The sequence below is a fragment of the Hemiscyllium ocellatum genome, chromosome 27 (genome assembly GCF_020745735.1).
Source record: "Hemiscyllium ocellatum isolate sHemOce1 chromosome 27, sHemOce1.pat.X.cur, whole genome shotgun sequence".
Classification (NCBI taxonomy): domain Eukaryota; kingdom Metazoa; phylum Chordata; class Chondrichthyes; order Orectolobiformes; family Hemiscylliidae; genus Hemiscyllium; species Hemiscyllium ocellatum.
In genome coordinates, this window is record NC_083427.1 from 11,745,038 (window position 1) to 11,816,751 (window position 71,714).

General features: G+C 47.2%; 2 protein-coding genes across 4 annotated transcripts; one reads left to right on the forward strand and one right to left on the reverse strand.

Moving 5' to 3' along the window:
• The first annotated feature begins 21,993 nt into the window (after positions 1–21,993).
• On the forward strand, positions 21,994–27,918 carry LOC132828661 (zinc finger protein 239-like). Its single transcript, XM_060845713.1, has 2 exons — positions 21,994–22,029; positions 26,735–27,918. The coding sequence occupies exon 2, from the start codon at positions 26,844–26,846 to the stop codon at positions 27,801–27,803; it is 960 nt and encodes a 319-aa protein (XP_060701696.1). The 5' UTR covers positions 21,994–22,029; positions 26,735–26,843; the 3' UTR covers positions 27,804–27,918.
• Positions 27,919–40,249: 12,331 nt separating this feature from the next.
• Positions 40,250–52,601, reverse strand: LOC132828612 (zinc finger protein 239-like). Of its 3 annotated transcripts, none has more exons than XM_060845667.1 (3): positions 52,549–52,601; positions 50,093–50,178; positions 40,250–41,190 (listed from the first exon to the last, which is right to left on the reverse strand). In XM_060845667.1, exon 3 carries the CDS (start codon positions 41,067–41,069, stop codon positions 40,443–40,445), a length of 627 nt encoding a protein of 208 aa, XP_060701650.1. In that variant the 5' UTR covers positions 41,070–41,190; positions 50,093–50,178; positions 52,549–52,601; the 3' UTR covers positions 40,250–40,442. The 3 variants fall into 3 exon arrangements, with proteins under 3 accessions (XP_060701650.1, XP_060701649.1, XP_060701651.1); XM_060845666.1 differs by having other exon boundaries at positions 50,093–50,206; XM_060845668.1 differs by lacking the exon at positions 52,549–52,601 and adding an exon at positions 50,699–50,719.
• Positions 52,602–71,714: the final 19,113 nt, after the last annotated feature.

Genomic DNA, 71,714 nt, shown 5'->3' on the forward strand with positions numbered 1-71,714 from the left:
AATTTGAAAAGGAGGAATGCTTAATACAACCTGGGTATCCAGGTACCCCAGCCATTAATAAGCAGTGCAAACGTACAGTAGGCAGTGCAGAAGGCAAACATTATGTTGGCAGCCATAGAGAAAGGTTTTGAATACAAGATAAAGAGTATCTGACTGCAAATATAAAGGGCAGTAATGAGGCCACAACTGGAAATTATGCGCCCTTTTGGTCGCCTTAACTGAGGAAGAGTGTCCTTGTAATTCAGGAAAGGCAGTAAAGGTTTATCGAATTAATTCTTGGGGGGACAGGATTCATGTATCAGGAGAGATTGAGTCGATTGATATTGTATTCAATGGGTTTTCGCAGAATGATGGGTAATCTCATGGAAACCGATAAAATTCTAACAGGACCAGACAAGTTTCTTGATGGAAGTAAGTTTCTGGTGTTGAGAGCCAGAACTAGGGCTTGTAGATTAAGGATAAGTGGTAAAAGGTTTAGCGCAGAGATGACGAGAAATTTCATCACCAGAGAGTAATGAGTCTGCATAATTCAATACCAGAGGAAGTTATTGAGGCCCAAGCATTACCACGTTGTTTTAAGACGTAGAGTAATACCACATTTCAATAATTGCACGCTATCAAATTCTGAAACCATCTCCATGTTTATTCAAGCATTGAAGTTTTACAGAGTTGTTTCCTGAAAGCGATGACTTGATTATTTTGGAATCATTGACTCCTCACTTGTGACTTCCCAGAGAAGCAAAATCACTTGAATTTTTGAATAGAAAGTGGCTTCATAATTGTTTGCATTTAAGGCTGCCAATTTACCACGACACTATGCTAGGTATATTTCCGTCGTTGAGTTGTTTGTCTTTTTCACTTTTAATCCGACAGTTTAAAAGTATGTTGCACGAGCTCATTGTTTCGGATCTTCTACGCGTTTCCTGCCTGTTATTGTACACACCGACAAACCAATCTCCTGAGTATTCTTGTGTGAGTGCTTACATCAAAGTCCACTGGATGGCTAGTCCATGACACAACATGATGTCAGCAGAGTGACTCCAGGGCCTGTTCCAGATGAAGTTACAGTGAAGAACTCTCGTCCTCACCTCTGTCTTTGCCTGGAGCATGGTGGCATGCAGGTTGAACAACCGACTGCAATTCTCGTCATTGAAAGTGAGACTACAATAATTGTATTTTTTTTTCATATTTGCACAATCACACCGTGTCTGCGTGGGTTTCCTCCGGGTGCTCTGGTTTACTGCCACATATGTGCAGATTACCAGAAGTGGACATGTTGAATTGTGCAGTGTTCGGGGATGTGTCGGTTAGGTGAACTAGGCCGGGAAATGGAGAGCAATTGAGAATGGGTCTGGGTGAGATTCACTTCAGAGGGTTCGTGTGGACTTGTTGGGCCACGTAGCCTGTTTCCACACTGGAGGGATTCTACTCTAACTTCTAAGCAACATTTTGTCATCTGATCAAGGTCTTGGGTATTTTTAAAATGCTTTTGAGAATATAGATGGGATAAAAATGGCTGCAAAATGAACTTCCTTGTTGATTTCCTGCAGTTTTATCAAATTTTTGTATAGATTTTATTGCCATAAATGCCTTTGCTTAACAAAATCTGAGATAAACACCTGATGGGTGCGCTGTTAGAAATATTCTCGTAAAGTCAGCTGATGTTACTTAGAATCACAGATTTATGCAGAGGAGGTCCTCTGGTCCGTCAAGCCTGTACAGTCAAGACTTCATGAAACATATGAGTCTCACATTCCTGAACTCGGCCCATAACCTTGAATAGTGTGACACTTCAAGTGCTCATCTCAGTATTTTACAAATTGTGAATTTGGGTAGCCCTAACTACACTCCCAAACATAGCATTCTGGACCCACATAACATCCTCTGTGTATATGTTTTCACTCAATTCCCTCTCAGCCTCCTGCCTTTCAACTTCAAATTATGTCCCGTAAGCATTGACTCTTCCCCGAAGCGGAAAAGTTGTTTTCTATTCACCATGCCCATGCTTTTCGTAATCGAATACATCCCTATCAAGTCCTACATCAACATTCTGTTCTCCTAAAGGAAAAAGGTTTTCCAATTCTATCCAGCTTTTCTTCATAGAGAGGCATCTCCCCAAGCGAGATTGTAGTAAATCTTCCCAGTGAAATCAACTGACTGGGGACTAGACAATACGCAATCCTTCATCTAGGAGACAGTGAGGACTGCAGATGCTGGAGATCAGAGTGGAAAAGTGTGACGCTGGAAAAGCACAGCAGGTGAGATAGTATCCAAGGTGCAGAAGAATCGATATTTTGAGCATAAGCCATTCATCATGAAAATGGGGCGGGGTAACAGCGCTGTAAGATAAATAGGAGAGGGGGTGGTGCTGGGAGCAAGGTAGCGAGGAAGGCAATAGGTAACTGCAGGTGGAGGAAGATGGTGAAAGGTTAGAGGGGAGCTTGGGGTGGATGGGTGGGAGGGAAGATGGATAGCTAGGACAGTTCAAGAGGCTGGTGCCGAGTTGGAGGGTTGGGTCTGGAATGAGGTGGGGGGAGGGGAAATGAGGAAGCCGGTGAAATTGAAGTTGCTGCCATGTGGTTGCAGGGGTCCAAGATGGAAGATGGAATGTTTTTGCTCCAGGCCTTGGGTGGCTAGGATTTGGTGGTGGAGGAGGCCCAGGAGTTTCCTGATCTTGGCAGAGTGGAAGGGGGAGCTAAAATGGTCAGCCACAGGGAGGGAGGGTTGTTTGGTGCGTTTGTCCCATAGATGTTCTCTGAAACATTCCATCCCATGGAGCCTAACCCCGAAAAATCGATTCTCCTGTTCCTCGGATGCTGCCTGACCTGCTGTGCTTTCTCAGCGCCACACTTTTTGGTAATACTCCATCTGTGCATGTACCAAACTTTTATACAGCTCCAAAATAAACTTTCCATTTTTATCTCTGACCCGACTGAAAAAGACAAGTATCCTGCACGTCTGCTTAACCATCATATGAATCTCTCCTAACAACTGTCAAAGATTCATGTACATTACTCCAAAATCGCCCAGTGCTCTGAGTTTCCTCGTACTAAAGGATGAAGTCAACAACTTTGTCAGGATGTGGAGGCACGGAGTATGGTTGCTGCATCAATTCAGCCATCCGCTAGTATGGAATATTGCCTCTAATGCTTGTGCTGCAGTGTTCCCCTCAGAGAAGCTGAGGATTAAATTCCCATAATTTCATATCAGCACTCAAAAAATCTCAATTTGTCAGCTGAGCATTTCAGAAAGAAAATGTACCCAAACGTTTAAAGATTTCTGCATTTTCTGTGGATATGTTCACTAAGATTACATGTATAACTTGTAACGCCATTTTACTTTAGTGAGCAAGTTAAAGTCGCCAATTAGATCTTGATTTGCAGCATACTGCACTTACTGAACCGTTAACTCAATTAAAAGGTTGGTCAGCTGTTGAGGCCTAAAAAATAGCAATAAACATCAAACTTAATTGTCAACACACTCATTTTGTTAATTCTTCCAAAGCTCTGTTTGGATACTGCGAACAGGCCCTTGCAATAAATTTCTATTCGAGTCAAGTTACTCCCCTAAATGGGATCACGATAATCTTGAATATGGTATGGTATGGTATGGTATGGTATGGTAATATCAGCCCTTTCCTGATGAAGGGCTTATGCCCGAAACGTCGAATTTCCTGTTCCTTGGATGCTGCCTAACCTGCTGTGCTTTAACCAGCAACACATTAGCATTACATCTCTACAGTTCTGTGTTCAGACAGGCAACATACCTCAATGGTATACTGATGTGATATGGACATAAGTATAACATTATGAGCAACGTGCATCCTTTGCCACTGTCAGTCATAAAACGATACAAAATTTGCGCAGGACTCAGGCCATTCAGCCCACTGAGTCTGCTCTGTCATTCAATCATGACTGATTGTTTTGATAACCTTATTTTCCCACATTCTCCCCGTAACCATTGATCCCTTTCACAATCATGATCTCTCCTATCTCCGTTTTAAATATACTCGATGGCCTGGCCTGCACAGTCTACAATGACAATAAATTCCACATATTCACTGCTCTCTGGCTAAGGAGGCTTGTCCTTTTCTCCGTTCTAAAGGTCTTCCCTCTCTGCAAGGCTGTGCCCTCGAGTCCTCATCTCTCCTGCCAATGGAAGTATCTTCCCAACACTGATTATGTCCAGACCATTCAGTACTCTGTAAGTTTCAGCCAGATCCCCTCTCATCTTTCTAAACTCCATTGAGTATAGTCCGAGAGTCCTCAAATGTTCTTCATATGTTAAAATTTTCATTCCTGGGATCATTCTCGTAAACTTCCTCTGGACCTGCTCCACGGCCAATACATCCTTCCTGAGGTGTGAGGCAAAAATGCTCACAATAATCTAAATGTGCTCTGATTATAGTTTTATTAAGCCTCAGAGGTAATCCCTGCTTTTGTAATCTCGTCCTTTCAAGATGAATAATAACATTGCATATGCCTTTCTAACTACGAACTCAACCTGCAAGGTTACCTTAAGAGAAACCTGGACCAAGATACCCAAGTCTCTTTGCACTTCACATTTCTGAATTTTCACCCCACTAAGAAAATAGTCCATGCCTCTTTTCTATCTAACAAAGTGCATGATCTTACATTCCCACGTTGTATTTCGTCTGACAATTTCTTGCCCACTTTCCTTACCTGTCTGCAACCTTCCTGCCTCTTTAATGCTACCCTCCAGTCCACCGATCTCTGCATCATCTGAAAACCTAACCAGAATGCCCTCGGTTTCGCCTCCAGATCATTAATGTACAAAGTGAAATGTTGTGGTTCGAACAGTTGTGGAACACAACTGATCACTTGTATCCATCTAGAGAATTACCTTTCTGTCCGCACTCTCTGTCTTCTGCCAGACAGCCAATTTGATATCCATGCTAGTACCTTGCCTATAATGCCATGGGCCCTTATCTAACTCAGCAGCCTCCTGTGCAGCGTCTTATCAAAGGCCTTCTTTAAGTCCAGATACATTAACATCCATTGGGTCTCCATGGTCTCATCTGTTCAATACGTCCTCAAAGAATTCGAATAGATTTGTCAGGTACGGCCGCCCCTTGATGAAACCGTGTTGAATTTTACCGTGCATTTCCAAGTATCAGAAATCTCAACCTTCACAACGGACTCCAAAATCTTACCAACGACTGAGATCAGGCTAACTGGCCTGTAATTTCCTGCCTTTTTATCCTTGGTCCCTTCTTAAAGGGTGCTGGAGGTGGTTATATGAGTAATTTTCAACTCGTCTGGGACCCTCCACGACACAAGTGATTCCTTAAAGATCACTAGTAAAGCATGTACTATCTCTTCAGCTATCTCCTTCAGAAATCTAGGGTGTAGCCCATCTGGTCCATGTGATTTATTCAGTTTATATATTAATTATATTTAGACGATAGACAACACCTTGCCATTTTTCTTATTATAAAGACGGGTGCAATTCAATTAGTCAAACTACCAGGCTAGAATGAAAATATACTTTATTCATAGTCGAGATTGTAGCACGGAAAAGCACAGCAACTCAGGCAGCATCCAAGGTGCACGAGAATCGATAATTCGGGAATAAGCCCTTCAAGAAAGAGTTGGATAGAGTTAAGGATAGTGGAATTAAGGGTTATGGGGACAAGGCAAGAACAGGATACTGATTGAGGATGATCAGCCATGATCATAATGAATGGTGGTGCTGTCTTGAAGGGCAGAATGGCCTCCTCCTGCACCTATTATCTATTGTCTTTCATGACTGTGGGCTTGTGGCTGAGAGATACATGGGAGGAAGGATGGGGCTGGGAATGCAAAAGCTAGATGAAGGTCGGGGAGAAGGTGATTGGTTTGGAGAGGTGAGTAGAGCGGAGAGATGGGAAAGGTGATGGACTGGTGAAGAGGAGGAGGCCAAGTTGGAGGCTTGGGACTGGGATAAGGTGGTGGGAGGGTAAGTGAAGAATCTGACGAAATCTACATTAATCCCATGTGGTTGAAGATGAGGCGTTCTTCCTCCAGGCATCGGGTGGTTTGCATTTTGCGATGGATGAGGCCCAGGAACTGCATGTCCTTGGTGGGGTGGGGGTGGGAGGGGGCATTGAAATGTTCAGCCAGGGGACAGTGGGGTTAGTTGATGCAGGTGTCCCAGAGATGTTGTCTGACACAGTATGGAAGTTGGTGTCCCATCTCCCCGATGTAGAGGGCACCACATTGTTTGCGAGTCTGCTTCAGAACGTGACTGAAGAGCTTTAGCGCAGAGGAGATGACCTGGGGGAGGGGGTGCAGTGAGAGAGAGAATATCCCTGGGACACCCACAGCGACCAACCCCACCGCCCCATGGTTGAACACTCCAACTCTCCCTCCCATTCTATCAAGGACATGAAGTTCCTGCGCCTCCTCCATCGCCAAACCCTAACCATCCAATACTAGGAGGAAGAACGCCCCATCTCCCGCTTGGGATCCTGCAACTGTCTGTGTGGAGTTTATATATTCTTCCTGTGTCTGCGTGGGTTTCCTCCCACAATTCAAAGGTGTACAGGTTAGGGTGAATTGGCCATGCTAAATTGTCCATCGTGTTCAGGGATGTGTAGGTGAAGTGTATTAGTCAGGGTTAATGACGAGTAACAGGGTAGGGTGGGGGAATGGGATTGGGTGCGATACTCTTCAGAGCATCAGTGTGGTGTGGGAGGTGTTTTTCTTTTGAGAGGGTGACTTTTTTTACTGCAGGGTGGGTGAGGGACGGGGACGTTTTCACTGAGGTGGTGGTGAGGGGGAGGGATGACTTCAGTGAAAGGTGGTGGTGAGGGAGGGTGATGTTTTTTACTGAGAGGGGGTAGTGGGGGAAGGGATGCTTATACACGGTAGGGATTTTATGATTCCCTCTGGTCTCATCTGAACCTTTCTGAGCCAGAAGAAGGTATAGTCTCTGTCACGTAGGGTTCCCGATTCTGAGAGGTATATCTCTTGTAGTATTGCGATGTCCACTTGGACTCTCAGCAGTTATTTGTTAATTACTGCTGTCCTTCTTGTCTCACTGATCTCCTGAAGGTCACCTGTTATATGGTCATGGCCCATATATTTCCCGCATCCTAGTCTGAGTGCTGGCTTCTTTCTTTGTCTTCTTGTTGTGCTTGGTTCAGTGTTTATAGATCACAGTTTGAGCTACTTACATTCCTAAGCCCGATGTACCCAGCGGAGAGGACAGACTGTGTAGGGACAGCATTTAATTGGCTGGGGGCTGCCCAGCTTGAGGCTCCAGTGAGGTGCAATGGTCTTTCTCCAATCAAGTGCTGGCTTATAACCGAGAGAGTGCTGCCATCACGGTAAGGCAATGCTGGTGTGTCTTTTCAGGGTGCAGATCTGGGCACTGCACAAGTACAAACATCCCCCTCCCCAACCACACAGACACACACACACACACACACACACATTAAAAGATATTTTCGTTCCTGACCACACCACCTAGTTAAAACATCCCCTTCTCTCACCACCTACTCCCCTGTAAAAGATATCCCCCTTCGTCAGTACCCCACCTGGTGAAAGCATACCCTTCCCTCACCACCCACCCCCTCAGTAAAATACATCCCCCTCCCTCACCACCCACTCCCCATAGAAACACCTCCTTCCCTCACCACCCACCCCCAGTAAAATACATGCCCCTCCCTCACCAACCCTCCCAGCAAAAGCATCTCTCTCCCTCACCACCTCTCCCAGCAAAACCATCCCACTCCCTCACCAAAACTCAAGTAAAAACAACCCCTCCCTGACCACTCTCCTAGTAAAATCATCCTGTTTCCTCACCACCCCAGTAAAAATATCCCCCTCCCTCACCACACAATCCCGGTATACTATTCCCCTCCCTCACCCCCTTCTCCCAATAATAGCATTCCCCTCCCTTACCACCCTCTCCCAGTAAAACAACAAGCCCCTCCCTCAAGTCATCCCTGGTAAAAAGGTTCCCCTCCTTCACTGTGTCCCCTGTAAAATCATTCCCCTTACCTCACCAAACCCCCCCCCAGCAAAACCATCCCACGCCCTCACCATGCCCTGTAAAAAAACATTCCCTTCCCTCACAACCCCCTCCTATTAAATATGTCCCCCTCCCTGATCACGTCCTTTGGTGAAAACATTCCCCTCATTGACCGCACCCCTTGACAAAAACATTCCCCACCCTCACAACCCCCGAGTCAGTAATCATCCCGCCCCCACACCAAGCCCTGTAGTAAAAGCATTCCCCTCCCTCAACACCCCTCCAATTAAATATGTCCCCTCCCAAACCACATCCCTTAGTAAAAACATCCCCACGTTGAGCACATCCCTCGGTAAAAACATTCCCCACACTCACCACCACCCCCAGTAAAAACGTTTACACCCTCACCACACACCCCCAGAAAAACATTTGCCTCCCTCACCTTCCCCAGTATAAACATTCCCCTTTCTCACTACTCCCTCCCATTAAATTTATCACCTCCCTGACCACGTCCCTTCGTAAAAACATCCCGTTCCCTGACCACATCTCCCTCCCTCACCACCCACCACACCACTGAGGTAGACAACATTAGGAATACCACAACACCAGCTTATAGTCCTTCAGATGAGATTCCCTACATTATGGAAACTGGCTTTTCTGTCAAACACTTCCACACCAACCCTCCCAAATCCATTCCTCTTCCCTGTAATTACCCCTTACTAATACACCTCGCAATTTGTAATTTAGCATGACCAATTCATCGGTGGACGATGGGAGGAAGCCAGAACACCCAGCGGAAGCCCATACAGTCATGAGGATAGTTTGCAAACTTCACACATTGAAGTTACCCGAGGCTGGAATTGAAACCAGGTCCGTACCGTTGCGCAGTAGCAGTGCTAACCACTGAACCACCGTACCACCAGAAGAACTGGACTTGCCTGGGATTTGAACACAGGACCGCTCCCATCTCGACACTCTGTCAATCGTTAAGCGAGAATTACACCCCTGGACCAACGAGGCCGATTAAACGGTCACAATGCCATTCACTAACCTGTTGGATAGGTCCTCAGTTTCCATTCTAACATGGTTTTGGGCCGGGATTTTCTCCATATGAAGGGAACGTGATGACCGTTAAGCACAGTCCTGTCGGTTGGACAGGTTGGACTATAACCTGGTGTTGTGTGACTTTTAGGATTACTTGGGCTGACACGGTGACTCATTGGTTCAGTGGTTAGCACTGCTGCCTCACAGCGAGTGGGACCCAAATTCAATTCCAGTCTCAGGCGACTGTCTGTGTGGAGTTTGCACATTCTCTCCGTGTCTGCGTGGGATTCCTCCCACAGTCCAAAGCTGCGCAGGTTAGAGTGTATTAGCCACGCTTAATTGCTCATAGTGTTAGGTGAATTAATCCGGGGTAAATATAGGGTAGGGGAATAGGTCTGGGTGGGTTACTCTTCAGGATCCTGTATGGACCTCTGGGGCTGAAGGGCCTGATTCCATACTGTAGGAAATCTAGTTCAACACACGCAATTTTAGAACAGCAAAAATTATCTCACAGACACCAATATGAAAACAAACATTCTTCCACAGACACCCATGTGAAACAGTGAGCATTATCCCACAGGGACCAATATTAAAAGAGTTAATATGACTCCTGATACTAAAACAAAACATAGTGCGTCCTATGCTGCAGATCTATTTATAAAACCATACAATTTATCCAAAAGGTGACAATATAAAAGAGTGATCAATATCCCCTAGGCACCAATACAACAGTGAACATTATACCCCAACATGATGACAAAACAGTGAATTTCATTCCCCAGTTCACAATATATAACATGGAACTCAATATTCCAGGCGTCAACATCCCATGGGACATATTCTGCCACAGTTCTTGACTGAAAACAATGAATGTTATCTGCCTGACACCAACATGAAAGAGGCGACATTATTCCCCAGACAACATGAGAAAACCGGGAACATTCTCCACTGGTGTCCAATACAGATCGTTGCAACGTGTCTCCAGAATGCAGGACAATTTCCTCACAGACACCACCATTAAAAAAGTGAAGACATTCAGATCCTAATGCACCATAGTGAATATTATCCCTCAGATAACAATACAAAACAGTGAATGGTACCACCCAGACGCCGACATAAGACAGTGAACATTATCCACCACTCACCAATAGAAATCAGTAAACATTATTCCCCACGCACTAATATAAAACAGTAAACATTACTCCCCAGACACCAACTTAAAACAGTAAGCATTATGTACCGGATTCCAAAATAAAACATTGAACATAATCTACAGGGACAATGTAAAACACTGAACATCATTCCCCCACGCACCAATTTAAACCAGCAGGCATTATCACCAACATAATACAGTAAACATAATCCATTGGCACCAATATAAAACAGTGAACATGATCTTCCGAAAATCGAGATAAATGACAGCTTTCTCTTAGATTAACACTAAAGTACACCGAACACTCACTTATCCCACCAATAAAAAGCAGTGAACATTACTGGGCAGGCAGAATTGCAATACAATGAAATTTATTCAACTCACGTCATTATAAAACATTCAACCTGCTGTACCACACATGAATATAAATCAGCGTTTTGTATCATTGGAGGCCAAAATAAGTCAGTATAATCCAAACCACAGACTGACAAATAAAACTAGAGAATTTTCCACAGGGTGTAAATGTAAAACAGTAGAATCCTGGAGCAAGGTATGATTATTCAGACCCAACGACGCAGGGAGGAGTCGGAAGAAATAAATTCATAGATTAGAATCCCTACAGTGTAGAAACTGGCCCTTTGGCCCAACAAGTCCACACCGACTCTCTGAAGAGCAACCCAGCCAGCCCCACTGCCCTCTGACTAATACACCTAGATTTAGCACGGCCCATCCACCCTAACCTGCACATCTTTGGGTTGTGGGGGGATACACGAGCAAACTCACGCAGACACAGGGAGAACATGCAAACTCCACACAGACAGTGGGCTGAGGCTGGAATCAAACCCGGATTCCTGGTGCTGTGAGGCAGCAGTGCTTACCACTGAACCACCATGCCGCCCACATTCGGCGCAGATGTAACATGGCAGAAGGTGAAGAACGTTTTCTGGGATTGCAAAGGGATCTTGATCATTTGGGTCCATGGGCTGAAGAATGGCAGCCTAAAATCAATTTAGATAAATGTGAAGTCCTGCATTATGGTCCAACAATCAGGGGCAGGACTTATATAATTAATGCTAAAGCCTATGGTCATGTTGTAGAACAGAGAGACCTAAGGGTTCAGGTACATAACTGTTTCCAGTTTGCATCACACGTAGGCAAGTTGGTGAGGAAAGCATTTTGCACACTTGCCTTCATTACTCAGACCTTTGAGTCTAAGGAGTTGAGACGTCATGTTGAAGTTGTACAGGACATTGTTGAGGCCTCTTCTGGAGCACTATGTCAAGTTCTGGCTGCCATGTTATGGGAAGGAGACTCGGCTGTAGAGGGTTCAGATGAGATTTACCAGGATATTGTTCGGGTGGAAGATTCGAATTATAAAAGCAGGCTGGGAAGGTAGCAGCAGGAACTATGAGTTGCAGAAGAAGCATACCTATTCAGTGTATTCACAAACAATGTGTACCCGATGAACACAGCCCACCGATTCTTAAACAACAAACCTATCAAGTAGACACAATACTCTCAGAAATCCTTGCCACTCTACTGTACATCAATGACATATCAGTGATGACTACCAGACTGCTCCAACATCTTGACATCGTAGTAGCCCACAAACCTATCAACACTCTGAAAAAGCGACTAATGAATATAAAGGAACCTGTACTCAGACCCAGCAAAACAAATGTCATTTACAAAATATCCAACAAGGACAGTAACAAGCACTACATCAGATAGACAGGCAGAAAACTAGCCACCAGGATACACAAACACCAACTAGCCACCAAAAAGACATGACCAGCTATCACTAGTGTCCAAACATACAGATGGAGAAAGACATCACTTCGACTGGGACAACACATCCATCCTGGGGCAGGCTAATCAGGGACACGGATGGGAATTCCTAACGGCCTGGCATTCAAACCGTAACTCCATCAATAAAAACATTGATTTGGACCCCATTTCCCAAACTCTGAGAAAAAGAACCCGAAGTGGTATCACCCACCTTAAGAGACCAAGACACACAAACAGCAAGGGGGACGGCACACAAGCGCTTCACCAGAGGCTGACTGATGATGTTACCGAGCATGGTGACGAAACGTCTGAGAACACACCTGCCCCGAGAGCAAAGTTACAACCTGAACTTCAACCTGAGCTACAAATCTTCTCAAAAATCACATAGTTCCAACATTTTAAAGACGTTTTGGACAAATACATGAACAGGCAAGGTTTGGAGAGATATGGGCAAAGTGGGACCGGTTTTCTTTGGGATTATGGTTGGCATAGATTGGTTGGATCGATTGGTCTGTTTCTGTGTTGTCCAAATTAGACTTCATAACATCTACATCCGAATCATTCAAAATGAGTGTCCGGTTAAATGGTCACCTGGTTCTAATGAAGTTTGATAATAGCACAGCAACATCAGGGATGGAGGAACATTAATTAAATTCACCCTGGACCCTAACCCCTCAGTTTACATAACACCTCAGCTAGCCTGCAAACATATATGGGCGAGCCTTCACAGATTAAAAGTACAACATCGCTCCCAGTCTCAACTGAGAATCAGCTAGTTCAGTTACCATTAAGTGGAGTCAAAGGCTCAAGTCCAATGTTAAGAGTGCAAAATTGGTTGAGAAAACTTCTAATTCATTCACTTAATCTTTCTTGATTAGAAAATGGCTGCCTGGTGGAAGCCCAGATTACATACCTGGAAGCTTTTCATGAAGGTGTAGACACTGTCAAAGGAGCCAACTCTGCCTTGCATGTTGACCATGAAGCAATCCCATGATATTGCAAGGCCCACCTGGTACTATTTGTCTGACATCTGGGATTTGGTTAAATTCCTGACAATGCAGAAACAGGTCCTTCATCCCAACAAGGCCTCACCGACCCTCTGAAATGTAACCCACCCAGTCCCATTCCCCAAACACTGTGGGAAATTTAGTCCGGCCAATTCGCCCAGACCTGAACATCTTTGGACAGTTGGAGGAAACTGGAGCACCCAAAGGAAACCCATGTAGACACAGGGGGATATTGTAGATCACCTTCCACAGGGGGAATCAAATAATCGAAGATTCTTTTCTGTAAAAAAAACACACACTTTCACGCACATCTAGGAACAAAGACTCAAAAGTAATCTGGAGTTTGCATTTTTTTTTCTTTTCAGAATGTCTGACATTCTTGCTCTTCTTTTTCTTATTACCCCCACACTACCACCTAACTGCAGTAGTGCTCATTTTTTCCCCAGCACCCATGTTGTGTGTGTCCAGGGGTGGAGACACAGTGAGAGACACAAGGTGCACGAATCTTTTTTTCAGTTTCCACCACCAGGAAGCAAAGAAACACCCGAGTGGCCGGTGACAAGCAGTGCCCTTCACATCAGAGGGCAATGCTGTGTGATCAAACAGTGAAGGGGAGGGCAGGGACTAAATCAAAATAGAGTTGGAGGGGGAAATAATACACTTCACTCCCTGTGGCGCCTACCTCTCCCTGAACAAATCTAGAGTGTTTTAGGACACTGCGTGATCCTTCTCCAAGGACACCCGGGCCCTAACGTAACCGAGGAAGAGTTAGGGCAGTCGGCCCTAACGACCCCGTCCTCAGCCCGCAGCGTGGACCTGTTTATGGCCACTTGGGCCAGAACTGGGAGGAGACCCACGAGGAGATATTCAGACCTGCCCTCCCCACTCTGTAACGGCTGCAGCACTAAAACCAGGCCCAGAAATTGGAGAGGCTCAGGCTGCAACACTAGAACAAGGCCCAGAAATTGGAGAGGCTCAGGCTGCAGCACTAGAACAAGGCCCAGAAATTGGAGAGGCCCAGGCTGCAGCACTAGAACCAGGCCATGACATTGGAGAGGCCCAGTCTGCAGCACTAGAGCCAGGCCCAGAAATTGGAGAGGCCCAGGCTGCAGCACTAAAACCAGGCCCAGAAATTGGAGAGGCTCAGGCTGCAGCACTAGAACAAGGCCCAGAAATTGGAGAGGCTCAGGCTGCAGCACTAGAACCAGGCCATGACATTGGAGAGGCCCAGTCTGCAGCACTAGAACCAGGCCCAGAAATTGGAGAGGCCCAGGCTGCAGCAGGAGAACCAGGCCCAGAAATTGGAGAGGCCCAGGCTGCAGCAGGAGAACCAGGCCCAGAAATTGGAGAGGCCCAGGCTGCAGCACTAGAACCAGGCCCAGAAATTGGAGAGGCCCAGGCTGCAGCAGGAGAACCAGGCCCAGAAATTGGAGAGGCCCAGGCTGCAGCACTAGAACCAGGCCCAGGAATTGGAGAGGCCCGGGCTGCAGCAGGAGAACCAGGCCCAGAAATTGGAGAGGCCCAGGCTGCAGCACTAGAACCAGGCCCAGAAATTGGAGAGGCCAAGGCTGCAGCACTAGAGCCAGACCCAGAAATTGGAGAGGCCCAGGCTGCAGCACTAGAACCAGGCCCAGAAATTGGAGAGGCCCAGGCTGCAGCACTAGAACCAGGCCCAGAAATTGTAGAGGCCCAGGCTGCAGCAGGAGAACCAGGCCCAGAAATTGGAGAGGCCCAGGCTGCAGCACTAGAACCAGGCCCAGACATTGGAGAGGCCCAGGCTGCAGCACTAGAGCCAGACCCAGAAATTGGAGAGGCCCAGGCTGCAGCACTAGAACCAGGCCCAGAAATTGGAGAGGCCCAGGCTGCAGCACTAGAACCTGGCCCAGAAATTGTAGAGGCCCAGGCTGCAGCAGGAGAACCAGGCCCAGAAATTGGAGAGGCCCAGGCTGCAGCACTAGAACCAGGCCCAGAAATTGGAGAGGCCCAGGTTGCAGATCAGGAGCATGGGACTGAAGTGCAACCAAAAGCAGAGGAGGAGGTTTTTAAGAAAACAAAACGGGAGTGCAAACGGCCACACCCAGTATACACATGGTCCACGGACTCCACAGCACCACAGAACAAGCAGTTGGGCTGGGAGTCCGTGAACCACCGCAATCTGCGGTTGCAGGGGACTGCTGCGTGCAGCACTCTCTGCCCCAGATCCCCGAGAGAAAGGGGGAGGACTCCCACGTAGAGGGCCCTCCACTGGGGATTCCCACCGCCGAGTGGCAAATGGGCACGCCAGGGCGCGTCCGGGCGGTGGATGAGGTAGAAGAGGTGGACGGTGTGCAGCAGCAGTCGATACAGGACCCGCCTTTTTATGTCCTTAAAAGGTACAAAATTAAAATTCCGGAGGTCGCTCAGATTGTGGGGCACAGGAGTTTGCATTTTATTCCTCAGTCCATCTCCTAACTGATTAAAAGATCCAACAAGGGCAGCTAGCTTTAAAGCGAGGATTAGAATCCCTACAGGGTGGGAACAGGCCCAGCCAGTCCACACCGACCCTCTGAAGATTAACCCACCCAGACCCATTCCCCTGACTAATGCACCTAACCTACATATTCGAGAATACTATGGGCAATTTAGCATGGCCAATCATGCTAACCTGTGCAACTTTGGATTGTGGGAGGAAACCCACACAAACACAGGGACACTGCGAAAACTCCACACAGACTGTCACAGACTGAACCTGGGTCCCTGGCGCTGTGAGGTACCAGTGCTAACCATTAAGGCTGCACCTTATACCTCCATATCATATCACTCCAGAGGAAGGAGCTGAGCTCTGAAAGCCTGCAATTTCAAATAAACCTGTTGAACTATAACCTGGTAACACTTGCTCTCTGGCTTCATACATTTAGATAGCTTTCTGGAACGTTCTGTCCCTCAGGCCAATCAGGTAGGCATTCATAGGTTTCTTTTTGGGCAGCTGGACTCAGTGCCTTACAGTATGGGCCTTCTGTTTGGTGCATAAGTTGCTGGGGGTATGTCCATCGAGGATAATTGTAGCCTTTTGCATTTATATTTGCAGGCCCAGGCTACAGCAGGAGAAAAAGGCCCAGAAATTGGACAGGCCCAGGCTGCAGCACTAGAACCAGGCCCAGAAATTGGAGAGACCCTGGCTGCAGCACTAGAACAAGGCCCAGAAATTGGAGAGGCTCAGGCTGCAGCACTAGAGCCAGGCCCAGGAATTGGAGAGGCAAAGGCTGCAGCACTAGAACCAGGCCCAGAAATTGGAGAGGCCCAGCCTGCAGCAGGAGAACCAGGCCCAGAAATTGGAGAGGCCCAGGCTGCAGCACTAGAACCAGGCCAAGAAATTGGAGAGGCCCAGGCTGCAGCACAAGATCCAGTCCCAGAAATTGGAGAGGCCCAGGCTGCAGCACTAGAACCAGGCCCAGAAATTGGAGAGGCCCAGGCTGCAGCACTAGATCCAGGCCCAGAAATTGGAGAGGCCGAGGCTGCAGCACTAGAACCAGGCCCAGAAATTGGAGAGACCCTGGCTGCAGCACTAGAACAAGGCCCAGAAATTGGAGAGGCTCAGGCTGCAGCACTAGAGCCAGGCCCAGGAATTGGAGAGGCCCAGGCTGCAGCACTAGAACCAGGCCCAGAAAAAGGAGAGGCCCAGGCTGCAGCACTAGAACCAGGCCCAGAAATTGGCGAGGCCCAGCCTGCAGCAGGAGAACCAGGCCCAGAAATTGGAGAGGCCCAGGCTGCAGCACTAGAAACAGGCCCAGATATTGGAGAGGCCCAGGCTGCAGCACTAGAACCAGGCCAAGAAATTGGAGAGGCCCAGGCTGCAGCACAAGATCCAGTCCCAGAAATTGGAGAGGCCCAGGCTGCAGCACTAGAACCAGGCCCAGAAATTGGAGAGGCCCAGGCTGCAGCACTAGACCCAGGCCCAGAAATTGGAGAGGCCCAGGCTGCAGCACAAGATCCAGTCCCAGAAATTGGAGAGGCCCAGGCTGCAGCACTAGAACCAGGCCCAGAAATTGGAGAGGCCCAGGCTGCAGCACTAGACCCAGGCCCAGAAATTGGAGAGGCCCAGGCTGCAGCAGGAGAACCAGGCCCAGAAATTGGAGAGGCCCAGGCTGCAGCACTAGAACCAGGCCCAGACATTGGAGAGGCCCAGGCTGCAGCACTAGAACCAGGCCCAGAAATTGGAGGGGCCCAGGCTGCAGCACTAGAACCAGGCCCAGAAATTGGAGAGGCCCAGGCTGCAGCACAAGATCCAGTCCCAGAAATTGGAGAGGCCCAGGCTGCAGCACTAGAACCAGGCCCAGATATTGGAGAGGCCCAGGCTGCAGCACTAGAACCAGGCCCAGATATTGGAGAGGCCAAGGCTGCAGCACTAGAACCAGGCCCAGAAATTGGAGAGGCCCGGGCTGCAGCACTAGAACCAGGCCCAGAAATTGGAGAGGCTCAGGCTGCAGCAGGAGAACCAGGCCCAGAATTTGGAGAGGCCCAGGCTGCAGTTGCAGCTGCATCGATGTCGTAGCTGCTTGTGCATCCAATACCAGCCCAGTAAGAGAAAAAAAGAGAAACCCAACCACTGATTCTTTCCTTTTAATAAACGTTAGCCCCACACCAGCACCTAACTGCGGTAGAGTTTATATTTTCCCCAGCACCCATGTTATGTGTGTAGCCATTCACATTACGCTAACATTATTAGCGCCTGGATGCTGTGCTGTGTCTGGAGTGTGGGTTGTGTGATTTCAGAGTTTTACTTGTCCAAGATCGCAAACTATCTGTGATTTATCAGCCAAAAGGCTGCTACGGAGTAGATTATTTGGACGTTTGCCTGGGGAGGCAGAAACTGGGGGAATGGTTCATGTCAGAGAAGAACGGGCCGTGGCCCGGTGACTACGGAGAATGACCGGGTGAAGGGATGCACTGAGAAAAAGTTTTCATGTTGCAAACTCAAAGGGGTTGTTAATGGAGAAGTAGAGTTACCAAAGACTTAGTGAAAGAGCAACGCTCTGAAAGCTGGGGACTCCAAATGAACCTATTGGACTATAACCCAATGTTGTGTGATTTTTAATGTTGTGCACCCCAGTCCAACACAATCTTCTCCAAAAGCCCCGGCTGTGTGGTGAATAGAGCACGAGCAAACATCAATAGAAGGGAAAGGTGATCAGTGAGAACCAGAAAAGGGGGATGGGATGAGGCCATTCGGCCCTTCAAGCTTGCTCTGCTGTACAATATGATCATGGGTTGCAGTCTATGGAATGAGATGTGGAGAATTTATTTTGATTTGGAGAGTGGTGAGTGAGTTATTCTCTGCCAAGAAAAGCAGTCAAAACATGTAATGGCTTCTTTGGGTGAAAGGAAGCGAAAACATGGGCAGGAATGAGACGAGATGATCAGCCGCGCACCTTTCCAACGTGCTACTACGTCCTAAGCTTTCTGTGATAACCAGGGAAAGGGGGAGGCGTAATGTGCATGAGCATGATACCCAGGAACAACAACAGAATGTAGAATGGAACAGCAGGAAACTACACAAGGGTGCCATTCTGCATTGTTTCTGCCCTGAGCAGTGATGCACACCAAGGTCCATCAGACACCGACAGTCACTATGTGCCAGGCCATGGGAAAGGTGAGAGAAGAACACATGCATGGCACAGGGGAGGGGATCACCCACGTGCTGCTTGTACGCGACACTAAGACCTATCTTAGACTATCCGACTGCTGGGGAAGGCTCTGTCGAGGATGCAAAAGAGATCAACACGGGAGGTCCATGTGGATGGGGTGTTTTGGAGGTGGGTGAAGGGGTCTCCAGGTGGATGGGGTGTGTTGGAGGTGGGTGAAGGGGTCTCCAGGTGGATGGGGTGTGTTGGAGGTGGGTGAAGGGGTCTCCAGGTGGATGGAGTGTGTTGGAGGTGGGTGAAGGGGGGGTCTCCAGGCGGATGGGATGTGTTGGAGGCGGGAGAAGGGATCTCCAGGTGGATGGGGTGTGTTGGAGGTGGGTGAAGGGGTCTCCAGGTGGATGGGGTGTTTTGGAGATGGGTCAAGGGGTCTCCAGGTGGATGGGGTGTGTTGGAGGTGGGTGAAGGGGTCTCCAGGTGGATGGAGTGTGTTGGAGGTGGGTGAAGGGGTCTCCAGGTGGATGGAGTGTGTTGGAGGTGGGTGAAGGGGTCTCCAGGTGGATGGGGTGTGTTGGAGATGGGTCAAGGGGTCTCCAGGTGGATGGGGTGTGTTGGAGGTGGGTGAAGGGGTCTCCAGGTGGATGGGGTGTTTTGGAGGTGGGTGAAGGGGTCTCCAGGTGGATGGGGTGTGTTGGAGGTGGGTGAAGGGGTCTCCAGGTAGCTGGCGTGTGTTGGAGATGGGTCAAGGGGTCTCCAGGTGGATGGGGTGTGTTGGAGGTGGGTGAAGGGGTCTCCAGGTGGATGGGGTGTGTTGGAGATGGGTGAAGGGGTCTCCAGGTGGATGAGGTGTGTTGGAGATGGGTCAAGGGGTCTCCAGGTGGATGGGGTATGTTGGAGATGGGTGAAGGGGTCTCCAGGTGGATGAGGTGTGTTGGAGATGGGTCAAGGGGTCTCCAGGTGGATGGGGTATGTTGGAGATGGGTGAAGGGGTCTCCAGGTGGATGGGGTGTGTTGGAGATGGGTGAAGGGGTCTCCAGGTGGATGGGGTGTGTTGGAGATGGGTGAAGTGGTCTCCAGGTGGATGGGGTGTATTGGAGATGGGTGAAGGGGGGTCTCCAGGTGGATGGGGTGTGTTGGAGGTGGGTGAAGGGGTCTCCAGGTGGATGGGGTGTGTTGGAGTTGGGTGAAGGGGTCTCCAGGTGGATGGGGTGTGTTGGAGATGGGTGAAGGGGTCTCCAGGTGGATGGGGTCTGTTGGAGATGTGTGAGGGGGTCTCCAGGTGGATGGAGTGTGTTGGAGGTGGGTGAAGGGTTCTCCAGGTGGATGGGGTGTGTTGGAGGTGGGTGAAGGGGTCTCCAGGTGGATGGAGTGTGTTGGAGGTGGGTGAAGGGGTCTCCAGGTGCATGGGGTGTGTTGGAGGTGGGTGAAGGGGTCTCCAGGTGGATGGGGTGTGTTGGAGATGGGTCAAGGGGTCTCCAGGTGGATGGGGTGTGTTGGAGGTGGGTGAAGGGGGGGTCTCCAGGTGGATGGGGTGTGTTGGAGGTGGGTGAAGGGGTCTCCAGGTGGATGGAGTGTGTTGGAGGTGGGTGAAGGGGTCTCCAGGTGGATGGGGTGTGTTGGAGGTGGGTGAAGGGGGGGTCTCCAGGTGGATGGAGTGTGTTGGAGGTGGGTGAAGGGGTCTCCAGGTGGATGGGGTGTGTTGGAGGTGGGTGAAGGGGTCTCCAGGTGGATGGGGTGTGTTGGAGGTGGGTGAAGGGGTCTCCAGGTGGATGGGGTGTGTTGGAGTTGGGTGAAGGGGTCTCCAGGTGGATGGGGTGTGTTGGAGGTGGGTGAAGGGGTCTCCAGGTGGATGGGGTGTGTTGGAGGTGGGTGAAGGGGTCTCCAGGTGGATGGGGTGTGTTGGAGATGGGTCAAGGGGTCTCCAGGTGGATGGGGTGTGTTGGAGGTGGGTGAAGGGGTCTCCAGGTGGATGGGGTGTGTTGGAGGTGGGTGAAGGGGTCTCCAGGTGGATGGGGTGTGTTGGAGTTGGGTGAAGGGGTCTCCAGGTGGATGGGGTGTGTTGGAGGTGGGTGAAGGGGTCTCCAGGTGGATGGGGTGTGTTGGAGATGGGTGAGGGGGTCTCCAGGTGGATGGGGTGTGTTGGAGATGGGTCAAGGGGTCTCCAGGTGGATGGGGTGTGTTGGAGGTGGGTGAAGGGGTCTCCAGGTGAATGGGGTGTGTTGGAGATGGGTGAAGGGGTCTCCAGGTGGATGGGGTGTGTTGGAGATGTGTGAGGGGGTCTCCAGGTGGATGGAGTGTGTTGGAGGTGGGTGAAGGGGTCTCCAGGTGGATGGGGTGTGTTGGAGGTGGGTGAAGGGGTCTCCAGGTGGATGGGGTGTGTTGGAGGTGGGTGAAGGGGTCTCCAGGTGGATGGGGTGTGTTGGAGATGGGTGAGGGGGTCTCCAGGTGGATGGGGTGTGTTGGAGATGGGTCAAGGGGTCTCCAGGTGGATGGGGTGTGTTGGAGGTGGGTGAAGGGGTCTCCAGGTGGATGGGGTGTGTTGGAGATGGGTGAAGGGGTCTCCAGGTGGATGGGGTGTGTTGGAGATGTGTGAGGGGGTCTCCAGGTGGATGGAGTGTGTTGGAGGTGGGTGAAGGGGTCTCCAGGTGGATGGGGTGTGTTGGAGGTGGGTGAAGGGGTCTCCAGGTGGATGGGGTGTGTTGGAGGTGGGTGAAGGGGTCTCCAGGTGGATGGGGTGTGTTGGAGGTGGGTGAAGGGGTCTCCAGGTGGATGGGGTGTGTTGGAGATGTGTGAGGGGGTCTCCAGGTGGATGGGGTGTGTTGGAGATGTGTGAGGGGGTCTCCAGGTGGATGGGGTGTGTTGGAGATGGGTGAAGGGGTCTCCAGGTGGATGGGGTGTATTGGAGATGGGTGAAGGGGTCTCCAGGTGGATGGGGTGCATTGGAGATGGGTGAAGGGGTCTCCAGGTGGATGGGGTGCATTGGAGATGGGTGAAGGGGGGTCTCCAGGTGGATGGGGTGTGTTGGAGGTGGGTGAAGGGGTCTCCAGGTGGATGGGGTATTATGGAGGCCGGTGATGGTGTTCTCGTTGGGTAAGACCTTTGCTGAGGATTGATCGCTCCCTCCTCAATGAGGTTGAATGATGTGGAGGGTGGATTAATAATGCGGGCGGGAGATAGGACCCAGTGTGGGAGCTGTCTTGGTTGTGGGGGCGGAGTCTCACCCTGGAGTGGGCGCGGTCATGCGTGGAATTGTACGTCACCGTCGTATGTGTCGTTCGCCGCGAGGGCGGAGGCGTGGCCTGAGGGTGTCAGCGAGCGGCAGGGCCGACGTCGGCCGCGGCTATCTAGCGGGTGACGTCACGTGAGGGGCGGAAGTGGCTGCGGTCAGCGGCAACGGCGAGGGGCGGAAGTGTCCATCAAAGGCCTGGGAGCTGCCGACTGGGTATGTTGCTGTGTGGGTTTGGGGAGCTTGGAGAGGTGGGGGGGCGGGTTATTCCCAATCCTGGGAATTCTGCCTGCGGGTGCTCACTGTGACTGTTGCATAGTATCGTTTATCCTCGATCCCTTCCTGCTTTTCCCAATCCCAGTGTCAGTTTGCAGGCTCTGGGGCCTCTGGTTTGCAGCAGGGCTGCTTGTTTCAATGTTAAAAGAGTCCCACCACACCAGGTTACAGTTCTTACACACATTTAGATCAATAATTTATCTTTGTGAATGCGATATAGTGGTTTAGGTCCATTAATGTGTAAATTCTCAAGGTGGAGCAAGTTAAAAACCACACAACACCAGATTACAGTCCAACAAGTTTAATTGGAAAGCTAGTGTGCTTCCAAATAAACCCGTTGGCCTATAACCTGGTGTTGTGTGATTTTGTTTAGCTTTGTACACCCCAGTCCACCACCGGCGTCTCCAAGTCAGCTTATCTAATAATACCAGGTTCTAGTCCAACAGGTTTAATTGGAAGCATTAGATTACTTACAGTGTAGAAACAGGCCCTTCGGCCCAACAAGTCCACACCGACCCGCCGAAGTGCAACCCACCCATACCCCTACACTTACCTAACACTACGGCCAATTTAACATAGCCAATTCACCTGACCCGCACATCTTTGGACTGTGGGAGGAAACCGGAGCACCCGGAGGAAACCCACGCAGACACGGGAAGAACGTGCAAACTCCACACAGTCAGTCGCCTGAGGCGGGAACTGAACCCGGATCTCAGGCGCTGTGAGGCAGCAGTGCTAACCACTGTGCCACTGTGCTGCCGACTAGCTTTCGGAGCATTGCTCTTTCAGCAGTTGGTTGTCTGGCTCTGAGAGCTAGTGCTTCCAATTAATCCTGTTGGACTATAACGTGGTTTAGTGTGATTTTTAACTTTGTCCACCCCAGTCCAACGCCGTTATCTCCAAATCATATCTAACAATAGGTGTCATTTCAGCTCAGGCAATGCATGAAACAGGTGAAGCTAAAGTCTGTGCCAGTTGTTTCTTAGTGTTGCAGTTTAAGCAGGTGTACAGATGGAGAAGAAGCTGCTGGGGTTTCCCACCCAAGGTCCTTGATCCCAATCGGATCAAGCGACTTCCCATATGCGATTGTCAAGACAGAATTAGCCAAGGGCACACTAGGGTTTTAAAAATGCACTGTTCAATCATGCTGTTTTTGTAGCACTTATTTCTGAGCACTTAAATCCACTTTGCACAGGCTGTTACTTTTAAACTAAGTCTCCTTCTTGAATATGGACAAGCTTGGGTAGACCAAAACTGGCAGATATTGTCAATCCTCAGATCTGTTGAGAGTGGACCACATGAACTTCAGGCTTCGCTGTGCCGAAGGTGCTCACATGATGCTTTCTTTTCAAGGGCAATCCATGTTGTTACATGGCAATGATGAACCAACTGTGACATATTTATTAGTTGACAAAAAGAATTGGCACTTATGTAGCACCCTGACTATCATTAAATGTTTACTAAACTTTTGCAGACATTATATCGCCAGGGTTGTCACTGAGGAATGTACACCCATGGTCAACTTCATTGTCAAAGATGTCAGCTTGAAGGAGAATGTGAAGAAGGAACAAGTCAGAGAGGTTAAAGGAAGGAATTGTAGAACTTATAATCTAAGGTTTACTTCATCAATATATGAACAATGTGGATGACACGAAGGTCATTACCGTTGTGGATAGTGACAAAGGTTGTTGTAGGTTACAGAGGGACACAGATAAGCTGCAGAACTGGGCTAAGAGGTGGCAAATGGTGTTAAATGTGGAAAAGTGTGAGATGATTCACTTTAGAAGGAGTGATAGGAATACAGACTACTGGGCTAATGGTAAGATTCTTGGTAATGTTGATGAGCAGAGCGATCTCAGTGTCCAGGTACATAGATCCTTGAAAGTTGTCACCCAGGTTGATGGGGTTGTTAAGAAGGCATACGGTTAGTTTTTATTGGTAGAGGGATTGAGTTTCGGAGCCACAAGGTCATGCTGCAGCTGTACAAAACTCTGGTGCAACCACACTTGGAATATTGCGTACTGTTCTGGTCACTGTTTTATAGGAAGGATGGGAAGGCTTTGGAAATGGTTCAGAGGAGATATACTAGGATGTTGCCTGATATGGAGGGAAGGTCTTATAAGGAAAGGCTCAAGGACTTGAGGCTGTTTTCGTTAGAGTGAAGAAGGTCAAGAGGTGACAGTTGAAACATATAAGATAATCAGAGGGTTAGATAAGGTGGACTGTGAGAGCCTTTTTCCCTCAGATGGTGATGGCTAGCATGAGGGGACACAGCTTTAAATTGAGGGATGATAGATATAGGACAGATGTCAGAGGTAGTTTCTTTACTCAGAGTAGTAGGGGTGTGGAACACACTGCCTGCAAAAGCAGTAGACTTGCTAACTTTAAGGGTACTTAAATGGTTATTGGATAGACATATGGATGAAAATCTGATAGTGAAGGATAGACAGACTTCAGATTGTTGTGCTAACCTGGGAAACCATCGAGGGCCGAAGGGCCTGTACCGCGCAGTCAGGTTCTCTGAGTGTCTGCGGTTCTGTTCACTCCGAGAGCTGACTCTGAAGGAGCTGGATCAGTGGTAAGGACTCTCCATGTATCAGTAGAGGGTGACTTGGTGACAGGATACCAGCTTCTGTGGAGTCATTTCAAAGTGTTTTACAAAACCAGCGGGTGTGAGGTGAGAAACCTTTGATCACACAGCGAATGGTTCCGGTTTTCCAGTGCGCTCCAGTGGCAGTGTGGTGGAGGCAGGTTCGGTTGAGGCATTCAACAGTGCTGTGGGTGATTATTTCAGCGGAGACTGTCTTTCAGGGTCATGGGGAAAAAGTAGGGTATTGGCAAGAAGTTAAACAGCTCCGAAGTGTGGTGTACACTTCATGGGTTGAGCAGTCTGTTTCTGCAACATAATGTTTCTGTGAATCGGTAACGGAATGGTGGGAAACTTCCGAGTTGGCTGGGAGGCAGAGTGTTGTGGAAACTCTGTCTGTCAACATTCAGCAGCCTTTTCTAAAAAAAACCCAAAACATTGTGGATGCTGTCAGTCTGAAATAGAAACAGTTTCTCAGCTGCGAATTGTGACTGGTGGTAAATTAGCTGGGAGCTATACCCACTGGGTTGGGAATTGAGATTGAGCACCGTCCGAAATATTGCACAGTGTGGAACGGGCCAGACTGAAAGACAAACTGCTCATCCTCTGGCACCAGTTGGGCCTCAGTATCTCAGGACAGAGCTGTCAGAGTGGAAGTGATGCAGAATGTCAAAATGACAAATGATGAGAAGCTCAGGGTCCAGCTTGCAGGCTGGATGGATATCGTTCCGCAGAGTAATGACAAAGTTTATGTTTGCTTTTCCAATGAGGTGGAAGCAGTAATTAAAATGCCAGCGTTTATTACCCATCCCCAGTTGTACTTGAGGTGGGCACGGTGGTTGAGTGGTTAGCACTGCTACCTCACAGCACCAGGGTCCAAGGTTCGATTCCAGCCTTGGGTGACTATGGGTCCCCTCTGGGTGCTCCGGTTTCCTCCCACAGTCCAAAGTTGTGCAGGTCAGGTGAATTGGCCACGCTAAAGTGCCCGTAGTGTTAGGTGCACTACTCAGAGGAAGTGGGTTTGGGTGGGTTACACTTCAGAGGGTCGGTGTGGACTGGTTGGGCCGAAGGACCTGTTTCCACACTGTAGGGAATCTCATCTTGAGTGATGTGGCTGGGGGTTGTTTACCAGGTTGAGTGATGTGGCTGGGGGTTATTTACTAGGTTGAGTGATCCGGCTGGGGGTGTTTACCAGGTTGGGTGATCTGGCTGGGGTTGTTTACCAGGTTGAGTGATCTGGCTGGGGGTTATGTACCAGGTTGAGTGATCCGGCTGGGGGTGTTTACCAGGTTGGGTGATCTGGCTGGGGGTTGTTTACCAGGTTGAGTGATCTGGCTGGGGGTTATGTACCAGGTTGAGTGATCTGGCTGGGGGTTATGTACCAGGTTGGGTGATCTGGCTGGGGGTTGTTTACCAGGTTGAGTGATCCGGCTGGGGGTTATTTACTAGGTTGAGTGATCCGGCTGGGGGTGTTTACCAGGTTGGGTGATCTGGCTGGGGTTGTTTACCAGGTTGGGTGATCTGGCTGGGGGTTATGTACCAGGTTGAGTGATCCGGCTGGGGGTTATTTACTAGGTTGGGTGATCTGGCTAGGGGTGTTTACCAGGTTGAGTGATCCGGCTGGGGGGTGTTTACCAGGTTGAGTGACCTGGCTGGGGGTATTTACCAGGTTGAGTGATCTGGCTAGGTTTTTTTTTAGGTTGAGTAATTGATTATACATGGAACAGGTGAATAATCTCTCTCCAGCCCCAACCTACTGCTGGTTTATTCAAACGATAACAGAAATTGCTGCAGAGAAGCTGCAGCTCTGGCAGCCTCTGTGGAGAAAACATTGAGTTAACATTTCAAAGTCATTGTGGAGAACGGTCACTGGACTCGAAGAGTTAACTTTTTCACTCCGCAGATGTTGCCAGACTGACTGAATTTCTGCTGTTCCAGCATCAGCAGGTTCATTGTTTTATTCCAACAGATGAACAATGGCTCGTGTTCACATTCTGCGTTTGGTATCGCCAAGTCTCGATCACATGTCCTGATTTCTGTTTCCAATTTATTTTGCAGGCAGTTGGATGGGATGCCTATGCAGTTGGGAAACTCGAACTAAGCATCACTTCAGGTTCAGGCGGGGATAGTCATTTCGTCAGGACCGAAACGTCCTCATACTTGGATCATGGAAGCAAAGATAATCGTTCACACTGAGAAACCGTGGAAGTGTGGGGACTGTGAGAAGACATTCAAATGCCCATCCCACCTCGAGAGGCATCGACGCAGTCACACTGGGGAGAGGCCGTTCAGCTGCCCCCAGTGCGGAAAGGGATTCACTCGCTTAACCAACATGCTGTCACACCAGCGGGTTCACACCGGGGAGAGACCGTTTAAATGTCCAGACTGTGGGATGTGCTGTAAAAGTTCCAGGGACCTCGCGTCCCACCGACGTGTTCACACTGATGAGAGACCGTACAGATGCTCTCACTGTGGGTCCACGTTCAAGCGATCATCTAACCTGAGCGTACACCGGCGCAGACACACTGGGGAGAGACCATTCACTTGCAGTGAGTGTGGGAAGGGATTCTCTCACTCGTGTCACTTGATGACACACCAGCAGGTTCACTCCGACCGGAGACCTTTCAACTGTACGGACTGTGGGAAAAGCTTCAAAAGTTCAAGAGAACTGATGTCCCATCAACGTGTTCACACAGACGAGAGACCATTCCGATGCTGTCACTGTGGGGCTGGGTTCGTACGGATGCCTGACCTCGCTGTCCACCAACGCTGTCACACACGGGAGAAGCCATTCGACTGCTCAGAGTGTGGAAAGAAATTTAACAGGTCTTCCTACTTGCTGTCACACCAGCGGGTTCACTCTGCGGAGAGACCTTTCAAATGCCCAGACTGTGGGAAGGGTTGTAAAAGTTCTCGACAGCTGGTCATCCATCGACGTGTTCACACGGACAACAGGCCGTTTCGGTGCTCTCACTGCGGGACTGGCTTCAGGCGATCTTCTGAACTGATCGTACACCAGCGAGTCCACAGCGGGGAGAGACCGTTTACCTGCTGCAAATGTGGGAAGGGGTTCACTCAGTCGTCCCACCTACTGAGACACCAGCGCGTTCACAAGGAATCGCAGTGATTCGATTTTGCTGTTAATCGCATTTGGGATTGAACCTGTTTCATTTGAGTCTGTTTCCACTGACAAATTTTTAAAAAGACTACACTTCAGTTATAATATTCTGGATAAACATCAAATAAATCAGCTTTGTATTAAATACAGAATGTACAAAGTATTTTTTTTATATCACTGACATAAATTTTGGAAGGTCTGTCCCTCTCCCCTGTCTTCTCCATCTTCACCCCCAACAACGTGTGGGAACTTCTTTGCCTCCACCTTAGTGACAATCCATTGCCTCTGCTGCATCTCTCCTTTTCACTAACCGCTGGGTCAAACACCCTCATGATTTTCTCTTTGAGTCCAGAACTTGCAACTTTATCCAGTTTTCCCTCCAGTCTGTTATCGTTGCCTGATTCGAGCTTATCTGGGTTATTCTCATTTACGCAGAGAGTGGTAACTCAGCCACATCAGGGAGATGTAAACAATCCTTAGATAAGCACATGGACGATGATGGGATAGTGTAGGGGGACAAGCTGAGAATAGTTCAGAGGTCAGCACAACATTGAGGGCCGAAGGGCCTGTTCTGCGTTGTACTGTTCTATGTTCCATCTGTAGAGTATCTAAACCCCCCTGTTACCTGATAATGATAATAGTTAAAAATCACACAACACCAGGTTATAGTCCAACTAGCTTTCAGAGCACTGCTCCTTCATTGGGTGGTTTTGGAGTTTAAGATCATAAGACACAGAATTTATAACAAATGTTCACAGTGTGATGCAACTGAAATATATTGAAAAAGACCTGGATTGTTTAAGTCTCTCACCTTTTAGGAAGACTGTTAGTTTCAGTTGTTTTGTATGTAAATCGCATAACACGTTTTAAGGTTACATTCTCAAGTGAACTTTAACAACAGAATTGAACTGAATTGAATTTATTGTCATGTGTACCAAGGCACAGGGAAAAGCTTTATCTTGTGAGCAATACAGGCAGATCACAGAATTAAGTAGCATAGATAGGAAATAATAGGGAAACAGCAGCAAAAACAAAAACACAGGGACAGGCGAATAGAGTCATAGCATGGAAACAGACCCTTCGGCCCAACCCGTCCATGCCGACCAGATATCCTAACCCAATCTAGTCCCACCTGCCAGCACCCGGCCCATATCCCTCCAAACCCTTCCTATTCATATACCCATCCAAATGCCTCTTAAATGTTGCAATTGTACCAGCCTCCACCATATCCTCTGGCAGCTCATTCCATACACGTACCACCCTCTGTGTGAAAAAGTTGCCCCTTAGATCTCTTCTATATCTTTCCCCTCTCACCCTAAACTTATGCCCTCTAGTTCTGGACTCCCTGACCCCAGGGAAAAGACTTTGCCTATTTACCTTATCCATGCCCCTCATAATTTTGTAAACCTCCAAAAACCTCAGCCACCGACACTCCAGGGAAAACAGCCCCAGCCTGTTCAGCCTCTCCCTACAGCTCAAACCCTCCAACCCTGGCAACATCCTTGTAAATCCTTTCTGATCCCTTTCAAGTTTCACAACATCTTTCTGATAGGAAGGAGACCAGAATTGCACGCAATATTCCAACAGTGGCCTAAGCAATGTCCTGTACAGCCCCAACATGACCTGCCATGTTAAGAGTTTGAGTCCGTTCAGTATTCTAACAGCAGTTGGGTAGAAACGGTTTTTAAACGGGCTGGTGCGTGTGTTCCGGCTTCTGTACCTTCTCCCCAATGGTAGAAGTTGTAGAAAAACATTGCCAGGGTGGGATGGATCTTTGAGAAGGTGGAAATGGGTACTGCAGATGCTGGAGATTAGAGTCAAGATCAGAGTGGTGCTGGAAAAGCACAGCAGGTCAGGCAGCATGTGAGGAGTAGGAGAATCGACGTTTCGGGCAGGAGCCCTTCACCAGGAATGAGGCTGGGAGCCTCGGGGGTGGAGAGATAAATGGGAGGATGGTGGGGCTAGGGGAAGGTAGCTGAGAGTGTGGTAGGTGGATGGAGGTGGAGGTAATGGTAGTAGGTTGGAGAGAAGGATGGAGTGGATAGGTGGGAAGGAAGATCGACAGGTGGGACAGGTCATGAGGGCGGTGCTGAGCTGGAAGGTTGGAACTGCGATAAGGTGGGGAAATGAGGAAACTGGTGAAATCCACATTGATGCCCTGGGGTTGGAGAGTCCCGAGGCGGAAGATGAGGCGTTCTTCCTCCAGGTGTCGGGTGGTGAGAAAGTGGCGGTGGAGGAGGCCCAGGACCGGCACGTCCTCGGCAGAGTGGGAGGGGGAGTTGAAGCGTTCGGCCACGGGGCGGTGAGGTTGATTGGTGCGGGTGTCCCGCAGATGTTCTCTGAAGCACCCCGCAAGGAGGCATCCGATCTCCCCAATGTACATAGATCCCTCAAAGTTGCCACCCAAATGGATAAAGTTGTTAAGAAAGCATGTGGTGTTTTAGCTTTCATTAACAGGGGGATCGGGTTTAAGAGCTGAGAGGTTTTGCTGCAGCTCTACAAGTCCCTGGTGAGACCACACTTGGAATGTTGTGTCCAGTTCTGGTCGCCCTACTATAGGAAAGATACAGAGGCTTTGGAGAGGGTACAAAAAAGGTTTACCAGGATGCTGCCTGGACTGGAGGGCTTGCCTTATGATGAAAGGTTGAATAAGCTCTGACTTTTCTCTCTGCAGAGAAGGAGGAAAAGAGGAGACCTGATCGCGGTGTACAAAATAATGAGAGGAATAGATAGTCAATAGCCAGAGACATTTCCCCAAGTCAGGATTGACTGGTACGAGGGGTCATAGTTTTAAAATATTAGGAGGGAGGTATAAAGGAGACGTCAGAGGTAGGTTCTTTTTGCAGAGAGTTGTGAATGCATGGAATGCGTTCCCAGCGGTGGTGGTGGAAGCAGAGTCATCGGGGACATTTAAGCGACTGCTGGACATGCCCATGGATAGCAGTGAGTTGAGGGGTATGTGGGGTAAGTTAGTATATTTTACATTAGGATTAAACCTCGGCACAACACCGTGGGTCAAAGGGACTGTTTTGTGATGTACTTTTCTATGTTCTATGTTAAGGAGACCGCATCGGGAGCAACGGATACAATAAATGACATTGGTGGATATGCAGGTGAAACTTTGATGGAGGTGAGGGAGGAGGTGTGGGCACAGGTTTTACAGTTCCTGTGGTGGCAGGGGAGGGTGCCAGGATAGGAGGGTGGGTTGTTGGGTGGGGGGAGGCGCGTGGACCTGACCAGGTAGTCATGGAGGGAATGGCCTTTGCGGAAAGGGGTGGGGAGGGAAATATATCCTTGGGTGGTGGGGTCTGTTTGGAGGTAGCAGAAATGTCAGCGGATGCTGTGATTTATGCGGAGGTTGGTGGGGTGGAAGGTGAGGCCCAGGGGGTTTCTGTCCTTGTTGCGATTGGAGGGGTGGGGTTTGAGGGCAGAGGAAATGGTGAGGAAAGAGATCAATCTGAGACTGGTGTAGTTGGGAAAAGAATAGAGTCAAGCAGTCAGGGCAGGCAGGAACGAAGCAGAGAACAAGGTCAGACTGATGAATTAAACTGCAGTTATTTCAATGCAAGAGGTCTAACTGGGAAGGCAGATGAACTCAGGGCTTGATTAGGAACATGGGACAGGGATCTCATAGCAATTACAGAAACATGGCTCAGGGATGGGCAGGACTGGCAGCTTAATGTTCCAGGATACAAATGCTACAGGAAGGACAGAAAGGGAGGCAAGGGGGGAGGGGGAGTGGTGGTTTTGATAAGGGATAGCTGTGCTGAGGGAAGATATTCCCGGAAATACATCCAGGGAGGTTATTTGGGTGGAACTGGAAAATAAGAAAGGGATGATCACCTTATTGGGATTGTATTATAGATCCCCTAATAGTCAAAGGGAAATTGAGAAACAAACTTGTAAGGATTATCTGTTATCTGTAAAAATAATAGTGTGGTTATGTTAGGGGATTTTAACTTTCCAAACACAGACTGGGACTGCCATAGTGTTAAGGGATTAGATGGAGAGGAATTTGTTAAGTGTGTACAAGAAAACTTTCTGATTCAGTATGTGGATGTACCGACAAGAGTAGATGCAAAACTTGACCTATTCTTGGGAAATAAGGCAGGGCAGGTGTCTGAGGTGTCAGTGGGAGAGCACTTTGGGGCCAGCGACTATAATTCTATTAGTTTTAAAATAATAATGGAAAGGAATAGACCAGACCTAAAGGTTAAAGTTCTAAATTGGAGAAAGCTAATGTTGATGGTATTAGGCAAGAATTTGCAAAGGCTGACTGGGGGCAAATGTTCACAGGTAAAGGGACGGCTGGAAAACAGGAAGCTTTCAGAAATGAGATAACGAGAGTCCAGAGAAAGTATATACCTGTCAGGGTGAAAGGAAAGGCTGGTAAGTATAGGGAATGCTGGATGACTAGAGATTGAGATTTTCGTTAAGAAAAAGAAAGAAGCATATGTCTGGTATTGACAGCAGAGATCAAGTGAATCCTCAGAAGAATATAAAGACAGTTGAAGTATACTTAAGAGTGAAATCAGGAAGGCAAAAAGGGGATCTGAGATAGCCTTGGCAAATAGGGTGAAGGAGAATTTACAGGGATTCTATAAATAAGCTAAGGACAAAAGGGTAACTCGGGAGAGAATTGGGCCCCTCAAAGATCAGCAAGGCAGCCTATGTGTGGAACCACAGGAGACGGAGGAGATATTAATGAGTATTTTGCATCAGTGTTTACTGTGGGGAAGGACATGGAAGACGTAGAATGTGGAGAAATAGATGATGGCATCTTGAAAAATGTCCATGTTACAAAGGAGATGTTGCTGGATGTCTTAAAATGCATAAAGCTGGAGAAATACCCAGGACCTGATAAGGTGTATCCTAGAACTCGGTGGGAAGGTGGGAAAGTGATAGCTGAGATATTTGGATCATCAATAGTCACAGGTGAGGTGCTAGAAGACTGAATGTTGGCTAACGTGGTGCCACTACTTAAGAAAGATGGTAAGGACAAGCCAGGGAACTATCGACCGGTGAGCCTGACCTCAATGGTGGGCAAGTGTTGGAGGGAATCCTGAGGGACAGGATGTTCATGTATTTGGAAAGGCAAGGACTGATTAGGGATAGTCAACATGGGAAATCACGTGTCATGAACTTGATTGGGTTTTTTAAAGAAGTAACGAAGAGGATTGATGAGGGCAGAGTGGTGGACATGATCGAAATGGACTTCAGCAAGGCATTCGACAAGGTTCCCCATGGGAGACTGGTTAGCAAGGTTAGATCTCATGGAATACAGGGAGAACTAGCCATTTGGATACAGAACTGGCTCAAAGGTAGAAGACACAGGGTGTTGGTGAAGGGTTGTTTTTCAGATTGGAGGTCTGTGACCAGCAGTTTCTCACAAGGATCAGTGCTGGTTTTTCGTCATTTATATAAGTGATTTGGATGTGAACATAGGAGATATTGTTGTAAGTTTGCTGATGACACCAAAATTGCAGGAGTGGACAGCGAAGGAGGTCACCTCAGAGTATAATGGGATCATGATCAGATGGGCCAATGGGCTGAGGAGTGGCAGATGGATTTTAATTTAGATAAATGTGATGTGCTGCATTTTGGGAAAGCAAATCTTAGCAGGACTTATCCACTTAATGGTAAGGTCCCAGGGAGTGTTGCTGAATGAACAGACATTGGAGTGCAGGTTCATAGCTCCTTGAAAGTAGAGTCACAGGTAGATAGGATAGTGAAGAAGGTGTTTGGTATGCTTTCCTTTATTGGTCAGCTTATCGGAAGGATGTTGTGGAAGTTGAAAGGGTTCAGAAAAGATTTACAAGGATATTGCCAGGGTTAGAGGGCTTAAGCTACAGGGAGAGGCTGAACAGGTTGGGGCTGTTTTCTCTGGAGTATCAGTGGCTTAGGGGTGACCTTATCAAAGTTTATAAAATCTTGAGGGGCATGGATAGGGGAAATAGACGAGATCTTTTCCCTGGGGTGGGGTGTCCAGAACTAGAGGGCATAAGTTTAGTGTGAGAGGGGAAAGATATAAAAGAGATCTAAGGGGCAACTTTCTCACGCAGAGGGTGGTACGTGTATGGAATGAGCTGCCAGAGGAAGTGGTGGAGGCTGGTACAATTACAGCATTTAAAAGGAAAAGGTTGAGAGGGATATGGGGCAAGAGCTGGCAAATAGGACTAGATTAATTTAGCATATCTGGTCAGCATGGACGAGTTGGACTGAAGGATCTGTTGCCTTGCAGTACATCTCTATGACTCTAATTGGTGACTTTTTTTTAATATAAAGCAAACTCCCGTTTGCTGTTATGTGTTTCTCATCCCCAGCACTCGGTGTCGTAATGCACAGAGGACGGGGCTCCGCGTCAGTGTCACATGACTACTTGGCTTGTATGCTTTCTCACGAAGAGTTTCGTGAAAGGTATTGTGAAATGTTTGTGCTAATGGACTTGGAAGAGCCTTGTGAAAATACCTCTGCAGTCTGAGGACAAGAAGCTAGGAGTAATCTGTTAATTTAAAAAAAACTTAAAGAATTAAGAGTGAAATTTCTCTGGAATTGACTAAAAGTAAAAGTTAAAAATCTCACAACACCAGGTTATAGTCCAACAGGTTTATTTGAATGCAGTAGCTTTCAGACCACTGCTCCTTCATCAGGTAGCTGTGGAGCAGGATCATAAACACACACTGGACACTGTTGCTGAGCAGTTTGAAACTGGGCTTTGCTGTATTAGACAATAGACAATAGGTGCAGGAGTAGGCCATTCAGCCCTTTGAGCCTGCGCCGCCATTCAATATGATCATGGCTGATCATCCTTAATCAGTATCCTGTTCCTGCCTTATCTCCATAACCTTTGATTCCACTATCCTTGAGAGCTCCATCCAACTCTTTCTTAAATGAATCCAGAGACTGGGCCTCCACTGCCCTCTGGGGCAGAGCATTCCACACAGCCACCACTCTCTGTGTGAAGAGGTTTCTCCTCATCTCTGTCCTAAATGGTCTGCCCTGTATTTTTAAGCTGTGTCCTCTGCTTAATTAAGAACATATTTTCTTTCTTTTTGTTTAAAAAATATGTTTCGATGTTTAAAGAATATCTGCAGATCATGTGAATCTGTTTCAGTGGTTAATCACTATGGTAACCAACTGCAAGAAAATGATACCAGTGCAGGGCTTGGACATGGCCAGTCAGTTGCTCAGGTTGGACAGAGTCAGGAAATTCTGCACATCCTGGGGGAGAGAGGGAAAGGTGGGAGGCACACTGTTACTTTTGGTGCATGAGTGGAGATATCCTGAGGGAGGGAGTCAGCTGTGCAGAAGAGATTCGGGGTGAGGCAGGGTCAGATGTTGGTGAGGATGAGATTGATTGATTGGAGAAGCTGTCACAGGAAATGTGTCACCGAGATAGGGTGAAGGTGAGCTATCAACGAGAAGGTGGTGGCCTCTTCACTGGCAGAGGAGAGAAGGTCATTAATCTTCTTCCTACATTCTGTGCATTCCGTTAAATGGTTGAGACTGCACTGGTTTGGATGGTAACCCAGCTTCTGGTTCCAATAACATCACCTCTGCATCACCCCATCCTCATCAGCAGCATGTCCAAGCCCCTGCCCACAAAGAGAGGCACCAATTTTCCATTGTCTGCCATGTTCAGGGCCAATGTCAGGAACCATGCTGGGCAGCTCCAGACTGACAGCTCTTGTCTGGATGCACAGTATCTTTTTTCAAGATGGTGCTGTTCCCTGGATCTTGGTCAATTCTGGGATATCCAGGACGTTGGGAGTTGTTTTGGAAATGGCACATAGTGTGATGATGCTAGAATGGGTGAGAGGGACACCACAGGGTGGGGTAGGTAATAAACCAGGCGAGTTTTGGAAAACAAGCTGGAAGTGTCGCTATGTGAAACCCTCCGACAAAACTGACAAAACTGACACTTAGCGAAAGAAATTCGTCCCTTGATTCAGCCCTTGGTCTATCATTCTGGGATCTGACTTCTGCAGCGTTACCATTGGATGGGATCCGAAGACTGGCAAGAACGTATTGCAGGCACCAGGTATAGATGCCAATCCAGAGTCATCGGTTGAAGATTCTGATGAATTGCACGGCCGTACTACAGGTCCATTACAAGTCAAAATTCACTTAGACTGTGCTGTTATTTGTGTTAGACTGCTAGTTTTGTTTTGACTTTTCCTGGTATTTTTGGTGGTTTGCTCCAACGCTTTTTTTTCCCACAGGCCCCATTACTTTTATTGCATGATTTTGTATAACATGGCGTTGCATGTGAACACAACAATGGTGGTATAGGAGAACGATATCTGTATTGTCTTTCATTTCCGTCACTCTTAGATTGGTGTAACTCTCTCTACTGTGGATCGGAATCCACGTGCACTCATTACTCTGTTTTCCCTTCACCCCTTTTGATTAGCTCTCTGCTGTTGTTTGATTTCCACTGAATCTTATAATGGATGTGTTCAGTGAAGTTTGTATTTTACTGTCAGTCTGTTGCCTGGTTATAAACATGGTTTCTACTGCTGGCCATCTCCTGACCATGTGCACCTGTCTTTGTAGTTTTACCTTCCACAATATGTTTCAAACGCAGACATTGATTTTCCTGTGTCACAGTCAATGTCTCTTCCTCTTCTGACCTTGCATGGATCATTTGGGAAAAGACATTGTGCAGAATTCAATGTTATCTAGTTTCTGAAAGATACAAACTCTCAATACACTTAGATCATCTCAAATATCATGTCCCTGTGACTCTCACAGCAGGCAAGGCACTGAGCAACATAGCCTTTTTCAAAATCCAAACTATATTCGTCAATATTAGATATGATTCTATGATTGGAAAGCATTTGATAAAAAGTCTTGAGTATTTCTGATGAAGGGCTCTTGCCCGAAACATTGACCCTCTTGCTCCTCGAATGCTGCCTGACCAGCTGTGCTTGTTCAGCGCCATGCTCTTCGACTCTGCTCAGTATTACTCCCACAAGCCATTTCGGATAGTCAGGCTCACACTGTGGCCTACATCTGAGCAGACTGGAAGCTCCATGTATTAATGCACATGGCCCTGTTCTTTTGCAGCCAGAAAGAATATGCACATAGATTATACTTTGATTTAACTCACCAACACAGATTCTGACCATTCTCTGCTTCAGTACACTGGGGAATATCTTGATTGAGTCATACTGTTTGGTTCATATTTGAAGATTGTGAATAGTAACTGTCAGTCATCACCTGACCTCTGCATTCACCATGGCAAGGTCTCGACCAATCAATGTCCAATTACCAACCAATCAGCACTCTCTTCTCACGCAGTACACAATGTTGTTCTCTTCCCCCTGCTTGTTTGAGGTGATGGTAACTTTGTCCAGGTATGGACCAATGTCCAGCAGTAACACGTTTTACATTTTGTAAATGGATTTGGTGTTCGCCTCTCCCTCCCTGCTTATCTTGTCTGAGTTGGAGCTGAATTTGATGATCCACATCACAATAAGCACACCAAGAGGGAGGTGACAGTCAGTCATCTGCTTTACCTGCTGTAATTCCAAGCATTGCACTGAGGGAAAAGGAAAGCATTTCATTTTATGTACTGTCAACGTTCATGTGATTCTGTAACACTGTGTGTAAAACTAAGGTTTCCTGAAAGGGGCGAAACCAGAGTTCAAAGTTATATCAAAAAAGGTCCAATTTCTCCCCACCTCGTCTTTGATATAATTTGAGTGATTGTAAATAGCTTATTGATTGTGGATATTTTTGAGAAATGGCCTTTGCAGTCTCCTACCAATTGTTTTATACCAATATCGACCTTGTGTACTGTATATAAAAATTATGTACACAATTCAGATGTTTATATGGCTTCATTAAAACAGATATTTCCCTAAAACAAAAGTACAAAATGTTGTTCCCCTTTCCATTGGTACTTCTTGTGAATGTTCTAACAAGAGCAAGACGAAAGGCTTTTGTAAAAGGGGATGGCACAGTGGTTAGCACTGCTGCCTCAAAGAGCCAGGGATCCAGGTTCAGTTCCAGCCTCGAGCGACTGTCTGTGTGGAGTTTGCACATTTTCCGTGTCTGTGTGGGTTTCCTCCGGGTGCTCTGGTTTTGTCCCACAGTCCAAAGATGTGCCAGTCAGGTGAATTAGCGATTCTAAATTGCCCGTAGTGTTATAAGCATTAGTCAGGGGAAATGGGACTGGATGGGTTACTCTTCGGAGGGTTGGTGTGGACTGGTTGGGCCGAAGGGCCTGTTTCCGCACTGTCGGGAATCTAATCTAAAATGTGTCTATTTTCAGAATTAATCACTCTTCCTAAATTGCTGCATTCTGTATGTTGAAGGTGCTATCATGATGCTGTTCGCTAAAAGGTACAGATTAAATCCTCAGCGATGGTAAAGTTATGGCAATAAACAGAGAAAGTGAGGACTGCAGATGCTGGAGATCGGAGTTGATGAGTGCGGTGCTGGAAAAGCACAGCCGGTCAGGCAGCATCCGAGGAGCAGGAGAATCAACGATTCAGGCAAAAGCCCTTCATCAGGAATGAGGCTTATTAGCCAAAGGGGTGGTGAGATAAATGGAGGGGGGGGGAGGGGGGGCAGGTAGCTAAGAGTGCAATAGGCAGATGGAGGTGGGGGTGATGGTGAGAGGTCAGAGAGAAGGCTGGAGCCGATAGGTGGGAAGGAAGGTGGACAAGTAAGACAGGTCATGAGGACAGTGCCAAGTTGGAAGGTTGGAACTGGGATAAGGTGGCGGGGGGGGGGGAAGGTGTGGAAGGAGGGGCTATGAGGAAATTGGGGAATCCACATTGCAAAATATGGCCAGGTGAGGACCTCTAATTTGCATTTATGGTCAAAGAGGTCAGTTCTAAAGAATAACATAAAGGAGGAGGAGAATTAGGGAAAAGGTTTCAGCGTCTTTAGCTTCGTTGGGCAGCATAGTGGCTACTGCTGCTACCTCACAGTGCCAGAGACCTGGGTTCGATTCCCACCTCAGACGAATATCTGTGTGGAATTTCATCAATTACAGCAGCAGTGAATGTTGACTTCACAAAACGTTTACTCGTGTGATAGGGGCAACACTCTGATTGAGGGTTATGAAATATAAGCGTTCTGGGAACAATGGACAGATTTGGAACAAGCCATAATGTTCTGAGAAGAAAGAGTAAAGTTGAGATGGGATGAAGGTTAGGTATAATGCAAGAAGCTGAAAATGTGTTGCTGGTTAAAGTGCAGCAGGTCAGGCAGCATCCAAGGAACAGGAAATTCGACGTTTCGGGCATAAGCCCTTCATCCTGATGAAGGGCTTATGCCCGAAACGTCGAATTTCCTGTTCCTTGGATGGTGCCTGACCTGCTGCGCTTTAACCAGCAACACATTTTCAGCTCTGAACTCCAGCATCTGCAGACCTCACTTTTTCCTATAATGCAAGAAGCCAAAGTTCTGCTTTCACATTGAGAAGGGGTTGATGACAGCAAGGGGATAGGGATTTGGGTCTGTTCCTGAGACAGACAACCGTAAAGAGTATCAGGGGCAGCTCAGTGGTTAGCACTGCTGCCTCACAACGCCAGAGTCACAGGTTCGATTCCAGCCTTGGGTGACTGTGTAGAGTTTGCACGTGCTCCACTTTCCTTCCACGATCCGAAGACATGCAGGTTAGGATGAATTGGCCATGCTAAATTGCCCATGGTGTTCAGGGATGTGTGGGTCAGGTGCATTAGTCAGGGGGAAATATCAAGTAATAGGGGTAACAGAGTGGGTCTGGATGGGTATGGATTCTATGAACAAGAGCAACTTGGCAGATGGTGTCAGTAGTTCAGGGGCAACATGATTAGATTAGATTCCCTACAGTGTGGAAACAGGCCCTTCGGCCCAATAAGTCCACACCGACCCTCCGAACAGTAACCCATCCAGACCCATTTCCCTCTCATTAATGCACCTAACACTGTGGGCAATTCAGCATGGCCAATGCACCTGACCTAAACATCTTTGGACTATGGAAGGAAGCCCACAGAGATACGGGGAGAATATGCAAACTCCACACAGACATTCCCCTGAGGTTGGAATCGAACCCGGGTCCTTGGTGCTGTGAGGCAGCGGCGCTAGCCACCGTGCTATCTTCTTTTTTAAACATCCCATCCAAAACCACACGCCCTACCCTTGTAACCCTGCGTTTCCCATGGCTAACCCCACCCACCCTGCACATCCCGGCACACGATGGGCAATTTAGCACGGGACTGAGGGAAGAGGAAGTGGGTCGCGGGGACAAGGTCAGTCCCGATAGTAAATGAAGGGAAATGAGCAAGAACATGGTGAAACACGTGGTTTCACAGTGTGGATAAGGAGCTCATTTCAACACAGTTTGGCTGTGGACAGGAGGATACCAATAGAAGCAACTGATGAGGCTGTCTCAATTAAAGTGCCAAAGACAATCCATCCACTTGTCGTTGGTGTGAGGATGGAGGAGACAGTGAGATGAAGAATCTTCAAAAGTAATGAAGGTGTAGTTAGACATATTAAAAAGACTTGACACTCTGTACCAAAGTTGATATATTTAGCCTTTATCTAGTATATTAACCCCTTTATCAGGGCTGAAGTTCAGTCACATCACCTGACACAGTCCATGATAAACATGGGGTAATCCTGGATGTGATTCACAGCACGATCCAATCACTGCTGCTCCTTGTGGACTCGCTGGTGTCTCAGCAGGTGGGATGAGGTTGTGAATCCTCTCCAACACGTGGAGCAAGTGAACGGTCTCTCCCCAGTGTGAACCAGCTGATGTGTCAGCAGGGTGGAGGTCTGGGTAAATCCCTTGCCACACACAGAGCAGACGAACGGCTTCTCGCCAGTGTGAACCCGCTGGTGTACAGTGAGATGAGCTGATCGCCTGAAGCCAGTCCCACAGTGAGAGCACCTGAAGGGTCTCTCCTCAGTGTGAAGACGTTGATGGCAAATCAGGTCCCCGGAACTTTTGTAGCCCTTTCCACAGTCTGAGCAGGTGAACGGTCTCTCGTCGGTGTGAACCCGTTGGTGTGCCAGCAGGCTGGATAACTGAGTTAGCCCCTTCCCACACGTGGAGCAGGTGAATGGTCTCTCCCCAGTGTGACTGCGTCGATGAGTCTCTAGCTTTGATGGGGATCGGTACCCCTTCCCGCAGTCCCCACACTTCCATGGTTTCTCCCCAGTGTGGCTGCATTTATGTCTCGTTAAGCCAGACGACTGGCTGAAGCCTCGTCCACACACGGAACACAGGTACGGTTTCTCCCCGCTGCGAACGGCGCCTATTCCTTCCATGCTCAAAATCCGACGATATTCAGGTTGGACTAAATCCGGACTCCATCAGATCCGGATGTGGTGTTTGGTTTCGGTTTCCAAACGACAAATCCTCTCCCAACTAACGCCGTGTGAAACTGATCTAAAACAGAGTAAATCGAGTGAGCAAAGACCCACAATGCAAAACATATTGCGGGGGAAAAGCCGAATCTGGTTATTTGCGGGGCCCAAATTAGGAATGCGTGACCACGAAAGCTGCTGGATTGTTAACGGGGAAGCGGTGGTTCTAATACGTTTGAACTGAAGAATGCTTTTGGTCAGATCCGACACACTGTGCTATTTAATGAGATCAGACCTCATGATGTTGGAAGTGGTATATTACCGTAGCTCCATGAATGGCAAACCAAGCCATGACAGACAGCGTTGGAACATGGGGCAAGTTTTCAGGATGGTAACCGGTAATTAGTGGAGTGCCAGAGGGATCAGTACTGGGGGGGCCAATTCACGTTAAGGACTCCAATGAAGAAAGTCAGTGTACCACAGCCAAGTTTGCAGGTGACACAAAAATTAGTTGGGCAAGTAAGTGCTAAGGGTGACACAAAAAGTCCCCAGTGCAACATAACCAAGTCAGTTTAGCAGACAAAGTCTTGCCGTATGCAATATAATGTGGGAAAATGTGAGGTTTTGAAATTCGACAGAAACAATCGAGATGAATGTTACTTCAACAGAGAAAGTCTGCAGAAAGCTGTGGAATAAAAGCAATTTAGGAGGACTTGTTCGTGAATCACAAAAAAAAATCTACATTCAGTAGGTAACAGGGAAGTCAATGGGAGGTGAGCATAAAAGTATACAGCTTTTGGTATGACGATGCAAGGCACTCGTCAAACCGCAGTTGGAATACCGTGAAGAGTTTGGTGCCTCTTTTCTCAGGCAAGATATACTGGCATCGGAGGTCATCAAGGGAAGGTTCATTCGGCCGACACCGGGTTTGGAGGAAGTGAGGACTGCTGACGCTGGAGATTAGAGTCGAGAGCATGGTGCTGGAAAAGCACAGCAGGTTCAGGCAGCATCCGAGCAGCAGGAAAGTCGATGTTTCGGGTAAAGGTCCTTCCTGGGCTCTTGCCCAAGATGTTGATTCTCCTGCTCCTCGGATGCTGCCTGACCCTGCTGTGCTTTTCCAGCACCACACTCTTGACCAGGTATGGAGGGTCTATCTTACAACAAGAGGTTGAGTAAAGTGGCCCCGTATTCACTGGATTATCAACCAATGATAGGCAGCCTTATTGACAGCTACGAGATTCTTAGGGGACTTGACAGGTTAGACATGGCAGAAAAAAATAGAGTTGAGGGTTATCAGACAGGACATGATCACATTGATGGCTGTAGCAGAACAGATGAACATCGACTCCTACATCTTGTGATTGCAAAACAGACAAATGGTTCACTGACGTTCTTCAGCGGGGGGAAGCCTACAAACCACTCACAGCCTACACAATGCTTTGACCTCAACAGGAGGTGATAGAGATAGAGAAGGCAGACAGTGAAGGAGAGAGATATTGTGTGGGTCTAAATAAACATTGACAGTACCTCCCCAAACTTCCAACTCCAACATCTAGAAGGACTGGTATAGCAGATGTCTATGAACACCATCAACTTCCAGTCACACACTGTCCTGACCTGTCTAACATCAGGTACTGGGGGAGCAGAAATTTCTTCCTTTCAAATATTTGCAAAGATTGCAGCCATTCTTCCCCACTCCCTGTTACAAACTCCATTCATTCCATCTCTCTCCCGATAACTGTCTGAAGCTGAACCAGACTGTTCACAATGGAGAATATTTTGCCCCAAGTTAAGCTTCTAACCATCTATCTCCATTATCAGCAGGATTTTGGGCGGCACAGTAGCTCAGTGGTTAGCACTGCTGCCTCACAGCACCAGGTTCAATTCCCGCCTTGGGTGACTGTGTGGAGTTTGCACATTCTCCCCGCGTCTGCATGGGTTTCCTCCGGGTGCTCCGGTTTCCTCCCACAGGCCAAAGATGTGCAGGCATGGGGTGAATTGGCCTTGCGAAATCGTCCAGAGTGTTCGGTGCATTAGCCAGAGGGAAATGGGACTGGGTGGGTTACTCTTCAGAGGGTCGGTGTGGACTTGTTGGGCTGAAGGGCCTGTTTCCACACTGTAGATAGTCTAATCTAAGATGGCCCAATTCCACTTCAGGAACATCACCTGACTTCCCCCTCCCGCCCGTCTCTCAGCTCATCTGCTGTGATACCCTTGAGTCCCTTGATATCTCTAGATGTATCTATACTAATATCCAGCCGGCCAGCTATTAATCACTCCACTAGAAGTCTTGTTCCCTCTGTTGTCAAGGCCACAAGTTCTGAATTCTTCACGTTAAACCTCCCTATTTGTCTACCTCACTTTCCCCCTTTAAAACGTTCCTTCATACCTTGTTATAATACTAAATGTTTGGTCACTTGCCCTAACTATGTGGCCCGGTGTCGGACATTACCATCTAACATTTTTGTGAACTGCCTTGAAACATTATAAAGTCATAGATCTTTACAGAGTGGAAACAGGCCCTTCGGCCTAACGTGTCTATGCTGCCCACTTTTCACAATTCATCCAATCCCATTCACCTTCATTTGGTCCATATCCCTCCATCCCTACTCCATCACCTACCTGCCCAAATGTCTCTCAAATGTGAACATTTATTTGCCCACACCACCACGTCTGAGCCCATTCCAGACAATCACCATTTTCTGTGTGGAAAAAAAAAGCCCCTCTGGACCCTTTTGTATCTCTCCCTCTCAACTTAAACCGATGCCCTCCAGTTTTAGACTGCCCTCCTTGGGGAAAAGCTGTTGGCTGAGCACTTTATCTATGCCTCGAATAATTTTGTAGACCTCAATAAGGTCGCCTCTTTGTCTCCTCGCTCCAGGGAAAACAGTCCCAGCCTATCCAGCTTCTCATATAAGTCAAACCCTCCAGTTCAGGTCACATCCTCGTACATCTGTTCTGCACTCTTTCTAATTTAATAATATCCTTCCTATAGTAGGGTGACCTAGCTCCTTGAAAGTGGAGTTGCAGATAGATAGGATAGTGAAGACAGTGTTTGGTCAGAGTATTGAGTACAGGAGTTGGGAGGTCATATTGCAGCTGTACAGGACATTGGTTCGGCCACTTTTGGAATATTGTGTGTAATTCTGGTCTCCTTCCTATCAGAAAGATGTTGTGAAACTTGAAAGGGTTCAGAAAAGATTCACAAGGATGTTGCCAGGGTTGGAGGATTTTAACTATGGGGAGAGGCTGAATAGGCTGGGGCGGTTTTCCCTGGAGCTTCGGAGACTGAGGGGTGACCTTATAGAGGTTTATACAATTATGAGGGGCATGGATAGGGTAAATAGGCAAAATCTTTTTCCCTGGGGTCGGGGAGTCCAGAATTAGAGGGCATAGGTTTAGGGTGAGAGGGGAAAGATATAAAAGAGACCTAAGGGGCAACTTTTTGATGCAGAGGGTGGTACGTGTATGGAATGAGCTGCCAGAGGAAGTGGATGCTGGTACAATTGCAATTTTAAGAGACATCTGGATGGGTATATGAATAGGAAGGGTTTGCAGGGATATGGGCCGGGTGCAGGCAGGTGGGACTAGATTGGGTTGGGATATCTGGTCAGCATGGACCGAAGGGTCTGTTTCCGTGCTGTACATCTCTATGACTCTATGACCAGAACCGCACACAAGACTCCAAAACGTGACCTTACCAACCTCTTGCACAGTTGCAACAAGACGTCCCAACTCCGATGCTCAATGCTCTGCCCAATGAAAACACGCATGCTGAAGGCCTTCTCCAGCATCCTGTCTACCTGTGACTCCACTTAAAGGAACAATGAGCTTGTACCCCGAGATCTCTTTGTTCCATGACATTCCCCAGGTCTGGCCATTGACTGGGTAAGTCCTGCCCTGGTCTGATCTAACAAAATGCAATACAATGCATTTATCAAAATTAAATTCCATCTGCCATTCCTCAACCCACTTGCCCAATTTACCAAGCTCATTGTATTCCCAGATAACCTTCTGCATGATCCACTATACCACTGATCTTAGTGTCATCCACCAATGTACTAACCATACCCCCTAAATTCACATCTAAATCACTTGTAGAAATTGCGAAGAACAGCGGACGCAGCTGGTCACAGGTCTCCAGTTTGAAAACCAACCCTCTACCACCACTTTCTGTCTTCGAGCTTCAAGCCAATTTTATATCCAAATGGCCAGCTCTGCTGGAATCCTGAGAGATTTAACCGTAGTCAACAACACACCAAACGATTCCCTGTCAAACACCTTGTTAATGCCCATGTAGACAATGTTCTACCGCACTACCATCATCTACTGTCTTGGTCATGCATTAAAAAAAAATTCCATCAAATTTGTGAGAAACAATTTCCCACACACAAAGCAAAGGTGACGATCCCAAATGAGTCCTTGGCTCTCCAAATGCCTGCAGATCATGTCTCTCAGAAACCCTTCTCACAACGTGGCCACCACAGATGTTAGGCTCAACGGTGTAGCTCTCGCTGCAGCCTATCTTAAACAATAGCACAACATTAGCCAACCTCCAATCTTTGGGCACTTCACCCATGTTACAAATATCTCCACCATGGACTCCGCAATTTCATCCCTACCGTCCCTCACAGTCCTGGGATACACTTCATCAGGTCCCAAGGAGTTAGCTGCCTTGAATTTTTGTTGTATTTGAACATGTGACATTTGGACATTCCTAAATCATCAACTTATGAATAATTCAGCGTCTCTTATCTATCAGCATGAGAGGAAGGTACAACACATTGGACAAAAAAACTTTGGAAGGAGTAACAGGAATGCAAAGTACTGGGCTAATGCTAAGATTCTTGGTAGTGTAGATTAACAGAGAAATCTCGGTGTCCAGGTATAGATCACTGAAAGTTGCCACGCAGGTCGATAGGGTTGTTAAGAAGGAATACAGTGTGTTAGCTTTTATAGATAGAGGGATTGAGTTTCACAGCCATGAGGTCACGCTGCGGCTGTACAAAACCCTGGTGCGGCCACACTTGGAATATTGTGTACAGTTCTGGTTACTGCATTATAGGAAGGATGTAAAAGCTTCAGAAAGGGTTCAGAGGAGATTTACCAGGATATTGCCTGGAATGGAGGGAAGGTCTTACGAGGAAAGGCCGAGGGACTTGAGGCTGTTTTCGTTAGAAAGAAGAAGGTTGAGGGGCGACTTCTTTGAGACATACAAGATAATCAGAGGGTTAGATAGGGTGGACAGGGAGAACCTTTTTCCTTAGATGGTGATGGCTAGCATGAGGGGACACAGCTTTAAATGGAGAGGTAACAGACATAGGACAGATATTCGAGGTAGTTCTTTACTCAGAGAATAGTCGGGCGTGGAACATGCTGCCTGCAACAGTAGTAGACTCGCAGACTTTAAGGGCATTTAAATGGTCACTGGATAGACATATGGATGAGAATGGAATAGTGTAGGTTAGATGGGCTTCAGATTGGTTTCACAGGTCGGTGCAACATTGAGGGTCAAAGGGCCTGTACTGCGCTGGAATGTTCTATATTCTAAAACAATGAGTGGTCTGGATTGATTCAGCAGGGAGAAACTATTCTGATTTGTAAAAGGATCAACAACAGATTTAAAGTGATTTGCAAATCTGATGCCAAAATAAAGGTAGCGTAGAATTTGATTATTAATTTAAGTAGTAGAAGACAAATGGACTATAGTGCAGGAAAGAAGCCTTTCCTGACTGTGAAAGATCATATTGATCTCTGTTATCTGTAAGAATAATAGCGTAGTTATGGTAGGGGATTTTAACTTTCCAAACATCGATTGGGACTGCCATAGTGTTAAGGGTTTAGACAGAGAGGAATTTGTTAAACGTGTACAAGAATTTTTTCTGATTAAGTACGTGGATGCACCTACTGAAGAAGATGCAAAACTTGACCTAATCTTGGGGAATAAGGCAAGGCAGGTGACTGAGGTGTCAGTGGGGGAGCATTTTGGGGCCAGCGACCATAATTCTATTAGTTTTAACATAGTGATGGAAAAGGATAGACCAGATCTAAAAGTTAAAGTTCTAAACTGGAGAATGGCCAATTTCGATGGTATTAGGCAAGAACTTTCACAAGCTGATTGGGGGCAGATGTTCGCAGGTAAAGGGACGGCTGGAAAATGGGAAGCCTTCAGGAATGAGTTAACGAGTGTCCAGAGAAAGTACGTTCCTGTCAGGGTGAAAGAAAAGGCAGGGAGGTATAGGGAATGCTGGATGCCTAAAGAAATTGAGGGTTTGGTTAAGAAAAAGAAGGAAGCATATGTAAGGTATAGACAGGATAGATCGAGTGAATCCTTATAAGAGTATATAAAGGCAGTAGGATCATACTTGAGAGGGAAATCAGGAGGGCACAAAGGAGACATGGATAGCTTTGGCAAATAGAGTTAAGGAGAATCCAAAGGGTTTTTACAAATACATTAAGGACAAAATGGTAACTAGGAAGAGAATAGGGCCCCTCAACGATCAGCAAGGCAGCCTTCGTGTGGAGCCGCAGACAATATGGGAGATACTAAACGGGTATATTGCATCAGTATTTACTGTGGTAAAGGATATGGAAGATATAGAATGTGAGGAAATAGATGGTTACATCTTGAAAAATGTCCATATTACAGAGGAGGAAGTGCTGGATGTCTTGAAATGCATAAAAGTGGTAAATCTGGGAAATCTCCAGGACCTGATCAGGTGTACCCTAGAACTCTGTTAGTCTCACTAACTTGATTGAGTTTTTCGAAGAAGTAACAAAGAGGACTGATGAGGGCAGAGTGGTAGATGTGATCTACATGACCTTCAGTAAGGCATTCGACAAGGTTCCTCATGGGAGACTGATTAGCAAGGTTAGATCTCACAGAATACAGGGAGAACTAACCATTTGGATATAGAACTGGCAGAGGGTGGTGGTGAAGGGTTGTTTTTCAGACTGGAGGCCTGTGACCAGTGGAGTGCCACAAGGATCGGTGCTGGGTCCTCCACTTTTTGTCATTTATATAAATGATTTGGATGTGAGCGTAAGAGGTGTAGTTAGCAAGTTTGCAGATGACACCAAAATTGGAGGTGTAGTGGACAGCGAAGAGGGTTACCTCTGATCACAACAGGATATTGATCAGATGGGCCAATGGGCTGAGATCTGGCAGATGGAGTTTAATTCAGATAAATGCGAGGTGCTGCATTTTGGGAAAGCAAATATTAGCAGGACTTATACACTTAATGGTAAGGTCCTGGGGAGTGTTGCTGAACAAAGAGACCTGCAGGTTCATACCCCCTTGAAAGTGGAGGTGCAAGTAGATAAGATAGTGAAGGCAGCGTTTGGTATGCTTTCCTTTATTGGTCAGAGTATTGAGTACAGGAGTTGGGAGGTCATGTTGCGGCTCTATAGGAAATTGGTTAGGACACTGTTGGAATATTGCATGCAATTCTGGTCTCCTTCCTATTGCAAAGATGTTGTGAAACTTGAAAGGGTTCAGAAAAGATTTACAAAAATGTTGCCAGGTTTGGAGGATTTGAGCTACAGGGAAAGCCTGAATAGGGGGCTGTTTTCCCTGGAGTGTCGGAGGCTGAAGGGTGACATTATAGAGGTTTACAAAATCATGGAGGGCATGGATAGGATAAACAGACAGTCTATTCCCTGGGGTGAGGGAGTCTAGAATTAGAGGGTGTGGGTTTAGGGTGAGAGGAGAAAGATATAAAAGAGACCTAAGGGGCAACTTTTTCACACAGAGGGTGGTACGTGTATGGAATGAGCTGCCAGAGGAAGTGGTGAAGGCTGGTACAATTGCAACATTTGAAAGGTATCTGGATGGGTATATGAATAAAAAGGGTTTGGAGGGATATGGGCCGGGTGCTGACAGGTTGGACTGGATTGGGTTGGGACATCTGGTCAGCATGGACGAGTTGGACTGAATAGTCTGTTTCCCTGCTGTACATCACTATGACTCTACGAGCTTGAAAGGCAACAATGGAAGCCTCACTTAGACACTGTCAGCAGAAGTCTCAGTGAAATACCAAAGAGAGATGAAACACATGCATTATTAGAGACAGAGGAAGTTAATTCAATGGCTGAAAGATGATCGGGGAGGAGGCACAAGCAAACAGAGGGTCATGGATTCAGATCGACAGTGAAGGAACAACTCCAACCCTTCAGCCACAGAATTTCTCAGAGAACAGGAGCACAGGTAAATGGGAGAAACCTCAAAAGTGATGATGAATGCTCATAAATATTGATCACATAAATAATCCCACAGTATTCAATATTAAAATCTCCTGCTGGGGCCTGCAGTTGGAAAGATATCAGAAACACCGAACTCAGAGAAAAATCTTCCCGTTGAGGAAATCCCCACTAGTGGGTGATGTCACTGCGCGATGACATCACACACAGGGTCTGTCCAAATCAGGAACCACCGCACACCGTGTGGGATTGGAGGGGCACAGAGATGGGGTAAAACAGGTTTGCCACAAAAGTTCATGAAATGAGGGATTTCAGTTGCAGATTAACATACAGTAGTTTTGTTTTGGATTCCATACAGCATGGAAACAGGCTCTTCGGCCCAACAACTCCACACTGACCCTCTGAAGAGCAACCCACCCAGAACCATTCCCATACATTTGCCCCGATTAATGCACCTAACACTACGGGCAATTTAGCATGGCCAATTCACCTGACCTGCACATCTTTGGACTGTGGGAGGAAACCGGAGCACCCGGAGGAAACCCACGCAGACACAGACAGTCGCCCCGAGTCGGGAATTGCACCTGAGTCCCTGGCGCTGTGAGACAGCAGTGCTAACCACTGAGCCACCATGGCGCCCCCAACTTTGAAAAAGTTATTCCTGTTGGTTGGTCATAATAAAACGGGAAGGGGCACGGATTGAAAATTCGGGGAACCAGCCACAGGGAAGGCATGAGGAAAGGTTTTATGCAGCACTTGCTTATGATCTGGAATTCAACACTTACTTGCAAAGGCCGACGGTGGAATCGCTTGCTTCTTGTCAGGTTTTTATGAGATGCTTAGTTTCTGTTTCTTGTCCGCAAGTAATTTCCTGCGAAGGAATTTTGCAACATCCATCACTGTCAGTCCAGATTAAAAAAAAATCAGAAAAGACAATCATTTCGTCTGGTTCGAATTTGTTGTGATTAAGTCTCCCCTCTCCTAATTCCCAATCAAAGCATGCTCCCCGTTGTTGTTGGAAATTACTCGATTCAAGCAATAACATCGAGTCACAATACAGTAGAACCCCGATTAACTAAATATGAGTTATCGGAATTTTGGATGATCCAAACAAGGTATCAAGGTCCCATTAAAAACGGGACATAAAAAGAAGTAAGTGAATTCGGATTACCTACACTGAAGAACATGTGAAAACGCTGGCAAAACAAAGAACACAAGCACCTCAAGCAACAGCGACTGGATTTTTATTTACGTGAGCCCTTTGTAAGAGTATGTGCTTTATTCCCGTTACTTTACCGGCTGTTCACGGACACATGGCAGAGGAAGTAAATGCATGCACGAGGTGGTGCTTCTATCTCCCTATTGCGACACTGAGTTTAGCGGAAACTCACAAGTGCTCTTGTGGTTGCAGAAGCTGTTCGGGATCTTGTTTAATGCTGGAATGTCATATATTTATGCGATGGGCAAGGGTTTAGTCCTTCTCAGTTTAACCTGCAATTTGCAGAAAGCCTTTTGTTTAAATAGCAGACTCATCAAAATTATAGATTTAAATAAACTCTCCGGCCGAGCACAGCGTTAGATCAGTGTGGCTTCGTTTGTTTGAAGTCAAATCAGTTTTCCGAATAATCAATTATCAGAACGAAACACCGCCCGCCCATATCGATTGGGTAATCGAGGTTCCTCTGTTGTGAGTGTTGTGTGATTTTTAACTTTGTACAACCCGGTCCATACCAGCATCTCCACTCTGTAGTGAGTTTCTGCCCTGGTCTGCATGAGACTGAAAATGTGTTGCTGGAAACACGCAGCAGGTCAGGCAGCATTCAAGGAACAGGACGTTTCGGGCATAAGCCCTTCATCAGGAATGAGGAAAGTCTGTCCAGCAGGCTAAGATAAAAGGTAGGGAGGAGGGGCGATGGAGATGTGGTAGGTGGAAGGAGGTCAAGGGGAGGGTGATAGGCCGGAGTGGGGGTGGGGGCGGAGAGGTCAGGAAGAAGATTGCAGGTTAGGAGGGCGGTGCTGAGTTCAAGGGAATAGACTGAGACAAGGTGGGGGGAGGGGAAATGAGGAAACTGGAGAAATCTGAGTTCATCCCTTGTGGTTGGAGGGTTCCCAGGCGGAAGATGAGGCGCTCTTCCTCCAACCGTCGTGTTGTTATGTTCTGGCGATGGAGGAGTCCAAGGACCTACATGTCCTTGGTGGAGTGGGAGGGAGAGTTAAAGTGTTGAGCCACGGGGCGGTTGGGTTGGTTGGTGCGGGCGTCCCAGAGGTGTTCTCTGAAATGTTCTGCAAGTGGGCGGCCTGTCTCCCCAATATGGAGGAGGCCACAACGGGTGCAGCGGATGCAATAGATGATGTGTGTGGAGGTGCAGGTGAATTTGTGGCGGATATGGAAGGATCCCTTGGGGCCTTGGAGGGAAGTGAGTGTGGAGGTGTGGGCGCAAGTTTTGCATTTCCTGCGGTTGCAGGGGAAGGTGCCGGGAGTGGAGGTTGGGTTGGTGGGGGGGTGTGGACCTGACAAGGGAGTCATGGAGGGAGTGGTCTTTTCGGAACGCTGATAGAGGAGGGGAGGGAAATGTATCACTGGTGGTGGGGTCCGTTTGGAGGTGGCGGATGATACGCTGTGTACGGGGGTTGGTGGAGTGGTAGGTGAGAACCAGTAGGGTTCTGCATGAGAGTGAACAGGAGCACAGACCTTAAGGCTTATGGGTGCAGGAGGCCACCCTCTTTGCTTTTGTAATGCCCTTTGCTTCATCAGTAAGATATCACATGGGAAGGGCTGCTGCAGCCTGATGGACAAGTTGTCTCCATCCTGAACAATGGGCAGCAAGCTCCGCCCACTCCTTCCTCTACCACGATGGCTGCCGCGCATGCGCCCTGGCCGAGGAAGCTATTCCCTCACCAAAGATGGCGGCCGCGCATGCGCCCTCGCGGAAGACGGCTGTCCCCTCACCAAAGATGGCGGCCGCGCGTGCGCTCTCGCTGAAGACGGCTGTCCCCTCACCAAAGATGGCGGCCGCGCGTGCGCCCTCGCGGAAGACGGCTGTTCCCTCACCAAAGATGGCGGGCGGGAGCGCGCCCGCTCGGAGGCCTAGACGTCGCCAAAGCCTCCGGTTAACGGTCGGCCTTCAACTCCGTGCGCGCAGGGAACAGAAACCCGCTCTGCTGGGCTCGCGCCGCGCAGGGGATGCCTCCCCTCCCCCACCCCGGACCCAACCGTCCCGCAGCACCGCCTCATTCTCACCGAGGTCTGAGCGAAAACGAATGGACGTCCGTCCGCCGCGAGGAGCGGTTCCCGCGCATGCGCCGTGCCGGTGGGCTACTACGCCTGCGCGGTGCTCTCCAGTTTGTGGACAAGGGTCCCTCACCGCGGGGCATGCTGGGGATTCAGTTCAGAATGGCCAAGGCAACACCACCCACCAATAACAACAACAACACAACATTATATAAAAATACTTATATGGAGCAGGAGGAGGCCACATGGCCCTACTCCGCCGCCCAACATGATCACGGCTGATCTTTTCCTGGCCTCAACTCCACTCACCCGCCCTCTCGCCATAACCACGAATTCCTTGACTGTTCCAAAATAAAAGTCTCTCTTAGCCTTTGAAGCATCTCCTGAAGTTGCATCAACTACTTCACTGCGCAGGGAATCCCCACCCTGTGGGTGAATGTGTTCCTTCTCAATTCAGTCCAAAATCTGCTCCCCCTAATTTTGGGGCTGTGCCCTCGTTTCACCCACCGGCCAGTTCAGATTAGATTACTTACAAGTAATGTAAGTAATTTGAGCTACAGGTAACGTAGCCCAACAAGTCCACACCGACCTGCCGAAGCCCAACCCACCCATACCCCTACATTTACCCCTTACCCACACAGACACGGGGAGAACGTGCAAACTCCACACAGCCAGTCGCCTGAGTCGGGAATTGAACCCGGGTCTCAGGCGCTGTGAGACAGCAGTGCTAACCACTGTGCCACCGTGCCGCCACTGCAAAGACCTGCAGATCTTTGGATTGTGAGAGGAAATTGGAGCACCGGGAGGAAACCCACGCAGACACAGTGAGTATGTGCAAACTCCAGACAGACAGTCGCCCGAGCCAAAAACCGAAGCCATGTCCTGCCATTGTGAGGCAGCAGTGCTAACCACCTAGCCCAGCGCAATCTCTGGAATCAATGTAGTAAACCTCTTCTGTGAAGATCTATGACCCCTCAAGAGGGGCCTCTAGGTTCGAGATCACTCAAAAGAATCAACGAATACGGTCTGTTCAAAAAGCAAGGGTTATTACTTTATTGAATTAAGGCACCTTGACGCAATTCTATCCAGCAACCCAGAGGTTAAGGCTTCTGTGTTCCGTGGTGAAGTTGCGCAATTACATTTGAAAATTACACATTATTTATATGTTTTTTTTAGGAGATAGTACAGTATTAATTACAAGAAAGACAAATCACATAGAATAAGGTGACACGAGTTACAGCAGGTTAATCTAATGATATTTCCTGGGAAAGGGTTCTTATTTACAAGAAAAGTCCAATCAACTATAATATTGGCCAACATGATTGACAACAGGCTAATCCAATTTTATTCCTTGGAAAATAAATCTTATTTATGTAAATTGTAATGCCATATATCAGTTCAAGGTTAGTTTGAATGGTTAATTAATGTGTCAGTATTCATTTTATGAAAACTCTATTGTCCTCTTATCTTTGACTTTCGGCTTAATTCTGCAAATCAGCAGTACAGGTTCACAGGATTGAACCAGTATTCTCAGCCATTTTTTTGGCATTATTTTAAATTGAAAAACTGTTTTTGTGATTAATAAAAACCTACCTATACCTGTTACCTAAGTTCAAAATTTAGATCCTCATCTGCATCCCTTCCAGTGCCAGTACACTCCTTTCTCAAGTAAGGAGACCAAAAACCTCCTGCAACACTTCACATCTGCGTGAACATTTACCACCTTAAACAGTCAGTGTTTGTGACCCTAGTGTGGAACACTGTGCTGTAGTTTCTGGTGCATTGAAAAACGAGGAGGTGTTCTTTTTTCTAGCAGAACTCAGCGAATCTGTTTAATTATTCATCACTTTGCAAGTCATCCTTCCTGACGTCTGTTGCTCCATATGAATCATAGAGTCAGAGAGATGTACAGCACAAAAACAGACCTTTTGTTCCAAACCATCCATGCTGACCAGATATCCCAACCCAATCTCGTCCCACCTGCCAGCACCCGGCCCATATCCCTCCAAACCCTTCCTATTCATATATCCATCCAAATGCCTCTTAAATGTTGCAATTGCACCAGCCTCCACCACTTCCTCTGGCAGCTCATTCCACGCACGTATGACCCTCTGTGTGAAAACGTTGCCTCTTAGATCTGTTTTATATCTTTCCCCTCTCACCCTAAACCTGTGCTCTCTAGTTCTGGACTTCCCTTACCCCAGGGAAAAGATTTTGTCTCTATTCCCTACCCACGCTCCTCATGATTTTGTAAACATGTATAAGGTCGTCCCTCAGCCTCCAACGCTCCAGGGAAAACAGCCCCCAGCCTATTCAGCCTCTCCCTGTAGCTCAAATTCGTTGCAAATAAACCTGTTGGACTATAACCTGTGAGTTCTGAATAGGTCTGTCACACATGGCCAACCTAAACAATAGTTTCACCTCGGTTCTCTGAGGAAACAGTGACAAGGCAAACACTGCAAGGTGAGCGGGAAAAGGGAGTGCACTGAGACTGGTTCAGTTGTTGCTGCCATGTGCCAACTCAGAGACGATGAGTTGAACAGTCACTGGTCCTGTTGGAACCAGGGCAATTTTAATGGTGCAACTGGAACAGAGTTCCGTGAGCAAGTAGTGAAGGTGACCAATTGCATAAGGCAGGGATTAATGTTTGAAGGTGAGAAAAAGTTTCACTCACTCAGTGATTCTGCCAATGCTGCTCAGACATTTAGTGAGTAGGATAGAAATCATCCTGAGTTTTCCTGAGCTTGGGTCAGTGCTTTTGAAGGTTTGGAGTTGAGAGTTTGTTGCTGGAAAAGCACAGCAGATCAGGAAGCATCCGAGGAGCAGGAGAGTTGACGTTTCAGGCAGGAGCCTTTCATCAGGAATGTGACTGGGAGCCTTGAGGGCAGAGAGATAAATGGGAGGGGGTGGGGCTAGGGGAAGGTAGCTGAGAGAGTGATAGGTGGATGGAGGTGGGGGCAATGGTGATAGGTCAGAGGGGAGGGTGGAGTGGATAGGTGGGAAGGAAGATTGACAGGTCATGAGGGTGGTGCTGAGCTAGAAGTTTGGAACTGGTATAAGGCGGGGAGAGAAGAAATGGGGAAACTGGTGAAAACAACATTGATGCCATTGGGCTGGAGGGTCCTGAGGTGGAAGATGAGGCGTTCTTCCTCCATGCGTCAGGTACTTAGTGTTTGGCGATGGAGGAAGCCCAGGACCTGCGTGTCGTTGGCAGAGTGGGAGGGAGAGTTGAAGTGGTTAGCCCCTGGGCAGTGGGGTTGGTTGTTGTGGGTGTCCCAGAGATTTTCTCTGAAGAGGTTTAGCCAGCTTTGGAGGACCTTTTGTCCATGGATGGGCAGGAAACCTCTGATTGAAGCTGCAATGGCTGCTTTCTGCTGGCAGCGGGGAATTGGAGAGCGTTGGATAAAATCCCACTGCTTGTCCCGGTCTCACTCCCCGTGAAGCCCTGGAAGAGAGAATCATCAGACAGAAGTGTTCATTGTTCCTTGAAAGTGGAGTCACAGGTGAATAGGATCGTGAAGAAGGTGTTTGGTATGCTTTCTTTTATTGCACAGAGTACTGAGTACAGTAGTTGGGAGATTGGGTGCAGCAGTACAGGACATTGGTTTGGCCACCTTTGGAATATTGTGCACAATTCTGGTTTCCCTCCTATCAGAAGGATGCTGTGAAATTTGAAAGGGTTCAGAAAGGATTTCCAAGGGTGTTGCCAGTTCTGGTGGATTTGAGCGACAGGAAGAGGCTGAATAGGCTGGGGCTGTTTTCCCTGGAGTGTTGGAGGCTGAGGGATGCAGCAGTTTCTTCCCCCAAGCCATCAGGCTCCTCAACATAGTATAATGGACTCTTTCCAATCTGTAATTCTTTGGTATTGCTGCTAGAAAAATGTCTATGATTCATTATTCTTCTGTTACACTGTAACTTGAATGTTTTGCACTTCTTATGCACTTTATATGACGTACGATTGTGGCACCCTCAGTCCTGGAGGAACACCGTCTCATTTTTAACCGTAGCAGTTGTATCTGGCAGAAATGTCAAATCTAAAAGGTACCCTCCTCTATTCTGTAGAGGTTTATAAAATCATGAGGGGCATGGATTCGGTAAATGGGCAAGATTTTTTTCCCTGGGCTGGGGGAGTTCAGAAATAGAGGGCATAGCTTTAGCGTGAGGTGGGGCAACTTTTTTCATACAGAGGATGGTGAATGGACAGAATGAGCTGGCAGAGGAAGTGGTGGAGGCTGGTACTAATAGAGCATCAAAAAGTCCTCTGGATGGGTATATGAATAGGAAGGATATGGCGCAGGTGCTGACAAATGTGACAGGATTAGGTTCGGATATCTAGTCAACATGGACAAGTTGGACCTCAGGTTTCTATGCTGTACATCTCTATGACTCTTCATGAATTGAGTGTAGAGATTCTGGTGAAGTCTCTTCCTCCAGTGAGTTGTTAAATTGTCCACTTTCATCCATGACTGGATGTGAGAGGACTGCAGAGCTTCGATCTGTTGATTGTGGGATGGCTTTGTGTGGTTTAGCACTTGCGGCTTATGCTGTTTTGACATGCAAGCAGCCCTGCTTGGTAGTTTCATCATATGGACAGCTCATTTTTAGGTACATTCGCTGCAGCATCTGGCATGCCTTTCTGCGCTATCCATTGAACCAAGGTTGATCTCCTGTCCGGATGAGAAACGTTGAGTGGGGAATATGTCAGGCAATCAGGTTGCAGATTGTGCTGGAGAACAGTTCTGCTGCTGTTGATGACCCACAGAGTCTGATGGATACCCAGTCTTAAGTTGCGAGATCTGGTTGAAGTCTTTTCTGTTTCGCAGGGTCAAGCTTTCTTGGACTCTCCATGTGGACGCACTGGTTACAAAGGCCCAACAACATCTCTTCTTCCTCAGACAGCTGAGGAAATTTGCCATGATGGTGAATACCCTTGCCAACTTTTATAGGTGTGCCATCGAGAACTTCTGTCTGGATGTATCACTCCCTGGTATGGCAACAGTACCATTCAAGATCAGGGACGGTTACAGAGAGCGGTGAACTCAGCCCGGACAATCACAAAGACCAACCTCCCATCGAGAGAATCCATCTACCAGGCCCGCTGTCAAGGAAAGGCCGCCAGCATTCTCAAAGATCCATCCCACCCTGGCAATGTTTTTCTACAACCTCTACCATTGAGGAGAAGGTACAGAAACTGAACACACACACCAGCCGGTTTCAAAACAGTTTCTACCCAACTGCTGTTAGAATACTGAATCGACTCACAAACTCTTAAAATTCGCCTGTATCTGTGTTTTTCTTTTTGTCGCTGTTTACCTATTATTTACTTCTTTATGCTACTTAACTCTGTGATCTGCCTGTATTGCTCACAAGACAAAACTTTTCACTGTGCCTCGGTACATGTGACAATAAACTCAGGTCAATTCAATTCAGTGACAGTGCCACACAACGAAATGGAGCTTATTCTCAACAGGAAGGCAAGACTTTGCCTCCACTAATACTATGTAGTGGTCAATCTTACTGATACTATCATGGACAGATACATCTGCAGTCAGCAGATTGGTAAGGATGATGTCAAGAATATGTTTTCCATCAGTACCTATCACAAACCCAGTCTAGCAGCTACTTCCTTTCGGACCCGACCAGCCCAATAGTGTTGCTACCAAGTTACTGTTTGTGGTGGACCATGAAATCCTGCACCCAGAGTACATTTTGCACCCTTGCCACTCTGAGAGCTTCCTTCAAATGCTGTTCAACATGGAAGAGTAGAGATTCATCAGCCAAGAGAGAACGGTATGTGGTGAGCAGAAGGAGGTTTCTTTGCTCATGTTTCACCTGAAACCATGAGAATTCATCCAGCCCGGAATCAATCTTGGAGACTCCCAGGGGCAACTCATTCCTGACTGTATACCACTGGACACTACCACTCCTGGGTGTGTCCTGCCTTTTGGACAGGAATTATCCCAAGATGGAACACTGTCTGTAAAGTATCGTTCCATGGCTCTGCTATAACAGGATAGTTCTATTCTCGTGCAAACCCATTTGAAAAGAAAATGGTGTAACAGCAGCACCATTTAAACTAATGGGGCCAGAATCGAGTTACAACTCATACACAGTTTAAAACATCACGCCTTAGAAACAATGTCCCCAATTCATCAATGGTGCTATATTGAATTCATGTCAGCAAAGTGACCTGGATGACTATGTCAAACTGCTGCTTGGCAAGCTGTTGAAAGGAATCCTGAGGGACAGGATTTACATGTATTTGGAAAGGCAAGGACTGATTTGAGATAGTCAGCATGGCTTTGCGCATGGGAAATTATGTCCAACAATATTGACTGAGATTGACTGAAACAAGATGGATTAATGAGGGCAGAGCAAAGGAGATTATCTACATGGACTTCAGTAAGGGGTTCGACAAGGTTCCCCATGGAAGACTGATTAGCAAGGTTAGATCTCATGGAATACAGGGAGAACTAGCCATTTGGATACAGAACTGGCTCAAAGGTAGAAGACAGAGGGTGGTGGTGGAGGGTTGCTTTACAGACTGGAGGCCTATGACCAGTGGAGTGCCACAAGGATGGATGCTGGGTCCACTATTTTTCATCATTTATATAAATGATTTAGATGTGAGCATAGGAGGTATATAGTTAGTTAGTTTGCAGATGACACCAAAATTGGAGGTGGAGTGGACAGCGAAGAAGGTTACCTCGGATAAAAACGGGATCTTGACCAGATGGGCCAATGGGCTGAGAAGTGGCAGGTGGAGTTGTGAGGTGCTGCATTTTGGAAAAGCAAATCTTAGCAAGACTTATACACTTAATGGTAAGGTCCTAGGGAGTGTTGCTGAACAAAGACATCTTGGAGTGTAGGTTAATAGCTCCTTAAAAGTGGAGTAGCAGATAGATTGGATAGTGAAGGCAGCATTTGGTATGCTTTCCTTTATTGGTCAGAATATTGAGTATGGGAATTAGGAGGTCATGTTGGGGCTGTACAGGACATTGGTTAGGCCACTTTTGGAATGTTGTGTGCAATTCTGGTCTCCTTCCTACTGGAAGGATGTTGTGAAACTTGAAAGGGTTCACAAAAGATTTACAAGGATGTTGTCAGGGTTGAATGAGCTACAGGGAGAGGCTGAATAGACTGGAGCTGTTTTCCCTGGAACTTCAGAGCCTGAGGGGTGACATTATAGAGGTTTATAATAACATGAGGGGCATGGATAGGATAAATGGACAAGGTCTTTTCCCTGGGGAGTCCAGAACTAGAGGGCATAGGTTTAAGTTGAGAGAGGAAAAATTTAAAAGGGGCCTATGGGGCATTTTTCTTTTCATACAGAGGATGGTACGTGTAAGGAATTAGCTGCCAGAGGAAGTGGAGGAGGCTGGTACAATTGCAGTATTTAAAGGGCATCTGGATGGGTATATGAATAGGAAGGGTTTAGAGGGGTATGGGCCAAGTTCTGGCAAATGGAACTAGATTAGGTTGGGATATCTGGTTGAACAAGTTGGAGTGTAAGGTCAGTTTCTATGACTAGACTATGAGATGACTGGCCCATTCACCTAGCCCACTACATTTAATATTATTAAGGATGGATGTTGCAGGGTCAACAGGGATGGTTATGCCATTATCTTTTGCCACTGCCTCGTGTGATGCCAGGTGGTCTGTCCAGTTCCCTTGTTTTTTGATACTTCATACAGTTTTGATATAACTCAGTGGCTTGCTAGGCCATTTCAGAGGGCAACAGAGAGTCAACCACATTGCTGTGGGTCTGGAGTCACATGTAGTCCAGACCAGGATGAGGACAGCAGATTTCCTTCCCTGAAGCACGTTAATGAGCCAGACAGGTTTTTCCAACAATAATCAATGGTTTCATGTTCACCAGTACATTCTGAACTCAAGAGTGCTTTCACTAAATTCAAATTCCACCATCTGCCGGAGTGGAATTCAATCCTGGAATGTTAACTGAATTTCTGGATGAATCAGCTGTTGCCTTTCCTGACTCATTCTACACTCGCAAATTGACTCTGAGGAGAGACCATTTACCTGCTCTCAGGGTGGGATAAGATTAAATGATTCATCTACTCTATTCAGACATCAGCAAGTTCACACTGGGGAAAGACCATTCACCTGCTGAGCGTGGGGGAAGAATAAATTTTGTCATCCTACCTGCTAATACACAATAAGTCCACACTTTGGAAAGACTTTTCAATTGCCTGGACTATGGGAAATGTGATTATGGTTCCTGGGACCTGATCACCCATCGACATGTTCACACTGGTGAGAGTTCAAGGGATCATCTCAACTCACCAGGGAGATCATACGGGTGATAAACCATTCATGTTTTCTGAGTGTGGGAAAGGATTGCTCATTCTTCCAACTTGCTGAGACACCAACAAGTTCTCATGTGATTGGATTTTGCTGTTAATCACATTCAGCAGTGCATCTAGGATCTGTTTCTGCAGATTTCAGGTAATTAGGTTCTACTTAACTTTGTTGGATATGGCTCTTTATTCCTTCTTGCACAACACTGTGGTTCATTGGGCCATTCCAGAGGGCAGTTATGAGCCACCACATTATTTTAGATCGCAAGTTACATGGCAGCAAGACCAGCCGCACGGTGGCTCAGTGGTTAGCCCTGCTGCCTCACATCGCCGGGGACCTGGGTCCAATTCTAGCCTCGGGTGACTGTTTGTGTGGAGTTTGCACATTCTCCCCGTGTCTGTGTGGGTTTGCTCTGGGTTCCTCCCACAGTCCAAAGATATGTGGGTTAGGGTGAATTGGCCATACTGTGCACGGATGTGTTGGTTAGGTGTATTAGTTGGGGCTAAATGTAGTGGAATGGTGGGTTACTCTTTGTTGGGTCAATGTTGATTTGTTGGGCCGAGTGGCCTGTTTCCAGACTGTAGGGATTCTAATCTAATTCTGAAAAAGAATAACATATTTCCTTCCCTCACGGACATTGGTGAACCAGATCAGTAGTTCCAACAATCCCTACAGTCTGAAAACAGGCCCTTCAGCCCAACAAGTCCACACTGACCCTCCAAAGAGTAACCTACCCAGGCCCATTCCATTACGTTTAGCCTCGACTAATGCACCTAACAGACACATCCCTGAACACTATTGTAATCTAATTCTGGAAAAGAATGACACATTTCCTTCCCTCGAGGAGAATGTTGAACCTGATTGGTTGTTCCAACAATCCGTTGTGATTGTATGGTACGATCATGAGATTGGAGGACACAGAACATACAGCAAAAGTCTGCAGTGTATACCGAAAAAGACCAATGCATAATTTCAGTTACATCACACTGTAAACATTTGTGATAAATTCTGTGCCTTACAATCTTATTCTCCACAACCACCTGATGAAGGAGCAGTGCTCTGAAAGCTAGTGCTTCCAAATATACCTGTTGGACTATAACCTGGTGCTGTGTGATTTTTAACTTAATAATCCCTGTAACTGGGCTCAAGTTTAAAACTCTGGACAACTGCTAAATGGATCAATCCTGGATTAATCCACACCATTATGAGCCACATGTCTTTTCCACATGAGTATGGATCATCATCTGACTGGAGCACAGCAAGTCTGCTCCGGGGCAGTGGGGAGTTGGAGGTGTGGAGTGGGAATAGTACAGCAGCAGCCTGGACACAGTCCTTCACCAGCAAAGAACAAACGGGATTTGGGTCTTTCTCACCTCTGTTCACTGCTGGCAAGGTTCACTGCTGAGGGAGAAATGCGTCCGAACTGCTGTCCTCTATGTGTCAGGGCTCCTAGAGTCAGAACACTAGCTCCTTTACAACTGGGGCTTAGAATCAGTGAGAACCATGGAGAATGCTGCAAATATGCTCTCACACTAGAGTTCAGGATCAAACTGGGCCCTGCTCCTGAGAAAGTGAACCAGCAGGGTTTCCAATCTCGACAGTGACACTGGTCATCATTTTGTGAAGACGTGTCATGTGTCTGTGTGACAATCCTGGGCCTCCCCTTTTTAATTCAGATGTTAATTATCTTAACGTTTAAGTAAATTTTTTAAACTGCATTAAAAGAGCAGACGGGTTTTACAGGAGCGTAATCTCTTTTGATAAACCGATACAACAAATCTGTGACCTCCACAGAAGAGCACAGGGGCTTGTTGCCAGAATTCTCCACGTCTGTTAGACACCAGAATAAGTGAAGATGCACAACTTGGAATATCCATGAGAGATATGATCCTGACAATCATTCTGGGGATCACGCCCATGTGAACTCTGCCACTGACCCCGATGAAGGCTGTAGGCTCAGGGGGTGAACTGGGAGAGTTAGATTCTGTATCCTGACTCATATCTGGTGAGGAACCAAAGGAATCCTTCCTTAACAACTGTCTGGAGTTTTATCTGTCAATGCAGCACTCGTGGTGAAAAGGGGAAAAGATTCTTCCTGTTTAACAGCTCTATGCCTCTTATACTTTAATCCTTCACAATTGGCTGTCCTCTGATCCAACTGCAGTCTATCTAATCTCTCTTCATAACTAAACCTCTCCATCCCAGGCAACATCCCATCTCTGGTAAATCTCCTCTGCACCCTCTCCAGTACAATTACATCCCTCCTCCAATGTAGATTCCAGGACTGCACAGAATACTGGCATTGTGGGTAAAGCAATCATAGATTTTCAACATCATCTCCCCACTTTTAAAATCTGTGCCTTGGCTAATAAAGGTTTTTTTAAAAAATGGAATCCCTGCAGTGTGGAAACAGGTCCTTCAGGCAAACAAGCTCATACCAACCCTCTGAAGAGTAAACTTCCCAGACCCATTCCCCTGTGCTAAATTGATCCCTGACTGATGCACCTAACCTCGGTATTCCTGAACATTATGGGGCAATTTAGCACGGCCAATTCACTCTAACCTGCACATCTTTGAACTGTGGGAGGAAACCAGAGCAGACGGGGGAAGAATGTGAAAACTCTATGCAGACAGTTGCCTGAGGCTGGGATCGAATCAAGTCCCTGGTGCTGTGAGGCAGCAGTGCTAACCACCCAGCCACCATATCACATATTCCTTTTTGTAGGAGGGAACTGGAGCATCATATTGATTTTTACACAGCAGGTAGATAAACCGGAGTTTAGCTGCCTGCCATATTAAAAACTAATATTAAAATATTAATTTAGTGCCCACTCCAAAATTTCATCATCTCTCATTGACACATTGTAAAACCATAATGAAGCTAAAAACCAGAGCTAATTGGAATAGGACTGATTTCCTTCTTTATTAAACAGTCCACTGAGCGAAGAGGTAAAAGCTTTCGCAACTTGACCATCAAGCCACCCATTTCTCATTTACCATAATTATCATAATTTGATGTGCTATATGAATTTTCATTACATTCCAGCAAAATCTACCCTCCACCTTGCCTAGGACTAAAACTACAACTTTAATGACTAATATTTTAAAACCTATTCAAAGCTATTGAAATCTAACTAGTAAAACCAAACCTAAAATAGATATAACAACAAAACATAGTGGAGCAAATCGGAAGTCATAGATCATAGAGATGTACAACATGGAAACAGACCCTTTGGTCCAACCCGTCCATGCCGACCAGATATCCCGACCCAATCTAGTCCCACCTGCGAGCACCCGGCCCATATCCCTCCAAACCCTTTCTATTCATATACCCATCCAGATGACTTTTAAGTGCTGCAATTGAACCACTCTCCACCATTTCCTCTGGCAGTTCATTTCATACACGTACCACCCTCTGCATGAAAACATTGCCCCTTAGGTCTCTTTTATATCCTTCCCCTTTCACCCTAAACCCATGCCCTCTGGTTCTGGACTCCCCGACCCCATGCCCCGCATGGGGTCTATTTACACTCTCCATGCCCCTCATAATTTTGTAAACCTCTATAAGGTTATCCTCAGCCCTCGACGCTCCAGGGAAAACATCCCCAGCCTGTTCAGCCTCTCCCTATAGCTCAAATCCTCCAGCCCTGGCAACATCCTTGTAAATCTTTTCTGAACTCTTTCAAGTTTCACAACATCTTTCCAATAGGAAGGAGACCAGAATTGCACGCAATAGTCCAACAGTGGCCAAGCAACCTATCTTAAAAATCAATAAATATGTGAAGTAGTTCATTTATCAGCCATATTGTGAGGCGAGAGGGCAAACAACTTAAAGTTCAGTATTCCAAAAGTCCCTCAAAAATTCGCTTTTCTCAATCCACTTACTTCTAGGCCCCAGTAAGGATCTAAAAAAGGAAACTCGCTAGCCTCACGTTAGCTCATTAATCTGGTCTTTCAAATATCCAAACTTGTTCACCTTCTCCAGCCATGCCTGTTTGAGGGAATTATTCTCATTCTCAAAATGCACAGTCACATCTGTTACCACAAACTGCACCACTTTTCTGCAAAATCAAGTCCAGAACCCAAAAGCTCCCATTCACATCTCATATCCTAGGTTCCAAGTAGGTTTTCCATCCCTGGTTACTTACAAATTTTGATACCTTTTCAACAATCCTGTTGTGTCTTTTAATGCGTTTGATGAATGGGCACCAACCATTTATATGGGGTATAATTTCTCATGAGACATCACATCTCCGACATGCCTTGTTTACCTGCGTCATACAATGTTGTAAGGTTGTTCTGCTTTGGTATAAGTTCAGGCAGGCACGCCTTGAGGTGACAGTCTGTGTGGAGTTTGCACATTCTCTCCATGTCTGCGTGGGTTACCTCTGGGTGTTTTGGTTTCCTCCTACAGCCCAAAGATGTGCTGGTTCAGGGTGAATTGGCTGTTCTAAGTTGCCCATAGTGTTCGGTGGATGCGTAGGTTGGTGTGTTAGTCAGGGGTAAACGTAGGATAGTAGTGCCTGGGTGGGTTACACTTCGGAGGGTCGGTGCGGGCTTGTAGGGTCGAAGGGCCTGTTTCCACACTGTAGGATTCTATGATTGCCATGGAGAGGGTTAGGAACAGACAGTATGGGGAAGGTATTTAAGTGGGGATGATGAAATTATACTGCTATTTAGACAGAAGCTGTGGAGTATAATTCAGGAACAATTATTCTACATGAAATGCACAACAGAAATGTGGAGGCTGTTTAAGGAGCACTTGGTGTGAGTGTTGAATAACTTTGTCCCACTGAGACAAGCAAGGAATGGGAAGGTGAAGGAGCCTTGGATGACAAGAGAAGAGGAGCTTCTCGTCAAGAGGAATAAGGAAGCTTACTTAAGGTTGAGGAAGCAAGGATCAGACACTGCTTGAGAGGATTATGGGATAGCTAGGAAAGAACTCAAAAATGGATTGAGGAGAGCTAGGAGAGGGCACAAAAATGTATTGGTGGGAAGGATTAGGGAAAGCCCAAAGGTGTTCTACACTTATGTGAGGAAAAAGTGAATGATCAAAGAGAGGATAGGGCCAATAAGGGATAATGGAGAGCACTTGTGTCTGGAGTCTGAAGAGGTAGGGGAAGCCCTCAAATGAGTTGTTTTGCTTCAGTATTCATGAGGGAGAGGGACCTTGATGATAGTGAGAACCCCGTGGACCAGGTTAATTGGCTTGAACTGATTGATACTAAGAAAGTGGATGTGCTGGAAATTCTGGGAAGCATCAAGATCGATAAGTCCCCAGAGCCAGACCAGATATGTCCAAGGTTACCACGGGAAGCGAAGAATGAGTTTGCTGCACCTCTGGTGATGATCTTTGCATCCTCACTCCCCACGGGGTTAGTACTAGATGATTGGAGGAAGGTGAGTGTTATCCCTCTGTTCAAAAAAGGGAATGGAGTAATCCCTGGGAACTACAGACCAGTCAGTCTTACGCCTGTGGTAACCAAGGTGCTGGAAAGGATTCTGAGAAGTAGGATGTATGACTATTTGGAAGAACATAGTTTGATTGAAGATAGTCAGCGTGGTTTTGTGAGGGGCAGGTCATGCCTCACAAGCCTTATTGAGTTCTTTGAGGATGTGATGAGACAAGTTGACCAAGGTTGAGCACTGGCTGTGGTATATTTGAATTTCAGTGAGGCATTTGATAAGGTTCCCCAAGGTAGGCCTATTAAGAAAGTTAGGAAGTATGGGATGCAGGGAAATTTGGCTCTCTGGGTGCAGAATTGTTGGCCGAAAGAAGATAGTGAGTGGTACTTGGTGTCTCACAGGGATCTGTTTTTGTGCCTCTGCTCTTTGTAGTTTTTATAAATGACTTGGATGAAGGGTGGGTTAGTAAATTTAGCGATGACACGCAGGTCAATGGTGTTTTAGATAGTGTCGAGGGCTGTTGCAGGCTACAACAAGACATTAGCAAGATGCAGAGCTGGGCTGAGAAGTGGCAGTTGGAGGTTAACCTGGATAAATGCGAAGTGATTCATTTTGGAAGGTTGAATTTGAATGCTGAATATAGGGTTAAAGGCAGAATTGTTGGCAGTGTGGGAGAACGACGAGATCTTGGGGTCCATGTACATAGATCCCTCGAAGTTGTCACCCAAGTTGATAGGGTTGTTAATAGAGCAAATGGTATTTTGGTTTTCATTAACAGGGGGATTGAGTTCAAGAGCCGTGAGGTTTTGCTGTAGCTCTATAAAATCCTGGTTAGACCACACTTGGAATATTGTGTCGAGTTCTGGTCACCTCATTATCCAAAGGATGCCGATGCTTTACAGAGGGTGCATAGGAGATTTACCAGGATGCTGGCTGGACTGGAGGGTATGTCTTACGAAGAGAGGTTGAGTGAGCTTGGGCTTTTCACTTTGGAGAGAAGAAGGGAGACAATGACTTGATAGAGGTGTACAAAGTGATGAGTGGCATTGATAGAGCAGATAGCCCGATACCTTTCCCCAGGGCAGAAATAACGGTCATGAGGGGTCATAATTGTAAGGTGTTTGGAGGAAGGTATAGGGGAGATATCAGAGGTAGGTTCTTTACACAGAGAGTGGTGGGTGCGTGGAAGTCATTGCCAGTAGAGTCAGAGACATTCGGGGCATTTAAGTAACTGCTGGACAAGCACATGGATGGCAGTAAATTGAGGGGTGTGTAGGTTAGGTTGATCTTAGATTAAGATAAATGCTTGGTACCATATCATGGGCCAAAGGGCTGTTCTATGTTCTGTGTTCTATGTTCTATAAGTCGAAATTGCTGGAAAAACTCAGCAGGTCCGGCAGCATCTTTGGGAAAAAAAACCGAGTTAACATTTCAGGTCCAGTGATCCTTTTCTTCAGAACTGAGAAGTGGCAGATGGAGTTTGATTTAGATAAAGGAGAGGTGTTGCATTTTGGTCAAATGCAGAAGGGCAGGGCTTACACAGTTGATGGTAAGGACCTATTCCTGAAACATCGATTCTCCTGCTCCTCGGATGCTGCCTGACCAGCTGTGGTTTTCCAGTGCCACACTCTCGACTCTGATCTCCAACATCTGCAGTTTCCACTTTCTCCACTGGGGAACGTTGTTGAACGGAGAGACCAAAGGGTTCAGGTATATTGTTCATTGAATGTGGCATCATGGGTAGACAGGGTTGTTAAGAAGGCATTTGGCACACTGGCCTTCATTGTTCAGACCATCGAGTATTGGAGTTGGCAATGTCACGTTGACAATGTACAGGACATGGGTGAGGCCACGTTTGGCGTATTGTGTATAATTCCTGTCAGTTTAGAAACGGTATCTTTACATTGGAGACAGTACAGAGAAAATGCAGAAGGATGTTGCTGAGACTGTAGAGTTTGAGTTCTAAGGAGAGGCTGAAAAGGCTGGAGCATTTTTCACTGCGATGTATGAGGTTGAGGGCTGACCTTAGAGAGGTTTATAAGACCATGAGAGGCATAGATAGGTAGCTCCCTGCCACCAACCAGATCAGTTCCTCCTGTTGACCAACCAGGCCGCACCTTGTACCTGTTTTCACCTATGCCTACTTCATCATCCTGCCTCTGCCGCCCCCTTTATCTGCAGCTCCCCCAGCACACCCATCTCCCGGCCCTGAATTAGGGTTACACCCGAAACATCGACCTCTCCACACCCTGATGCTGCCTGGCTTGGGGCTGGCAAAAGTGTGGGTAAAGGTCAGCCTGCGAGATTGATTGGTAGTGGATGCTTTGGCGAGGACACAGAGAAGGTTCACCAGGATATCGCCTGGTATGGAGGGTGCTAGCTATGAAGATAGGTTGAGTCGATTAGTATTAGCTTCATTATAAAGACGAAGTTTGGCGGGTGGGGGGGTTGGGGGGAGGGGGTGATCTGATTGCAGTCTACAAAATCATGAGAGGTGTAAACAGGGTGAATTGCAATAATTACTTTCCCCAAAGTGGGGACTCAATTACTTGAGGCCACGAGTTCAAGGTGAGAGGGGAAAAATTTAGGGGAGATATGTGTCAAAAGTTCGTTATGCAGAAGGTAGTGGGGGCCTGGAAAGCGTTGCCAGTGGAGGTGGTAGAGGTGGCAAGATAGTGTCATTGAAGATTCATCTGGACAGAAACATGAATGGGCAGGGAACAGAGCGATATAGACCTTTAGAAAATAGGCAACGGATTCAGATAGAGGATTTGCACCCGCGCAGGCTTGTAGGGCCGAGTGGCCTGTTCCTGTGCTGTAATGCTCTTTGTTCTTTGTCCTTTGTTCTAATGGGGACAATGGATTGGGCGTGATGACGAGATGGTAACTGGGGTTGGGGGAAGGAGAGAGGGGAAGTCTTCAAGTCTGAAAATGATTGAATTCAGTATTGAGTCCAGAAGACTGCAGAGTTCCCAAGTAGAAAGTAAGATGCTGTTCTTCCAACTTTCCCTGAGCTGTACCAAAACACCGCGGCAAATCCCGACACAGATATTGGATGGGGAACACGTTGGTGTTTCGAAATGGCAGGCAATTGGAAGCTCGGGGTCAGTTTTTGCAGACCTCATGCCCATGTTCTGATTGTTTGATTGATTGTCACGTGTGCTGAAGTACAGAGAGAAGCTCTGTTTACCAGCAGTACAGGCAGATCAGAGGAAGCAAGGGCAAACAGATTCAAAAAAATACACAAGCAGAGGTGTGCAGGTTACAGTGCACAGGGAATGCGCTTGGCGAGATCAATGCAAGGAGAAAGTGAGGACTGCAGATGCTGGAGGTCAGAGACAAGAGTGTGGTGCTGGAAAAGCACAGCCGGTCAGGCAGCATCCGAGGAGCAGGAGAATCGACGTTTCGGGCATCACCCCTTGATCAGGAATGGAGACAGTCCATTCCGCAGTCTGCCAGGAAGAAGCTGTTCCGGAAACTGCTGTTCAAGCTTCTGTATCTTCTGCAAAGCAGTCACCAAGTTTGCACCTTGTTTCCCCAACGTATTGGACAGAAGTTTTAGATTTGGTTTTTGTTGTTTTGAACTGGATGACATCCACTGTTGTCTCATTCTTTAACAGCTCGATTTGTTCCTTATCTGTTCACCTCATATTAAGTCTAAGTGTACCAATCCACAAGAAGCCAAAAGCAAAAGTCTACAAATGCTGGAAATCTGGTCTCGAAACAGGAAGTGTTGGAAATGCTCTCAGGTCACAACAGTTCCTCGAGAGAGAGTGAAAAAGTGTGGTTTTTAACCTTATATCAGAGCCGGAATAACGCTTGTGGATTCAATAGTTGTGGAAAATAAGGAGGAGAGAAGCAAGGTTTGATGGGAGAATTGAAACTGTGTTGCTGGAAAAGCGCAGCAGGTCAGGCAGCATCCAATGAGCAGGAAAATTGACATTTTGGGTATAAGCCCTTCTTCAGGAATTTTCTTCTTCAAGTTCCTGAAGAAGGGCTCATGCCCGAAACGTCGATTCTCCTGCTCCTTGGATGCTGCCTGACCTGCTGCGCTTTTCCAGCAACACATTTTCAGCTCTGATCTCCAGCATCTGCAGTCCTCACTTTCTCCTTGATGGGAGAATTGCCTATTCGTGTTCCTAATTAAGATGGGTGTACGAAGAACTATTGTTTTTTTGTGATAGTCTGGGAGGTTGGAGTGATTAAATTGGGCGGCACGGTGGCTCCGTGGTTAATAGTGCTACCTCACAACACCAGGATCCTGGATTCCATCCCACCCTTGAGTGACAGACGTGTGAGGTTCTAAATGAGAACTTCATGTTAGTGTATATTGTGGAGAAGGATATAAAAAGTGGGGAAATAAATAGTGACGTCTTGAAAGGTGTCCATATTACGGAAGAGGAGATGCTTGGCCTGTCGTGACCTTCTTTCAGTCCTGTACTGGGCTCGGTTGACCCCAGGTCATGCCAGACTCAAGGTGTGGAGTTGAAAAGTGGGGAGCTGGAAAATCACCAATTGTCAGGCAGTGTCTGAGAGATAGGAGGGTCGGATTTTCGAGCATAAGCCCTTCATCATGAAAGATGGTAGTCGATGGTGTTGCCAATAGCTTTAGCAAGGTTTTTGACAAGGTCAAAAGGCGAAGTTACATGGGTTCTGCGGTGACCTGGTAAGATGGCCATCGCAGACAGAGAGAAACAGGGAAAGGAGATCTATGAGCAGTGGTCTTTCATGGGGAGCAGTGCTGGGATTGCTGCTATTTGTAATATATTTATATACTGTGCAGGAGCATGTAAATGGCCTGCATCGTAAGTTCATGGCCAACACAAAGACTGGGGGAGCTGTGTACAGTCAGGGGCATTGCCCAATGAAACAACAGGCAGTAGGTAAGTTGGAGACACAGGCGAAAAATGGAAAATGGGTTTTAACCCGCACAAATGCGGGGAGATACGTCTGGAATATCTAATGCAGAATGGAAGCATAAAGTTAATGGCAGAACCCTTAGAAACGGAGTGATCTAGATGCAAAGGTCTGAAGTTTCCTGAAAGGAGTAACGCCAGTAGATAAGGTGGACAAGAAGGCATGGTTCCTGAATAAGGGCTTATACCAGAAACGTCGACTCTCCTGCTCCTCAGATGTTACCTGAACTGCTGTGTTTTTCCAGAAAGTACTTTCTGGAGATCAGAGTCTCGACTCTGATTTCCAGCATCTGCAGTTCCCAGTTTCTCCCAGAAGGCATGGTTTCCTCCATCGGTTAAGGCATACAATGTAAACATTGGCAAGTCAATGCTGTAGCTCTGTCCTGCAGCAGCTGTTCAACGTTTGGAACATTGTGTCCCTTTCTGGTCTCCACTCTGCAAGGAGGATTGAAAGGGTTTGGCCAAGTTACTGAAATTGTTTACCAGGACATGGGCAGGTGTGGAAGGGATCAGCCTGGAGGAGAGATTGGAACG

What these genes read in the sequence shown, in the direction of transcription:
- LOC132828661 (XM_060845713.1), top strand. Translation starts at nt 26,844, where the DNA reads ATGGAAGCAAAGATAATCGTTCACACTGAGAAACCGTGGAAGTGTGGG.
- LOC132828612 (XM_060845667.1), bottom strand. Translation starts at nt 41,069, where the DNA reads ATGGAAGGAATAGGCGCCGTTCGCAGCGGGGAGAAACCGTACCTGTGT.